This window comes from Saccopteryx leptura, chromosome 3, assembly GCF_036850995.1.
Source record: "Saccopteryx leptura isolate mSacLep1 chromosome 3, mSacLep1_pri_phased_curated, whole genome shotgun sequence".
NCBI lineage: Eukaryota > Metazoa > Chordata > Mammalia > Chiroptera > Emballonuridae > Saccopteryx > Saccopteryx leptura.
The window spans coordinates 74,181,693-74,252,448 of record NC_089505.1 but is presented as its reverse complement, the minus strand read 5'-3'; the positions used below and the strand labels follow the sequence as shown (position 1 = coordinate 74,252,448).

At 46.2% G+C, this 70,756-nt stretch overlaps 2 protein-coding genes, 1 non-coding gene and 2 pseudogenes across 3 annotated transcripts; 2 read left to right on the top strand and 3 right to left on the bottom strand.

Moving 5' to 3' along the window:
* The first annotated feature begins 7,835 nt into the window (after positions 1-7,835).
* On the top strand, positions 7,836-7,942 carry LOC136401901 (U6 spliceosomal RNA). The gene has a single exon (XR_010750825.1). It is a non-coding gene; the product is annotated as a U6 spliceosomal RNA (small nuclear RNA).
* A 4,320-nt stretch (positions 7,943-12,262) lies between these two features.
* On the top strand, positions 12,263-21,411 carry LOC136398218 (cationic amino acid transporter 3-like). The gene is made up of 11 exons (XM_066372585.1): positions 12,263-12,638; positions 14,213-14,368; positions 17,253-17,430; positions 17,618-17,730; positions 17,887-18,109; positions 18,733-18,872; positions 18,976-19,078; positions 19,248-19,450; positions 20,197-20,363; positions 20,628-20,736; positions 21,296-21,411. The coding sequence occupies exons 1-11, from the start codon at positions 12,266-12,268 to the stop codon at positions 21,409-21,411; spliced, it is 1,881 nt and encodes a 626-aa protein (XP_066228682.1). The 5' UTR covers positions 12,263-12,265.
* Positions 21,412-25,736: 4,325 nt separating this feature from the next.
* On the bottom strand, positions 25,737-48,678 carry ZNF331 (zinc finger protein 331). The gene is made up of 6 exons (XM_066374312.1): positions 48,541-48,678; positions 47,241-47,312; positions 40,233-40,330; positions 32,365-32,448; positions 30,647-30,773; positions 25,737-27,552 (listed from the first exon to the last, which is right to left on the bottom strand). Exons 4-6 carry the CDS (start codon positions 32,371-32,373, stop codon positions 26,219-26,221), a joined length of 1,470 nt encoding a protein of 489 aa, XP_066230409.1. The 5' UTR covers positions 32,374-32,448; positions 40,233-40,330; positions 47,241-47,312; positions 48,541-48,678; the 3' UTR covers positions 25,737-26,218.
* Positions 48,679-53,189: 4,511 nt separating this feature from the next.
* On the bottom strand, positions 53,190-53,296 carry LOC136401828 (U4 spliceosomal RNA; annotated as a pseudogene).
* Positions 53,297-65,923: 12,627 nt separating this feature from the next.
* LOC136398217 (vomeronasal type-1 receptor 2-like) overlaps positions 65,924-70,756 on the bottom strand; it is a 5,903-nt pseudogene continuing 1,070 nt past the window's right edge.

The following is a 70,756-nucleotide window of genomic DNA, read 5'->3' as shown; positions in this document are numbered from 1 at the left end:
AGCTATGCTGGCTCTTTTATTTCTTTTCTGAACAAAGGACATCAACGTGTGATTTTCTCTGCCTGGAATGCTTTTTGCTAGCTAATCACAAGGCAAAAAACCTGTTTGCATTTCTTAAAATGCATATGTGATTTCCTCAAGAAAAAAAAAAAATTCCCTGACAATACTAAATCCCCCTATTCTTTTGCACAACAGACCACATTTTCTTTTTTCTTTTTAGAAGGGGCAGACAGGGACAGACAGACAGGAAAGGAGAGAAATGAGAATCATCAATCCTTTGTTGCGATTCCTTAGTTCATTGATTGCTTTCTCATATGTGCCTTGATCAGGGGCCTCCAGCTGAATGAGCGACCCTCGCTTAAGCCAGCAACCTTGGACTCAGGCCAGCAACCATTGGGTCATGTCTATGGACCCATGCTCAAGTCAGCAACCCAGTGCTCAAGCTAGATAACCCCATGCTCAAGCTAGTGACCTTGGGTAGACCACACTTTCTTTTTTATTTTTTTTAAATATATTTTTTAATTTTTTAAAATTTTATTTGTTCATTTTAGAGAGGAGAGAGAGAGGGAGAGAGAGAGAGAGAGAAGAGAGAGACAGGGGGAAGGAGCTGGAAGCATCAATTCCCGTATGTGCCTTGACCAGGCAAGCCCAGGGTTTCTAACCGGCGACCTCAGCATTTCCAGGTTGACGCTTTATCCACTGCGCTACCACAGGTCAGGCTTAGTTGTTCATTGATTGCTTTCTCATATGTGCCTTGACCGCGGGCCTTCAGCAGACCGAGTAGAGCCTTGCTCGAGCCAATGACTTTGGGTCCAAGCTGGTGAGCTTTTGCTCAAACCAGATGAGCCTGCGCTCAAGCTGGTGACCTTGGGGTCTCGAATCTGGGTCTTCCACATTGCAGTCCGACGCTCTATCCACTGTGCCACTGCCTGGTCAGGCTAATTTTTTTATTTATTCATTTTAGAGAAGAGAGAGAGAGAGAGAGAAAGAGAGAGAGAGAGAGAGAAGGGGGGAGGAGCAGGAAGCATCAACTCCCATATGTGCCTTGACCAGGCAGGCCCAGGGTTTTGAACTGGCAACCTCAGCATTTCGGGTCGACGTTTTATCCACTGCGCCACCACAGGTCAGGCCAAGACCACACTTTCTTTTTTTTTTTTTTTTGTATTTTTCTGAAGCTGGAAACGGGGAGGCAGTCAGACAGACTCCCGCATGCGCCGGACCGGGATCCACCCGGCACGCCCACCAGGGGGCGACGCTCTGCCCACCAGGGGGCGTCGCTCTGTTGCGACCAGAGCCACTCTAGCGCCTGGGGCAGAGGCCAAGGAGCCACCCCCAGCGCTCGGGCAATCTTTGCTACAATGGAGCCTCGGCTGCGGGAGGGGAAGAGAGACAGAGAGGAATGAGAAGGGGGGGTGGAGAAGCAGATGGGCGCTTCTCCTATGTGCCCTGGCTGGGAATCGAACCTAGGACTCCTGCACGCCAGGCCGACGCTCTACCACTACATCAATCTGTTCTTATATGTGCCTTGACTGGAGTTGGAACCATCAACCTCTGAGCTTCGGGATGATGCTCTAACCATCTGAACTATCTGGCCAGGGTGAAGACATATTATTCTTTTTTTTTAATTTTTTTAATTTTTATTTATATAGAGAGGGATAGATAGGGACAGACAGACGGGAACGAAGAGAGATAAGAAGCATAAATCATCAGTTTTTCATTGCAACACCTTAGCTGTTCATTGATTGCTTTCTCGTATATGCCTTGACCGTGGGCCTTCAGCAGACCAAGCAACCCCTTGCTCGAGCCAGAGACCTTAGGTCCAAGCTGGTGAGCTTTTTGCTCAAGTCAGATGAGCCCGCGGTCAAGCTGGCAACCTTCGAGTCTCGAACCTGGGTACTTCCACATTCCAGTCCGACGCTGTATCTATTGAGCCACCGCCTGGTCAGGCAAGACATATTATTCTTGAGTAGGACAGTGTTCGACAAGGAGCATTGCTCAAAAACATTTTTCTCAATCAGTTCGCTGAAAGGTGACTGATGAGCCCTGGTTGAATAGCTCAGTTGGATAGAGCATTATTCCAATATGCAAAGGTTCTGGATTTGACCCCGCCCAGGTCAGGGCTCAGACAGGGACAGATCAATGTTTCTGTCTCTCTCCCTTCCTCTTTTTTTAAAAAAATTAATAAATAAAATATTTTTGAAAAATAAAGAGTGGCTGCCTGACTAGGCTGTGGTCAGTGGATAAAGCGTCGGACTGGGACGTGTAGGACCCAGGTTCGAAACCCCAAGGTCGCTGGTTTGAGCACAGCTCATCAGTTTGAGACCAAGGTCCTCGATCCGCTGTAGACCCCGGTCAAGGCACATATAAGAAAGTAATCAATGAACAACTAAGGTGCCACAAAAAAGAATTGATGAGGCTCTGGCCGGTTGGCTCAGTGGTAGAGCGTCGGCTTGGTGTGCAGGAATCCCGGGTTCAATTCCCGGCCAGGGCACACAGGAGAAGTGCCCATCTGCTTCTCCACCCCTCCCCCTCTCCTTCCTCTCTGTCTCTCTCTTCCCCTCCCGCAGCCAAGGCTCCATTGGAGCAAAGTTGGCCCGGGTGCTGAGGATGGCTCTGTGGCCTCTGCCTCAGGTGCTAGAATGGCTCTGGATGTAACAGAGCAACAGCCCAGATGGGCAGAGCATCGACCCCTGGTGGGCATGCTGGGTGGATCCCAGTCGGGCACATGTGGGAGTCTGTCTGACTGCTTCCCCATTTCCAACTTCAGAAAAATACAAACAAACAAAAAAAATTGATGCTTCTCATCTCTCTTCCTTCCTGTCTGTCTGTTCCTCTCTCTGTCTCTGTCACACACATACACACACAAATAAATCTAGGTTTGGTGGTTTGTGCCAAGTGTTTCTGCATGTGGGTTATTTTTTATTTATTTATTTTATTTAGTTATTTTTTTGTATTTTTCTGAAGCTGGAAATGGGGAGAGACAGTCAGACAGACTCCCGCATGCGCCCAGCCGGGATGCGACGCTCCGCCCACCAGGGGGCGATGCTCTGCCCCTCCGGGGCGTCGCTCTGCCGCGACCAGAGCCACTCTAGCGCCTGGGGCAGAAGCCAAGGAGCCATCCCCAGCGCCCGGGCCATCTCTGCTCCAATGGAGCCTTGGCTGCGGGAGTGGAAGAGAGAGACAGAGAGGAAGGAGGGGGGCGGGGTGGAGAAGCAAATGGGCGCTTCTCCTATGTGCCCTGGCCGGGAATCGAACCAGGGTCCCCCGCACGCCAGGCCGACGCTCTACCGCTGAGCCAACCGGCCAGGGCTGGGTTATTATTTTTTAAAGACTTTATTTATTTACTTTAGAGAGGGGAAGAGAGCAGTGGTAGTCAACCTGGTCCCTACTGCCCACTAGTGGGCGTTCCAGCTTCTATGGTGGGCGGTAGCGGAGCAACCAAACTATAAATAAAAAGATAGATTTAACTATAGTAAGTTGTTTTATAAAGATTTATTCTGGGCCCTGGCCAGTTGGCTCAGTGGTAGAGCATCGGCCTGGCGTGTGGAAGTCCCGGGTTTGATTCCCGGCCAGGGCACACAGGAGAAGCGCCCATCTGCTTCACCACCCCTCCCCCTCTCCTTCCTCTCTGTCTCTCTCTTCCCCTCCCGCAGCCAAGGCTCCATTGGAGCAAAAGTTTGCCCTGGCTCTGGGGATGGCTCTGTGGCCTCTGCCTCAGGTGCTAGAATGGCTCTGATTGCGGCAGAGCGAAGCCCCAAGATGGGCAGAGCATCGCCCCCTGGTGGGCGTGCTGGGTGTGTCCAGGTGGGGCGCATGCGGGAGTCTGTCTGACTGCCTCCCCGTTTCCAACTTCAGAAAAAAAAAAAAAAAATGTATATATATATATATATATATTTATTTATTCTGCCAAACTTAGCAAAAATCCAACATAAAGTACTTGGTAAGTAATTATTATTATATGTTTTAACTTGCTGTAACTCTGCTTTATAAATTTTATAAGTAAAGTTACTTCCCTACTTTATAAATGACCATTACTGTGGAACCGGTAGGTGGTTAGAAAATTTTACTACTAACAGAGATACAAAAGTGGGCGGTAGGTATCAGGAAGAGAGAGAAGGGGAGGAGAAGCAGGAAATATCAACTCCCATATCTGCCTTGACTAGGGAAACCCAGGGTTTTGAACTGGGAACCTCAGCATTCCAAGTCGACGCTTTATCCACTGCACCACCACAGGTCAGGCACACATTTGGGGTATTTGATCATGTCATATCTGGCCTGTCCATCCTTCCCCAGTGAGCTCAGATGCTCTGGGGTATCTCCTTCCCCAAACCAGGGGTGCCTCTTACATTGACATGGCGTTGCCTTTCTCTGCTGCATCCTCAAGTCTCCCAGCAAACCAAGCTGCTGGCTGCGTGAGACCAAATAGCATTCATCTTAATCTCTAGTCTCTGTGTAGCATGCACAAGGCTTCTTAATTACGTGTGTTGGGTGAATTAACAAATATTAGAGACTTTAAGCTCCCCTTTTCCCGGTTGGGGCCTGGGGTGTGCTCCACATTTGAGTGCCTCCGGCCATGTATGTGCACACTCAGGAAAACTGAGAAGTATGTGGAGGATTCAGAATGAGTCACGGGCAGCCACCGCCACAGTGGTATGCAGAATATTTTGAGCTGTAAACACTGAAGGCTCAGAAGGCTCAGGAGGAAACTTTGACCTTTCTCACTTTCTGCTTAAAAGCATTTAAAGTAGAATACCTGCGCCAGGAAGGGAGATCACCATAGATAAGTATGGTTTAGTATGAACTAGTGTGTGATAGGAAAGAATCCAGCAAGGTGGCTTTGGTCAAAGTTCTCCTTGTGTGCCATTGTTTCAAGATGGCCAGCAAACATTTTACTAAACGTTAACTCTTTTCATCCCTTATAAATGGCCTTATGTCCCTGAAGCACCTAGATCCTTGCTTCTCCCTCCTTCTAGAAGGCCGTATTTACCTATGTTGCTTCCAGTTTTTGGAATTTTCACACTTATGTGAATTTCCTATACATATGTATTAAAACTAGTTTCTCCTGTTAATCTGCTTGTGTCATTTTTTTTTTTTTTTTTTTTACAGGGACAGAGAGAGGGATAGATAGACAGGAAAGGAGAGAGATGAGAAGCACCAATCATCAGGTTTTCCTTGTGATACCTTAGTTGTTCATTGATTGCTTTCTCATATGTGCCTTGACCATGGGGCTTCAGCAGACCAAGTAACCCCTTGCTTGAGCCAGTGACCTTGGGTCCAAGCTGGTGAGCTTTTTTTTTCTTTTCTTTTTTCTCAAGGCAGATGAGCCCCCCCCCCCCCCCCCTTGCCGGCACAGTGGATAAGATGTCGACCTGGAAGGCTGAGGTCCCTGGTTCGAAACCCTGGGCTTGCCTGGTCAAGGCACATGTGGGAGTTGATGCTTCCTGCTCTTCCCTTCTCTCTCTCTCTCTCTCTCTTCTCTCTCTGAAATGAATAAATAAAGTCTTTAAAAAATTAAAAAAAAAAAAAGAATTCTGGAATGTGAGGACACAACGATGTGCATGCGCTTAACACTACCAAATACTCCACTTTTTTTTTTAAATTTTTTTTTCTTTTCTTTTTTTTAATTTTTTTTTTCTTTTTTTTTTTTTCTGAAGCTAGAAACCGGGAGAGACAGTCAGACAGACTCCTGCATTCGCCCGACCGGGATCCACCCGGCACGCCCACCAGGGGGCGACGCTCTGCCCACCAGGGGGCGATGCTCTGCCGAGATCAGAGCCACTGTAGCGCCTGGGGCAGAGGCCAAGGAGCCATCCCCAGCGCCCGGGCCATCTTTGCTCCAATGGAGCCTCGGTTGCGGGCAGGGGAAGAGAGAGACAGAGAGGAAGGAGAGGGGGAGGGGTGGAGAAGCAAATGGGCGCTTCTCCTGTGTGCCCTGGCCGGGAATCGAACCCGGGACTTCTACACGCCAGGCCGACGCTCTACCGCTGAGCCAACCGGCCAGGGACCAAATACTCCACTTTTTAAAAGTGTTCAGATGCACCCCGGCAGGGTAGTTCAGTTGGTTATTGCATCATCTCTGATATGACAAATTTGTGGGTTCCATTCCGGATCAGGGCACATCAAGGAATCAACCAATGAATGCCTAAATAAGTGAAACAATGAATCAATGTCTCCCCCCACTCTAATAAATGAATAAATAAAATGGTTCATATGGGAAATTTTATATTCTATGTATTTTACGACAATTTAAAAAAATCTCAGAGCAGCCTGACCAGGCGGTGGTGCAGTGGATAGAGCACCGGACTGGGACGCGGAGGACCCAGGTTTGAGACCCCAAGGTCCCCAATTTGAGCGCGGGCTCATCGGGTTTGACCAAGGCTCACCAGCTTGAGCCCAAGGTCGCTGGCTCAAGCAAGGGGTCACTCGGTCTGCTGTAGCCCCCCCAGTCAAGGCACATATGAGAAATAAATCAATGAACAACTAAGGAGCCGCAACGAAGAATTGATGTTTCTCATGTCTCTCTTTCCCTGTCTGTCTGTCCCTATCTGTCCTTCTCTCTGACTCTCTCAGTCTCTGCCCCCCCCCCCCCCAAAAAAAAAAAAAAAAATCTCAAGAGCACTGCCTTTCAAAACAGAAGCCTCAGGGTCGGATAGCTTCACAGCGTTGGCGCCTGGCCCCGCCCACCGGCGGGAAAGTCGTCTTTTCTGTGTTTCCAGCCCTGGTTTCAGAGATAGTTATCAGCTCCAGCTCCACCTATCTGAACTCAAACTCGCGGACTGCGAGCCAGTGATCGAGGGTCCTCTCCCACAGTCTGGTAAGTCCGGGGGACCCTTCCTCTGTAGGAGACAAGGCGCGATCAGATGTTCCCAGACACCTCGGTCTTTCAAGCCCGTGCTGTTAAGTTGCTCAGCCAGGCTCCCCTTCAAAGGTAGAAAAGACCCATTTTCCAGATGAAACAAGGAACCGGGAGCCGCGTGTGTGTGTGAACAGGGGTGGGGGTGGGTGAGACCGGAGGAGTGTCCATAGGCTCTGAGGCTGGTTGTTTGGATTCCTGTGCAAAGAAAAGGTTATTTATGCAGGGTTTTACGAGGGATGGGCCCTTGATCTCGGGTTCTTATATGGGCTGATTTTTTTTTTTTTTCTTTTTTTGACAGAGAGAGTCAGAGGGAGGGACAGATAGGGACAGACAGAGAGGAAGGGAGAGAGATGAGAAACATCAGTTCTTCATTGCAGCACCTTAGTTGTTCACCGATTGCTTTCTCCTATGTGCCTTGACGCGGGGAGGGGGGGGGGAGCTACAGCAGAGCAAGTGACCCCTTGCTCAAGCCAGGCATCCTGGGGTCACGTCTATGATCCCACGCTCAAGCCAGCGACTCCTCGCTAAAGCTGGTGAGCCCGCGCTCAAGCCTGTGACCTCCGGGTTTCAAACCTGGGTCCTTTGCATCCCAGTCCGTCGCTCCATCCACGGTGCCACCGCCTGGTCAAGCTGTGTTGATTTCTTACACCCCATAAGTGTATGAAGCTGGGTGACTGTTACTCCATCAACAGTTTTTAAAAAGAAGTTGGCCTGACCTGTGGTGGCTCAGTGGATAAAGCGTCGACCTGGAAACGCTGAGGTCACCGGTTCGAAACCCTGGGCTTGCCTGGTCAAGGCACATATGGGAGTTGATGCTTCCAGCTCCTCCCCCCTTCTCTCTCTCTACCTCTCTCTCCTCTCTAAAAAAAATGGATTAAAAAAAATAAATAAAAATAAAAAGAAGAGTGGTAAAATACACATAAAATGTACAGTAATAACTGTCAACTCTATTGTTATTGGCAGCATTAAAAACCTAGTTGTGCTCGCTTCGGGAGCACATATACTAAAATTGGAACGATACAGAGAAAATTAGCATGGCTCCTGCACAAGGATGACACGCAAATTCGTGAAGCGTTCCATATTTAAAAAAACAAACAAACAAACAAAAAAACCTATTTGTGGTAGAATAGCCTGGCCTGTGGTGATGTAGGGGGTAGAGCCTGGTCTTGGAATGCTGAGGTTGCCGGTTCAAAGGTCAAGGCACTTACCAGAAGCAATGATAAGGAGTTGATGCTTCACATTCCTTCTCGCTCTCTAAAATCAATAAACAAAAAATATTTTTGTTTGACCGGTGGTGGCGCAGTGGATAAAGCGTCGACCTGGAACGCTGAGGTTGCTGGTTCGAAACCCGCGGTTTGCCTGGTCAAGGCACATATAAAAAAAAACTTGATGCTACCCTTCTACCCCCCCCCCCCCCGTCTGTCTCTCTGTCCATCCATTTTATTGTATCTCTCTCTCTCTCTCTCTTTCTTCCCCCTCCCCTCTTTCTAAAAAAAATTTTTTTTTAAAAAGGAAAACTTTTAAAAATTGTGGTAGAATACACATAATGTAAAATTGATGATCCTTTCTTTCTTTCTAAAGATTTTTAAAAAGATTTTGTTTATTCATTTTAGAGAGGAGAGGGGGAGAGAGAGAGAGAGATAGAGAGAGGAGGGGGAGGAGCCAGAAGCATCAACTCCCTTGTGTGCCTTGACCAGGCAAGGCCAGGGTTTCAAACCGGCAACCTCAACATTCCAGGTTGATGCTTTATCCACTGCGCCACCACAGGTCAGGTCTTAAAGATTTTATTTATTGATTTTACGAGGGGCTGGAGGAGAAGCAATAAGCATCAACTCATAGTTGCTTCACTTTAGTTGTTCATTGGTTGCCTATTGTATGTGTCTTGACCTGGCAAGCTCAGGATTTCAAATCGGTGACCTCAGAGTTCCAGGTTGACACTTGACCCCACTACGCCATCATAAGCCAGGCAAAATTGATTATCTAAAATAAAATAAAAATTATTGATTTTAGAGAGAGAGAGAGAAACATCCATTTGTTGCTCCACTTATTTATTGGTTGATTTTTGTATGGGTCCTGATTGGGGGATTGAATTTACAACCTTGGCCTATCTGGACAACAAACACTCCAACCAACTAAGATGTCCAGCCAGGGCATCTTAACTATTTTTTTTTCATCTTAACTATTTTTTTTTAAATTTATTCCTTTATAGAGGGAAGAGAATGAGAGAGAGAAAGAGAAAGGGGGGAGGAGCAGGAAGCATCAACTCCCATATGTGCCTTGGCCAGGCAAGCCCAGGGTTTCGAACCGGCAACCTCAGCATTCCAGGTTGATGCTTTATCCACTGCGCCACCACAGGTCAGGCTTAACTATTTTTTTAAAAAAAATTTTTTTTAATTTATTTATTTTTAGAGAGAGAGGAGAGAGAGAAGGGGGAAGGAACAGGAAGCATCAACTCCCATATGTGCCTTGTCCAGGCAAGCCTGGGGTTTCGAACTGGCAACCTCAGAGTTCCAGGTCAACACTTTATCCACTGCACCACCACAGGTCAGGTCAGGCCATCTTAACTATTTTTAAGTGTACAATTCAGTACTGTGAAGTGTATTGACATTGTTGCGCACCAATCTCCAGAACTCTTACTCGTTTTACAAAACGGAAACTCCATATCTATTTATTTTTTATTTTTTATTCAGAGACAGAGAGAGAGAGTCAGAGAGAGGGATAGATAGGGACAGACAGACAGGAACAGAGAGAGATGAGAAGCATCAATCATCAGTTTTTCGTTGGGACACCTTAGTTGTTCATTGATTGCTTTCTCATATGTGCCTTGACCGCGGGCCTTCAGCAGACCGAGTAACCCCTTGCTCGAACAGTAACGCTCCATTACTCCTCTCAGCCCCTACAACCACCATTTTTACGTTTTTTGGTGGTCTTTTTTGTTTGTTTGTTTGTTTTTTTGCTTCTTAAAATTTTTAAATTACAATTCACATTCAATTTATATTAGTTTCAGGTACACAGCACAGTGATTAGACATTTACATAACTTATGAAGTGATCCTTCTGATAAGCTGGTTCCACCCCCACTCCCCTAGCACCGCACAGAGTTATTACAATATTACTGACTTTTCCCTGTGCTTCACTTTATATCCCTGTGACTGTTCTGAGACTGCGACCTGCACTTCTCAATCCCTCTACCTTCTTCACCCAGCCCCCCACCATGCTCCTTTCTGTTTGTGACTAAGCAATTCAGAGAATTAGAATCGGACCGGACCGTACTTGTCTTTTTGTGATGGGTTTATTTCACTTAGCATACTGTCCTCAAGGTTCATTAAATGTAGCCTGTGACAAAATTTCCCCCCTTTAAAAGGTTTTTTCCTGCCTGACCAGGCGGTGGCGTAGTGGATGGAATATCGGACTGGGATGCAGAGGACCCAGGTTCGAGACCCCGAGGTCGCCAGCGTGGGCTTATCTGGTTTGAGCAAAGCTCACCAGCTTGGACCAAGGTCACTGGCTCGAGCGAGGGGTTACTCGGTCTGCTGAAGGCCCGTGGTCAAGGCACATATGAGAAAGCAATCAATGAACAACTAAGGTGTCGCAACGCGCAACAAAAAACTAATGATTGATGCTTCTCATCTCTCCATTCCTGTCTGTCTGTCCCTGTCTATCCCTCTCTCTGACTCACTCTCTGTCTCTGTAAAAAAAAAAAAAAAAAAAAGTTTTTTTTTCCTGCCCCTGCCGAGGGCTGTAGTGTAGACATTCCAGGCCTTAAATAGGTAGGAGATAAGGTCCTGTCATTTCTGATCGAGATTCAATAGTAGGCCTCCCTCTCTTATGGCCACTGGAAGGCCATTCTGGTTTGATGCTTTCTCTGAGCTGGCCTAGAATCTCTCCCTCCCTACAAATTCCATCTCTTTCTACCCCAGCTCCAAATGCCAAACCCATTTCACTCCAAAACAAAAACAAAAAAACCCCGGAAAGCTGTCGAGTTTCAGGGTCCATGGTTGGGAAATGTGGCCTGTGAGCTGTCCCTTTTTTATTTATTTATTTTTTTTACAGGGACAGAGAGAGAGAGAGAGAGAGACAGAGAGAGGGATAGATAGGGACAGACAGGAACGGAGAGAGATGAGAAGCATCTCTCTCTCTCGCAACTAAGGTGATTGCGACACCTTAGTTGTTTATTGATTGCTTTCTCATATGTGCCTTGACTGTGGGCCTTCAGCAGACCGAGTAACCCCTTGCTCGAGCCAATGACCTTGGGTCCAAGCTGGTGAGCTTTTGCTCAAACCAGATGAGCCTGCGCTCAAGCTGGCGACCTTGGGGTCTCGAACCTGGGTCCTTCCACATCCCAGTCTGACGTTCTAACCACTGCGTCGCCTAGCCAGGCCTGTGAGCTGTCTTATTGCCGAGCCTTATGGGCACCTATCCAGGATGGGAGGAAATAATAATAAGAAGCTTTTCCTCTGTTTAACAGAGGGAGAGAGGGCAGAGTGGTCTGTAGCTTGTGAAGAATCAGACAGCTGATACAGGGTAGAGCTGGATTTGAACCTGGGTAATATGGCTTCAAAAATCAGCCTTCTTTCCTGACCTGTGGAGGCACAGTGGCTAAAGTGTCAACCTGGAATGTTGAGGTAGCCAGTTTGAAACCCCCAGCTTGCCCGGTAAAGGCACATACGAGAAGCAACTATGAGATGCTTCCCGCTCCTCCCCCCTGCCTTTCTCTCACTCTCTCTCTCCTCTCTCTAAAATCAATGAATAAAATCTGAAAAAAATAAAATCAGTCTTCTTATCCATACCACTCATATCAATTGAGCAGATACTGTGTGCTTTATACTGGAAGCTTTTCCTTCTCTCTTCAAACAACCTTTCCAGTAATGTTGAAATGTACTAAAAGTCTTATTTACATTTTTGTGTGTGTGTGTGTGACAGAGACAAAGAGACAGAGTGAGGGACAGATAGGGATAGAAAGACAGGAAGGGAGAGAGATGAGAAGCATCAATTCTTCATTGCGACACCTTAGTTGTTCATTGATTGCTTTCTCATATGTGCCTTGACGGGGGGGGGGGGGGGCAGCTACGGCAGACCAAGTGACCCCTTGCTCAAGCCAGCGACCTTGGGCTCAAGCTGGTAAGCTTTGCTCAAACCAGAGGAGCCTGCACTCAAGCTGGCCACCTCGGGGTTTCGAACCTGGGTTCTCCACGTCCCAGTCCAACGCTTTATCCACTGCGCCATCGCATGGTCAGGCAAGTCTTATTTACATTTGAAGAAACCAAAACTCAGACATGAACGACCTATCCAATATATTCTTTTACCATCGCCCTTTGGAATTGGTCTTCTATGGCCAAGAGTGGATGAACATGCTTGATGGCTTTCAGTCTTGTTTTCTCTGCAGACCTAAGCCTCAAGGTCATCCAGGATGCTGTTTCAACATGTTCGTCAATTTGGTCAGAAGCTGGTTCGCCGTCGGCCCCTGGAGCTGAAGGAGAGGTCTGAGAACCATCTGGCCCGTTGCCTGAGCACCTTGGATCTGGTGGCCTTGGGTGTGGGCAGCACCCTGGGCGCTGGCGTGTACATCCTGGCTGGTGAAGTAGCCAAGGACAAAGCTGGCCCAGCGATTGTTCTGTGCTTCCTGGTGGCTGCCCTGACTTCTGTGTTGTCTGGGCTCTGCTACGCGGAATTTGGGGCCCGGGTACCATGCTCCGGTTCTGCGTATCTCTACAGCTACATCACGGTGGGACAACTGTGTGCCTTTGTCACTGGATGGACCCTCATACTCTCCTATGTCATTGGTGAGATGACGGGGCCAGTGCAAGGAAAACAAGGAACTCAGATCAGGAAAATAGGAGGGGGGATTGGGGTCTTCACCCTCATTCATGGACACTTTGTGTTATCCACCTTGTGCCAAGACATGAAGAATAGTGTCAGGAAAACCTCCAAACTTCATTCTAGTCAACTCTGTCTTATTCCCCTTAGGTGATTGAAACAAGAACGAGAAAGAAATGAGAACAGTAGGAATTGGGGAAGAAATGTGTTCCCCAGGGCTCACTCCCTCATCTCTGAGAGGTCTTTGCTCAGCTGTTGGCCTCAGGGGTTTTCCGCTGACTATCTAATTTAAAATTTCAACTCTTATCTCACAGCTCTCTAGGTCCCACTTCATTTTCTTTCTTCTTCTTCTTTTTTTTGTTTACTTTTCTGACGTGAGAAGCAGGGAGGCAGACAGACTCCTGTATGCGCCCAACTGGGATCCACCTGGCATGCCCACTAGGGGGTGATGCTCTGCCCATCTGGGCTGTTGCTCTACTGCAATCGGAGCCATTCTAGCACCTGAGGTGGAGGCCATGGAGCCATTCTCAGCGCCAGGGCCAACTTTGCTCCAATAGAGCTTTGGCTGCGGGAGGAGAAGAGAGAGATAGAGAGAAAGGAGAAGTAGAAGGGTGGAGAAGCAGATGGACACTTCTCCTGTGTACCCTGGCTGGGAATTGAACCCGAGACTTCCACATGCCCAGCCGATACTCTACTACTGAGCCAACCAGCCAGGGCTTCCGTTTTCTTTCCTATTGATTGACTGATTGATTTTAGAAAGGAAGTAGAGAAAGAGAAACATCAATCCATTGCTTCACTCATTAAGCATTCATTCGTTGATTCTTTTTTTTTTTTTTGTATTTTTCTGAAGCTGGAAATGGGGAGAGACAGTCAGACAGACTCCCGCATGCGCCGGACCGGGATCCACCCGGCACGCCCACCAGGGGCGACGCTCTGCCCACCAGGGGGCGATGCTCTGCCCCTCTGGGGCGTCGCTCTGCCGCCACCAGAGCCACTCTAGCGCCTGGGGCAGAGGCCAAGGAGCTGTCCCCAGCGCCCAGGCCATCTTTGCTCCAATGGAGCCTTGGCTGCGGGAGGGGAAGAGAGAGACAGAGAGGAAGAAGGGGGTGGGGGTGGAGAAGCAAATGGGCGCTTCTCCTGTGTGCCCTGGCCGGGAATCAAACCCGGGTCCCCCGTACGCCAGGCCGATGCTCTACCGCTGAGCCAACCGGCCAGGGCCTCATTCGTTGATTCTTGTATGGGCTCTGACCTGGAATTGAATCTGCAACCTTGGTGTATCGGGATGAAGCTATAACCAACTGAGCTACCTGGCCAGGGTTCTCTGTTCTCTTTTCTTGCATAACATTGATTTCTTTCTAATATATTAAATAGTTTACCTGTTTTGTGAAACACCTGTGTCTACTCTCCCCACCCCATGAGAAGAAGAAACTCTTTTGAGATTAGGTATTTTGTATCTTTGCTTTAGCCAAAAATATATCTCAGGGTGCCTGGCGGGGGTGCAGACTGTTTGCCCATGAATGTGACTTCTTCTGCCCTGCAGGGAGCGCCAGTGTGGCCAGGGCCTGGAGTTCTGCCGTCGACAGCCTGACCGGGAACCGCATCTCTCAGGTGCTGCAGGGCAGTGTGTCTCTGCATGTGCCCCACCTGGCCAAGTACCTTGACTTTCTCTCGCTGGGCCTGGTGCTGCTGCTCACCGGTGAGGCAGGGGTCAGGGACAGGATGGGATGAGTGGGGTAGGGAGGGGAGCTGAGATGGGAAAGTCTTGGAGGTGGCAAAAGGGTGGGTGGGAGGCATTTGAGGCCAAGAAAGGAGGATTTGTGGTAGGAGAGACAGGAAAGCAAGAGGTAGGCCATTGTTTCCCACCCTTGGAACTTGGCATTTTATTTTATTATTTTATTTTTAATTTTTTTTGGTGTGGAGTGATCCTTGTCAGCTATTGAGTGAATCTAGAATGATCTAGTCACTAGTGGTGTCCACCCCCTCAAATAGGACAATCAAAATATCTCCAGACATTGTCAAATGTCCCTTGGGGGTCAAAGTCACCTCCAGCTGAGAACTATTGACCTAAACAAACAAGTTTCTTCCTCTGTACTAAGACTAAAGTCTTTAAAAATTATTTCATTTAACTTTTAAAAAAAATTGAGGTGAAATTTACAGAATGTAAAATTATTTCCTCCAGTGCCTGACCAGGCGGTGGCGCAGTGGATAGAGCGTCAGACTGGGATGTGGAGGACCCAGGTTCGAGACCCCGAGGTTGCCAGCTTGAGCACGGTCTCATCTGGTTTGAGCAAAGCTCACCAGCTTGGACCCAAGGTCGCTGGCTTGAGCAAGGGGGTCACTCAGTCTACTGTAGCCCTCCCCTGGTCAAGGCATATATGAGAAAGCAATCAATGAAAAACTGATAATTGATGCTTCTCATCTCTCTCCATTTCTGTCTGTCCCTATCTATCCCTCTCTCTGTAAAAAAAAAAAAATGTGTAAGGCAACATTAAAAAAAGGTAAATGTATGTTTTCCTTGTTTCCATAAATTGGTTATCAAACAAATATGATTTTATTTTTTATTTATTTTTTACAGAGACAGAGAGTGAGTCAGAGAGGGATAGACAGGGACAGACAGACAGGAGCGGACAGAGATGAGAAGCATCAATCATTAGTTTTTCATTGTGTGTTGCAACACGTTAGTTGTTCATTGATTGCTTTCTCATATGTGCCTTGACTGTGGAGCTACAGCAGACCGAGTAACCCCTTGCTCAAGCCAGCAACCTTGGGTCCAAGCTGGTGAGCTTTGCTCAAACCAGATGAGCCCGCGCTCAAGCTGGCGACCTCGGGGTCTTGAACCTGGGTCCTCGGCATCCCAGTCCAATGCTCTATCCACTGCGCCACCGCCTGGTCAGGCCAAACAAACATGATTTTAAGTTAATAAAACTATAACTGGAACTAATTTCTTTTTTTTTTTTTTGTATTTTTCTGAAGTTGAAAATGGGGAGGCAGTCAGACTCCCGCATGTGCCCAACCAAGATCCACCCAGCATGCCCACCAGGGGGCGATGCTCTGCCCATCTGGGGCGTGGCTCTGTTGCAACCAGATCCATTCTAGCGCCTGAGGCAGAGACCACAGAGCCATCCTCAGCACCCGGGCCATCTTTGCTCCAATGGAGCCTCAGGAATGCGGGAGGGGAAGAGAGAGACAGAGAGGAAGGAGAGGGGGAGGGGTGGAGAAGCAGATGGGCGCTTCTTCTGTGTGCCCTGGCCGGGGATTGAACCTGGGACTCCCGCACGCCAGGCCGACGCTCTTCCACTGAGCCAACCGGCCAGAGCCTAATTTCATTTTTTGAAAAAAAAACAAACAAAACTCACTCCCAGGGATCAACGAGCATGAAAAAAACTCACTACTCAAAACGGTTAAGATGTACAGTGTAGTAATTTGATACCTGTGTATACTGCAAGATGGTTGCCAAAGTAAGAACTCAACCATTTTATTTTATTTTATTTTTAAAATTTATTCATTGATTTTAGAGAGAGAGAAAGGGAGAGAGAGAGAGAGACAGGAACATTGATCTGTTCCTGTATGTGCCCTGACCAGGGATTGAACCGGCAACCTTTGCGTATCAGGACAGTGCTTTAACCAACTGAGCTATCTGGCGAGGGCAGAAATCAACCATTTTAACGTGTTCAATTTGGTGGCCCTTAGTACATTCACAGTGTTGTGCAATCATCACCATCTAGTTCCAGAACTTTTTTGTCACTTCAAAAGGAAACCTTGTAGCCCTGGCCGGTTGGCTCAGCGGTAGAGCGTCGGCCTAGCGTGCGGAGGACCCGGGTTCGATTCCCGGCCAGGGCACACAGGAGAAGCGCCCATTTGCTTCTCCACCCCTCCGCCGCGCTTTCCTCTCTGTCTCTTTCTTCCCCTCCCGCAGCCAAGGCTCCATTGGAGCAAGGATGGCCCGGGCACTGGGGATGGCTCTGTGGCCTCTGCCTCAGGCGCTAGAGTGGCTCTGGTCGCAACATGGCAACGCCCAGGATGGGCAGAGCATCGTCCCCTGGTGGGCGTGCCGGGTAGATCCCGGTCGGGCGCATGCGGGAGTCTGTCTGACTGTCTCTCCCTGTTTCCAGCTTCAGAAAAATGAAAAAAAAATAAAAATAAAAAATAAAAATAAAAGGAAACCTTGTACCCATTAAGCAGTTCCCTGCCAGCTGCTGGAAACTACTAGTCTGCTTCCTATCTAGTGTGTGTGTGTGTGTGTGTGTGTGTGTGTGTGTGTGTGTGTGTGTGTGTGTGTGTGTGACAGAGAGAGAGAGGGACAGATAGAGACAGCAAACAGGAAGGGAGATAGGGAGATGAGAAGCATCAATTCTTCATTGTGGCACCTTAGTTGTTCATTGATTGCTTTCTCACATGTGCCTTGACCAGGGGGCTATAGCAGAGTAAGTGACCCCTTGCTTGAACCAGCGACGTTGGGCTCAAGCTGGCAACCTCGGGCTTTCGAACCTTGGTCCTTTGTGTCCCAGTCCGATGCTCTATCCATTACGCCACCGCCTGGTCAGTCCCTTGTCTAGTTTTTTATTCCATCTTCTCCGCAGGTTTACTGGTTCTGGGAGCGAGTGAGTCAGCCCTGGTTACCAAGATGTTCACAGGCGTGAACCTTCTGGTTCTGACCTTCGTTGTCCTCTCTGGCTTCATTAAGGGAGACCTGCACCACTGGCAGCTCACGAGACAGGACTATGAGTTGGCCAAATTTGGATCCAATAACACCTCTAGGTCAGGGTGGCACCCTTAGCCATAGTCGCGTGTGTGGGACACAGAGCTGGGAGTATGGTGGGGAGCAGAGGTCTGGGCTGGTGGGTCCAGGTGGTGGGGACGGGAGTCCAGGACTGTGGTCTTGACTGTGGTCCAGTAGAGATGGCTGAAGACTCCATGTTCTTTCTCATCTCTTTTTCCACCATAGCTTGGGCCCTCTGGGCTCTGGAGGGTTTGTGCCTTTTGGCTTTGACGGAATTCTCCGTGGGGCAGCAACGTGTTTCTATGCATTTGTTGGTTTTGACTGCATTGCCACTGCAGGTAACATGGTCATCCACTCCATTTGGGGTATAGGCACCATTTGGGCTGTCCTTGGGCACAGGGTTGGTAGAAGGTTAGCTGGCTCTTGAAGGTTTGAGGGAAGAGCATTGTGTGAAGGCATGTTTTCCTGATCCAACCCTTCCACCCGTCCCGTAGGGGAAGAAGCCCGCAACCCTCAGCGCTCCATCCCGCTGGGCACTGTGATCTCGCTCTTCATCTGCTTTTTGGCGTATTTTGGTGTCTCGGCTGCGCTCACTCTCATGGTGCCCTACTACCAGATTAATTCTGACAGCCCCTTGCCACAGGCTTTCCTCTCTGTTGGGTGGGGCCCTGCCAGATATGTCGTGGCTGCTGGGACCCTCTGTGCTCTTTCATCCAGGTCAGTGTCCAAAGTTCTCTCCCGTCTCTTTTTTTTTTTTTTTTTGCGAGAGAGACAGACACAGAGAGGGACAGACAGACTGGAAGGGAGAGAGATGAGAAGTATCAATTCTTCGTTGTCGTGCTTTAGTTGTGCATTGATTGCTTTCTCATATGTGCCTTGATCGGGGGTGGGGAGCTACAGCAGAGTGAATGACCCCTTGCTCAAGCCAGCAATCTTGGGTTCAAGCTGGTGAGACTCAAACCAGATGATGAGTCCATGCTCAAGCCGGTGACCTTGGGTTTCGAGCCTGGGTCCCCCACGTCCCAGCACCATGCTCTATTCACTGTGCCACCACCTGGTCAGGTCCCGACTATTTCTAATTCTCAAGTGTCCTCGGATGCACAGACAGAGAGGGAGAGACAGCTTGCAGGGGTCTCAAACTCGCGGCCCGCCGAACAATTTTGTGCAGCCCACAGACTAATCCCCTAGGCTTACTTAATTTTATCCAAAATATTTTGAACTTCGTGGAATAGTCTGCGGGCCGCACAAAATTGTTCGGCGGGCCGCGAGTTTGAGACCCCTGCCTTAAGCCCTGTTTTTCCTGCTCTTTATGTCCTCACACATTTCATTCTCTCCTCCAGCCTCCTGGGTTCCATGTTCCCCATGCCTCGGGTGATCTTTGCGATGGCGGAGGATGGGCTCCTCTTCCGAGTGCTTGCCCGGGTCTATGCACGCACGCGCACCCCCATTGTAGCCACCATAGTTTCTGGAACTCTTGCAGGTAAATCAACAAAACTCACTCCTTTTTCGATCAATTTTCTGAACTTGGATGTTTCCAGTGGGTTCTCATCCTTTCCCCCACCTTGTTTGCACCCTCATTGTAGCATTCATGGCGTTCCTCTTTGAGCTGAGTGATCTTGTGGACCTCATGTCCATTGGGACCCTGCTGGCTTACTCCCTGGTGGCCTTTTCTGTGCTTGTCCTCAGGTGAGACTCCACTGCCTCTTGAATGAGGGTCTTGAACGGATGCGTGTTGATGGTTCATGTTGTCTCCTGAGCATACGGTTACACTCCAGGTGGGGAAGAGGTGGATTGGCTGCCTGGTGTTGGATGGGTAGATGCTAGTGTGAATGTTGAATTAAAACCTCTAATTCAGGTACCAGCCAGACCAGAATTTAAGCAAGAGTGAGAAAATGGAAGTGGAAATCATTGAGACAACGCTTGAACATGAAGCAAATTCTTTGGAATCTGTACCTGAAGGAGGAATATCAAAGACTCTAAAAAGTCTGTGTAGCCCTGTGAACAACATCCCCACTCGGCAGTCTGGCCAGATCGTCTGTGGATGTGCCTTACTGCTGGGTGAGCAGTGGGCTGTCTCTTTGGTGATGTCCTGAAGTTGACAGGATAAGGGGGTAGCGTGCTTTTGGCAGCTGAGGAAGAATCTTGGAGATAAGACAGCCCTTTTTAAAATTCATTTATTAATTTTAGAGAGAGGGAACAGAGGAGAGAGAAACATCAATCTAATACATTCATTGATTAATTCCTGTACGTGCCCTGACTGGGGATTGACCCCGCAACCTTTGCATATTGGGAAGATGCTCTTTTTTTTTTTTTTTTTTTTTTACAGAGACAGAGAGTGAGTCAGAGAGAGGGATAGACAGGGACAGACAGACAGGAACGGAGAGAGATGAGAAGCATCAATCATTAGTTTTTCATTGCGTGTTGCAACACCTTAGTTGTTCATTGATTGCTTTCTCATATGTGCCTTGACTGTGGGCCTTCAGCAGACTGAGTAACCCTTTGCTGGAGCCAGTGACCCTGGGTTCAAGCTGGTGGGCTTTTTGCTCAAACTGGATGAGCCTGCACTCAAGCTGGCGACCTCGGGGTCTCGAACCTGGGTCCTCTGCATCCCAGTCCGACGCTCTATCCACTGCGCCACCGCCTGGTCAGGCGGGAAGATGCTCTTAACCAATGGAGCTACACATTCAGGGCTTATGGCTCTTTTTGATGTCTTGATGTGGGCAGTTAGGGCGTGGGATGTGAACCAAGGTCTTGACACATTTGGCTCTTGAAGTTGGACCTGATCTTCTACCTGACCCTTGCAGCTCTCCTGCTGACCGCCCTGTGCCTGGTACTGGCCCAGTGGCCCAGTCATCTGGTCTCTGGAGACCCAGTGTGCACAACGGTAACTGCATTGCTGCTTCTGCTCATAATGGGGATCATTTTCATCATTTGGAGACAGCCTCAGAACCCAACTCCCCTTCGCTTCAAGGTAGGTGACTTTATGCCCCCAAACTATCTACCCTGAGACAATGAACTTTGCATACTTTGCTGGACCAAGGAAGACGTGGGGGATGGGGGTTGCTAAAACCCATGAACCATTCCCTGATCCACACTCTACCCAGGAACATCCAGTGGGACACCTGGTAGGAGTGGGCATTGAATGAGACTGGAGTCTCCCTTCCCACCCAGTGGAGAAGGGGGTCTCCCTTCCAAGCATGTGGTGTGTTTAGGGTCTTACCGACTTTGCCCACAGGTCCCTGCTTTGCCTGTTCTCCCACTGGTCAGCATCTTTGTGAATAATTACTTGATGATGCAAATGACCTCTACAACCTGGGCCCAATTTGGCATCTGGATGGTGATTGGTAAGTAGTTTTCTAGGAAAAAGAGCCCTTTTGGGTGACTCAACCCAATCTCTTCTTCCTGCTACCTTTCCCCCCGAAACTGTCTCAGATGCCATAAGAGGAGGCCTGTTGGGCACTTTTGCTTCTTAATTTTTATTTATTTTTTTGTATTTTTCTGAAGCTGGAAACGGGGAGAGATAGTCAGACAGACTCACGCATGCGCCCGACCAGGATCCACCCAGCACACCCACCAGGGGCGACGCTCTGCCCACCAGGGGGTGATGCTCTGCCCCTCCGGGGCGTAGCTCTGCCGTGACCAGAGCCACTCTGGCACCTGGGGCAGAGGCCAAGGAGCCATCCCCAGTGCCCGGGCCATCTTTGCTCCAATAGAGCCTTGGCTGCAGGAGGGGAAGAGAGAGACAGAGAGGAAGGAGGGGGTGGGGGTGGAGAAGCAAATGGGTGCTTCTCCTATGTGCCCTGGCCAGGAATCGAACCCAGGTCCCCCGCACACCAGGCCGACGCTCTACCGCTGAGCCAACCGGCCCAGGGCCTGCTTCTTGTTATCTCATTTCTATCCTAGGATTTGCCATATACTTTGGCTATGGGATCCGACACAGCTTGGAGAAAACCAGAGATCAACGCTCACCAACCTCAAACTCTCAAACTCTTGACAAAAACATCCCTACTGCGAATTAGTTTAACCACAGGAAGTAGATGCTGTGGGACCTCTGTATGCTGGAAGCATCTTCTGCTTCAGTGGAGACTTTCAGCCTATATGGCATGTGAAGGTGCGATGTATTTAGAGTTCTGGATTTATTGCCAGAAAATGCCTCCAATGTGGTATCCTTTGTTTTGTTTTGTGTCTTGTTTTGTTTTGAGAGAGATAAGAGGGAATAGGGTAACTACGAGTATCAACTCGTAGTTGCTTTCACTTTAGTTGTACATTGATTGCTTCTCTTATGTCCTTGACCAGGGCAAGCCAGTGTCCCCTTGCTCAAGCCAGTGACCTTGGGCTTCTCATGCCAGTGACCTTTGGGCTCAAGCTGGTGAGCTTTAGGATCATGTGGATGATTCCCCCACTCAAGCTGGCAACTCCATGCTGACGAGCCGGGGCTCAGAGCCAGCAACCTCTGGGGGCTTCGAACTGGCAACCTCAGCGTGGTGGGTGGACGCTTTATCCACTGCGCCACCACCAGTTAGGCAATGTGGTATAATTTTAAAGTAAACTTTTAAAAGTGTAATATACATACAAAAAAGAACATACTTTTTTTTTTAAAGAGCATACTTTTTAAGTGTGGAGAAAGGTGAATTTTCACAAAGCAAGTATGACAGATAACCAACCAAAAATTACAAGAAAAAATTAAATATTGTGTTCACAGAAGTGCCCTCTTGTGCCCATTTCCAGGGAAAACAGAGGTTACCACCTAGAAGAAAAGACATGTTTCAACTATATTCCATGTTGATGGTTGCACTTTCTTTTAATGTTTAATTTTTTTGTTTTTTTCACAATTATTAGCTTCAGATGTATAGCGGTTTACATAATGTATGAAGTGACCCCCTGACACTGTACATTGTTCTTACAATAGTACTGATTCTATTCCCTCTGCTGTAATGTACATCCCCATGACTGTTCTGTGACTACCAATCTGAACTTCTGGATCCCTTCACCCTTTCACCTAGCCCCTCAAACCCCCTCCTGTCTGGCCACCGTCAGTTCATTCTCTGTATCTATGGGTCTGTTTCTGGTTTGTTCATGGATTTTGTGTTTTAGATTCCATATACAGGGGATGGAGAAGGGTATGGGGGGTAAATGGTGACCGAGGGAGACTTGACTTGAGGTAGTGAACACACACTGCAATTACAGAGAATGTATTATAGAACTGTGCACGTGAAACTTTTAGAACTTTATTAAGCAACATCATCCCAATAAATTTAATAAACATTTTTTTTTAAGAAACAAGAAAAGATTCCGCATAATAGTGAGGTCATGGTATTTGTCTTTCTTTGTCTGACATACTTTACTTAGCATAATATCTTCTAGGTCTGTGCATGTTGCATGTTGTCACAACATTCCTTGTGTCAAGAGTAACTTTTTTTTATTTTTTTTTCGTTTTTTTTTTTCGTTTTTTTGTTTTTTTGTTTTTTTTACAGAGGCAGAGATAGACAGGGACAGACAGACAGGAACGGAGAGAGATGAGAAGCATCAATCATCAGTTTCTCGTTGCGCGTTGCGACTTCTTAGTTGTTCATTGATTGCTTTCCCACACGTGCCCTGACCGCGGGCCTTCAGCAGACGGAGTAACCCCCTGCTGGAGCCAGGGACCTTGGGTCCAAGCTGGCGAGCTCTTTGCTCAAGCCAGATGAGCCCGCGCCCAAACTGGCGACCTCGGGGTCTCGAACCTGGGTCCTTCCGCATCCCAGTCCGATGCTCTATCCACTGCGCCACCACCTGGTCAGGCACTTTTTTTTATTTTTTTTATTTATTCATTTTAGAGAGGACAGGGAGAGACAGAGAGAGAGAGGAGAGACAGAGAGAGAGAAGTGGGGGAGGAGTTGGAAGCATCAACTCCCATATGTGCCTTGACCAGGCAAGCCCAGGGTTTTGAACCGGCGACCTCAGCATTTCCAGGTCAACGCTTTATCCACTGTGCCACCACAGGTCAAGAGTAACTTTATTATTTATTTATTTTTATTTTGTGACAGAGACAGAGAGGGACAGATATGGACAGACAGGAAGGGGGAGAGATGAGAAGCAGCAATTCTTTGTTGCGGCACCTTAGTTGTTCATTGATTGCTTTCTTCTTTTTTTTTTTTTTATTTATTCATTATAGAGAGGGGAGAGAGAGAGAGAGAAAGAGAGAGAGAGAGAGAGAGAGAGAGAAGGGGGAGGAGCAAGAAGCATCAACTCCCATATGTGCCTTGACCAGGCAAGCCCAGGGTTTTGAACCAGCAACCTCAGGTTGACGCTTTATCCACTGTGCCACCACAGGTCAGGCCTTCTTCTTCTTTTTTTTTTTTTTTACAGAGACAGAGAGAGGGTCAGAGAGAGGGATAGATAGGGACAGACAGACAGGAATGGGGAGAGATGAGAAGCATCAATCATCAGTTTTTTGTTGCAACACCTTAGTTGTTCATTGATTGCCTTCTCATATGTGCCTTGACCGAGGGCCTTCAGCAGACCAAGTAACCCCTTGCTTGAGCCAGCGACCTTGGGTCCAAGTTGGTGAGCTTTTTGCTCAAACCAGATGAGCCTGAGCTTAAGCTGGCGACCTCAGGGTCTCGAACCTGGGTCCTCGGCATCCCAGTCTGACGCTCTATCCACTGCACCACCGCCTGGTCAGGCTGACTGCTTTCTTATATGTGCCTTGACGGGGGGGCTACAGCAGAGTGAGTGAACCCCGTGCTCAAGCTGGCGACCTTGGAGTTTCGAACCTGGGTCCTCTGCATCCCAGTCTGATGCTCTATCTACTGCGCTACCACCTGGTCAGGCAATAGTCACACTTTAAATATTAGAACACAAATAGGTCGGAAGTAAAAGGAAGAAAAAAGATAAATCATACAAACAGTAACAGAAGAAAGCTGGCACAGCTGTACTAATATTAGACAAGGTAGACTTTAAGGAAAAGAACAACAGACAAGTGGCTCACTTCATACTGATACAGAGATATCATTTTTATTTCCCCTAACTTTACTGAGATATAATTGATAGATAACATTGTGTCACTGACCGTTTTTCTGCCCCAGATTCCTTTAGAGTTAACCAACAGAGTTGATGAAAAGAGTTCTTCACTGAAAAATAGCATTGCTAGAGGTGAGGGGTTGGGGGAGGAGCATGAGAAGAAGTGATGAGCTTGTCAGGAGGTGACAGTTTCGTGGAACTAAAAGGAAGTTAAACTGGAGCCTGACCAGGCAGTGACGCGGAGGTCCCAGGTTCTAAACCCCGCGGTTGCCAGCTTGACAGTGGGGTCATCAATATGATCCCATGGTCACTGGCTTGAGCAAGGGGTCAATTGCTCAGTTTGAGCTCCCTAACCTCTGTCGAGGCACATATGAAAAGTAATCAATGAACAGCTGAAGTGCCTCAAGTATGAGTTGATGCTTCTCATCTCCTTTCCTGTCTCTCTCTCTCCAAAAGAAATCACCTGATTTATAAAATCTTTCCTGCACAAAGTCAGGATCCCTCATAAAAAGGAAAAAAAGGATGACCTATGGTGACACAGTGGATAAAGTATTGACCTGGAACACTGAAGTCGTAGGTTTGGAACCCTGGCCTTGGCCCTGGTCGGTTTGCTCAGCGGTAGAGCATCAGCCCAGTGTGTGTAAGTCCTGTGTTTGATTCCTGGTCAGGGCACACAGGAGAAGCACCCATCTGCTTCTCTACCCTTCCCCCTCTCCTTCCTCTCTCTTTTCCTCCCACAGCCAGGGCTCCATTGGAGGAAAGTTGGTGTGGGTGCTGAGGATGGCTCTATGGCCTCTGCCTCAGGTGCTAGAATGGCTCTGGCCACAAAGGAGCAAGGCCCCAGATTGGTAGACCATCGCCCCCTGGTGGGCATGCCAGGTGGATCCTGGTCGGGTGCATGCAGCTGTCTGTCTGACTGCCTCCCCACTTCTAACTTCAGAAAAATTAAAAAAATAAAATGAAATCCTGGACTTGCCTGGTCAGGGCACATATGGGAGTTGATACTTCCTGTTCCTCTCTCCTCCTTCTCTCTCTCTTTCCTCCTCTAAAATGAACAAATAAAAGAAATAAAAACAGTCAGCCTCAACACTGTGAAAACTATATTCTAGAAGATTAAAAATTTTTTAAGAAAGAGAAACATCAATTTGTTGTTTCATCTATTTATGTATTCATTGGTTGACTTCTTTATGTGCCCTGACTGGGGACCAAACCCACAACTTTGCCATCTCAAACAAGTGAACTACCTGGCCAGGGCTTCTAGAAGTTTGCTAGTCTTTCTAAAGTCATCTTCCCCACAGAGGGTCCTCTTGGAATAATTCACTAACAGCAACACTGATGGTAATAGCGATAAGAACAACAGCTGATATTTATTGAGCTTACACAATATTCCAGATACATATTTAAGGAGTTTACACGTACCAAGCCTGTTTAATCAGCACAATAGCAGTATCAGGTAGGTGTGACTACCCCCATTTCACAACTAACACACAGGGGTAGAAGCTAATCTGCCCACGTCTCACAGGAAGCAGCGAGGTGGGATAGCGATGACTAGCAGGTTGTGTACCGTGAGGAAAGGCTTTTGCACATATGTTACATCAGCAATCATCCTCCCAGAATGAATCCAAAATGAGACTGAAAGGTTCTGGGAAGCTTCTACGCATCCATTCAACTAACCTATCCAGTAAAAAATTCATCTACACTGAGTATGTCATAATCATGAATGAAATGTGATTTCTCCAGTTTCCAAATCTGCTCCTAGCATGACTAGCCTGAAATTCTATATAAGGAGAGTGATCCGTAAAGACTTTCTTGTGTTAAATTATATCATGATTTCTCATGTTGTGGAAGAAATGAACGCTGTTTAGAGGTCTCTGAACATTCTTTGTATCCTAAAGGTTTGTCAACAGTGTGAATTCTCTGATGTTCTCTAAAATGGTTTCCAGGGTTAAACACCTCGTCACAGTCCTTACACTCATGGGGTTTTTCACTGGTATGGGTTTTCTGATGCTGAGTAAGTTGATGGCCGTGAGTAAAGGCTTTCCCACATTCTTTGCACTCGTGGGGTTTCTTCCCTGTATGAATTCTCTCATGTTTAACAAGGCTTGACCCATAAATAAAGGCCTTCCCACATTCCTTGCACTTATAAGGCGTTTCACCAGTGTGAATTCTCTCATGTTGAGTGAGGTGATAGCCACAATTAAAGGCCTTTCCACATTCTGTGCACTTATACGGCTTCTCCCCTGTATGGATTCTCTCGTGTTTAACAAGGCTGGAACCCCAACGAAAGGCCTTCCCACACTTCTTACACTCATGAGGTTTCTCACCCGTGTGAATTTTCTGATGCTGAGTAAGGTAATTGACACGCGTAAAGGCCTTCCCACATTCTTGACATTCGAAGGGCTTCTCACCGGTATGAATTCTTTTATGTTGAGCAAGGCTCGAGCCACAGATAAAGGCCTTCCCACAGTCTTGACACTCATATGGCTTATCGCCACTATGAATTCTCTTGTGCTGAATTAGTTTATACACACGACTGAAGGTCTTCCCACAGTCCTTGCATTCATAGTCTTTCTCCCCAGTGTGAAACCGCTGATGTTGCGTGAGCTCATCACCACGTCTGAAGGCCTTCCCACAGACTTTGCACTCATAGGGCTTCTCCCCCGTGTGGATTCTCTTATGAATGACGAGGCTTGAACCCCAGCGAAAGGCCTTCCCACAGTCCTTACACTCATAAGGTTTCTCACCAGTGTGGATTTTCTGATGCTGAGTAAGTTGGTTACCCCAACGAAAGGCCTTTTTGCACTCTTTACACTGATAGGGTTTCTCACCAGTGTGAATTTTCTGATGTTGAGTAAGCTGATAGCCACGACTAAAGGCCTTACCACATTCCTTACATTCATACGAATTCTCCCGATTATGCAGTATCTGCTGTGGTCTACCAGAGGTATTTTCTCTATCAGTGCGCGTTTTCGCATAGTTGATTCTCTTTTGGTCGAAAGAGCCCCCTGGAGGGCCCTGTGCTCCTTCTAACTCACCTTCACACATCCAGTCAAGGACAATGAATTTACTTTTCCCACCTGAGTTCCATTTGGAAAAACAGATTTCATAAATGCCCTTTTCTGTAGGTAAATTCTTGGTCTCATATGGTGACTCCAAATCTGGAAGAAAAAAAAAATCCCATGCTTTGTTTCCTTTTAAGGACAACAAAACAAACAAACCTAACTACAAACCAAAAACTTCTCCAGTAGAAGAAATAATCTAGACCTTTGTTAAAATGTAAAGTCCAGCCTGACCAGGTGATGGCACAGTCGATAGAATGTCAACCTGGGACATTGAGGACCTAGGTTGGAAACCCTGAGATCAGAGGCTTGAGTGCAGCTTGAGTGTGGGGTGACTGGCTTGAGTGTGGGATCATAGACATGACCGATGATCACTGGCTTGAGCCCAAAGGTTGATGGCTTGAAGCCCAAGATCGCTGGTTTGAGCCCAACGTCATCGGTTTAAGCACAGGCTTACCAGCTTAAGTGTGGGGTCACTGGCTTGAGCGTGAGGTCACAGGCATGACCCCATGGTCAATGGCTGGAGCCCCTCAGTCAAGGTATGTATGAGAAAGCAATCAATGAACAACTTAAGTGCTTGCAACTATGAGTTGATGCTTCTCATCTCTCTCCTTTTCTGTCTGTCCCTGTCTGTCCTCTCCCTCTTGCTTAAAAAAATGTAAAGTCCACATCTGGCACCATAGTGTTTAATGAATGAAATGGATTATAGGCCAGAATTCTTTTTGTTTTGTTTTGTATTTTTCTGAAGTTGGAAATGTGGAGGCAGTCAGACAGACTCCCGCATGCGCCCGACCGGGATCCACCCGGCATGCTCACCAGGGGGTGATGCTCTGCCCATCTGGGGCATCGCTCTGTTGCAACCAGAGCCATTCTAGTGCCTGAGGCAGAGGCCACAGAGCCATCCTCAGTGCCCGGGCCAACTTTGCTCCAATGGAGCCTTGGCTGCGGGAGGGGAAGAGAGAGACAGAGAGGAAGGAGAGGGGGAGGGGTGGAGAAGCAGGTGGGTGCTTCTCCTGTGTGCCCTGGCCAGGAATCGAACCTGGGACTCCTGCATGCCAGGCTGACGCTCTACCACTGAGCCAACCGGCCAGGGCCAGAATTCTTATGTTCAATTCTTACTTCTGTATCCTCTGTCGGACCACATCGTCTGCGCCCCAGCACACTCATCTACAAATCAGACTAACTAATTGTGTCTAACTCATAAACTTGTAAGAATGAAATGAACTGTAGTTATACACACAGAGAAACATAGTGCCTAGACAATGCCTGGTACAGAGTTAGTGCAATATTAGCCATAGATATTATGGCTGTTATTATTTTTCTTTTTAGATTTTATGTATTTATTTTAGAGAGAGGGCAGAGAGAGAGAAAGGGGGAGAAGCAGGAAGCATCAGCTTGTAGTAGTTGCTTGGTTTCCTTGAAGATGGTTGTGAAATAAATATTTCAGAATTCCAATTCATCCTTTGCTCACTAAGAGTGGTCACTAGCCTGACCTGTGGTGGTGCAGTAAATAAAGCATTAACCTGGAATCCTGAGGCCACTAGTTTGAAACCATGGGCTTGCCTGGTCAAGGCACATTCAAGAAACAACTATGAGTTGATGCTTCCCACTCCTTTTCCCCTGCCTTTCTGTCTCTCTTTCCTCTCTAAAATCAGTAAATAATAAAATCTTTTTTTTTTTTTTTTTGTGTGTGTATGTGTGGCAGAGACAGAGTCATAGAGAGGAACAGATAGGGACAGACAGACAGGAAGGGAGAGAGATGAAAAACATCAATTCTTCATTGCGGCTCCTTAGTTGTTCATTGATTGCTTTCTCATATGTGTCTTGACCAGGGGGCTACAGCAGACCAAGTAACCCCTTGCTCGAGCCACTGACCTTGGGCTTAAGCTGGTGAGCCTTGCTCAAACCAGATGAGCCCACACTCAAGCTGGTGACCTCAGGGTCTCGAACCTGGGTCCTTCACATCCCAGTCCGATGCTCTATCCACTGCGCCATTGCCTAGTCAAGCAGTAAATAATAAATTTTTTTAAAAAAAGAGAGAGAGTGGTAACTAGTCCTGGTGAGGTAGCTCAGAGCATCGTTCTGACATGCCAAGATTGTGGGTTTGATCCCCAGTCAGGGCACATACAAGAATCAATCAGTGGCCTGGAAAGCTGGTGGCACAGTGGATAGAGAGTCAGACTGGGATGCAGAGGGCCCAGGTTCAAAATTCCGAGATTGCTGGCTTGAGCACAGGCTCACCAGCTTGAGCGTGGGGTCGCTGGCTTGAGCATGGGATCACAGAGATGACCCATGGTAGCTGGTTTGAGCCCAAATATCACTGGCTTGAGCCCAAGGTCACTGTCTTGAACAAGGGGTCACTTGGTCTGCTGCAGCCCACCCGTCAAGGCACATATGTGAAAGCAATCAATGAACAACTAAGGAGACTAAGAGACCGCAATGAAGAATTGATACTTCTCATCTCGCTCCTTTCCAGTCTGTCTGTCCCTATCTCTCTCTGTCTCTGTCACACAAAATAAATAAATAAATAAACCAGTGAATGCATAAATAAGTGGAACAACAAATTGATATTTCTCTCCTTCTCTAAAACCAATCAATACATTTAAAAAGAGAGAGAAAGCCTGACCAGGCGGTGGCGCAGTGGATAGAATGTTGGACTGGGATGTGGAGGACCCAGGTTCAAGACCTGGAGGTCTCCGGCTTGAGCGCAGGCTCATCTGGCTTGAGCAAGAAGCTCACCAGCTTGGACTCAAGGTCGCTGGCTTGAGCAAGGGGTTACTCGGTCTGCTGAAGGCCTGCGGTCAAGGCACATATGAGAAAGCAATCAATGAACAATTAAGGTGTTGCAATGAAAAACTGATGATTGATGCTTCTCATCTCTCTCCGTTCCTGTCTGTCTGTCCCTTTCTGACTCTCTCTCTCTCTCTGTCCCTGTAGAAAAATAATAAAATTAAAAAATAAAGAGAGAGAGAGAGGTAACTAAAGAAAGGGCCAGACGAAGATAGGAAGATCACTGATGAATGACAACAGGAAGGTGTGTAAGGCCCCCTTCCAACTTGACAAAGCTCAAAGTGTTCCCTGGCAACGGGAAGAAGATTCAACTCGTTTCTTGAAAGATAATCTTAAAGTTCACAAGGGATGGAATTGACATTCCAGGGAGCAAAGCCTCAGTTATACAACACAGGCAACTTACCCAGGGAGACCAAGTTACTGTAGTTCTCCAACATCACATCCCAGTACAGGTCCCTCTGTGTGGAGTCCAGGTAGGCCCATTCCTCCTGAGAGAAGTCTATGGCCACATCTGAGAATGTCACCAGACTCTAAAAACACAAACCCACATGTCCCTGAGGAAATGAAAGGGCACTTTCAAGAGGAAAGAACGAGGAAGGGCTGTACTGTGGGCAGAGCGCATACAGCAGGTGGATTGAAAGCCTGTGATATGGGTAGGGGGCAGGGAGGACATGGCTGTGACAACCAGAATCCCTCCATGTTACTAAGGAGCCCTACTGCTGCATCCCAACCTGCCAGAGCACGGACAGAACAATCCCAGACTTCCTCCCGTTCACGCGCACAGAACCTGCCACGTGCCTTTCTCACCTTCCCACACATCCTGAGACAACAGTGTGGATCCCTGCGGCATTACCTTTTGCCCCTTAAGGGAAAAGAAAATAATGCCTCCATTTCTGTTTCAAAAATGTAAGGGAAGATCTTTTATCTTCGAAAATAGGGTCTTGGCACGTTTGAATGTTTTGAAGCTTCATGTTCATCATTTTGCCAGGTTATGTTTTAAGCAGTCTTCCTTAGTAATGACAAAAACATTTTTTATTCCATCACATGGGCAGATGACATTTAATCATTACACTTATGCTGGACAAAATGACTAAGGTTTTTCCCGATTCTGGGAACATACGATCATCTACTACTCTGTCCTGGATGATTTTACCTGTCACCAACAGCACCCCTGCTCACCCCTTGTTCTTGATTTAGAGGATACTTGTATCAGAAGATGCAAAAGCATACGGAGGTCTGGCAGTTCTGTTCAACAACACAACTGACCACGGGTTCCCTGACCGCTGAGTCTGCAGGCCTCAGTCACACAGTTCTATCTAATTCTAAAAGCCTTCTAAAGCTTGGGCTGTTACTACACCCTGAGCCTGAGACCAATGAATACGAATAGTCTCTTTTATCTGGCTGGAAAAAAGTTCAGTGGGGAATTTCTGTTTTCTCCTGTGGTCAAATGGGTCCAACATCTCCAACTACTCAAACTATAGACCTGACTGAAATCTCTCTCAAAGGACTTTCTTCCTCTATTGCTCCAATGTTCCTTTTGACAAAAAAACTGAGCACAGCCTGACCAGGGGTGGCAGAGTGGATGGAGCGTCGGACTGGGATGTGGGGGACCCAGGTTCAAGCCTCCGAGGTCATCAGCTTGAGCACGGGCTCATCTGGTTTGAACAAAGCTCACCAGCTTGGACCCAAGGTCGCTGGCTCGAGCAAGGGGTTACTCGGTCTGCTGAAGGCCCGCGGTCAAGGCACATGTGAGAAAGCAATCAATGAACAACTAAGGTGTCGCAATGAAGAACTGATGTTTCTCATCTCTCTCCCTTCCTGTCTGTCTGTCCCTGTCTCTCTCAACACCAAAAAAAAAAAAAAAAAAAAAAGCCAAGCACAAAGGGGATACTGAATAATTAGCTCCACATTATGTGAACATTAGCCACCAAGGTGGGCATGGGCTACGTGGTATCATCATTCACCGGAGTGGGATGCACCGGGAAGTAGGTAATTAGATGGGACTCACTTGGGCAGAAAGCATCAGGATAATATAAAATAAAAATAGCCACCGGGGGGGGGGGGGGAAATAGCCACCGGACCTGAGTATCACATTTAAGAAGGAAAGAAATACACACTTACATTGGCCATAGCTTTAGAATCAAGAACTGATCGGTTGTCTGAGGGTTTCCTTCACTGTGGACACAAAATCCAGAGAAGCCAGAGCTAGATGAGGAGAAAGAGGCATGAAAGTAAGAGCATGTTGGTCTCCAAAATGACTTAATACAACCTTTTTGCTCCCTCCATCTTTGCTTCCAAAGAACCCTCAGCTCCTTCCCCAACACCCACAAACATGACGTCTGGAAAAGGATTCTGGGGGGAAAAAGCCCAAGCTGTCCCTCAAACTCCATGAAACCCAGCCGCACAGAGCAGAAGAGTTTTTATTTATTTTTTGCCTTGAAGTCAGACCCAGAGATTTTAGCAGGAGGATTTCTGGCCAGCTCCTGTTAGGCGATAAGTATTGAGAATTTGGCCTTGACCAAAGAGAGGTCTGGCCATCGTCCTCAGTTTCTTAGAGCTAATCTGTATCATACTTGATAGGAGGTCTTTGTTTGGGTACCAGGTGACCATACTGCACCTTAGGGAGGGACTGGCCATACCAAACTGTCTCTGGGTTGGGCTGGCCATACCCAAACAGTCTTAGGGTAGGAGGTCGTCACTCTAGGACAAACCAGGTGACTTGGGGTGGGGGCTTTGGGTCATGGGGTATCAGCTGACCTGGAGGCTGAGGTTAACTTCTGAGCAATCACTCAATCAATCATGTCGATACATCTATATAATCAATCAACTGGGCCTATGTGATGAGGCCCCAGTGAACTCTGGCTATCTGTGCGCAGTGAGTTTCCTGGTTGGCAAGGCTCTGTGTGTAACATCATACATCAATGCCAGCAGAGAACAAGTCCTGACTCTGGGGAGAGGACACTGGAGCTCATGTTGTGAACACCCTGGACCTCCCTGTATGAACCTGTTTCTTGGCTGACGTTAATCTGTACCCTTTCCCTGCAATGAATCATACCCCTGAGTAGAGTAGCTTCCAGTGAGTTCTGGGAGTCCTGCTAGTCCTGAATAATAGAGCCTGAAGCTACTTTCAGGAACTCTCAAACCTGCAGTTAGTGTCAAAACTGAGGGTGGTCTTAGGTGGAGACTCTGCCCTCAAACCTGCAGTATGTCTAACTCCAGGCAGGGGGACTGTTATCTGGACCTGAGTGGGCGTGTTTAGGGTGCTCAGTCTCTGAGTTCCTCCTGCTCCCTCCAGTCACATTGTCCAGGGTTAGCAGGGGCTACTTCATCCAAACTTGAATCTCTTCTGGCCTCTAGATAGGGTGACTTGGGTCAAGACACGGCAGGCAGACGAGAAGGAAATGCCTAGGAAGCGTCAGCACTTTACATCCAGAAAAGCTGGCTGCATAAACATATGCAGACTATCAATGCAAAACACTGATGTCAGTGGTTATTCGGTGCCAAGTTGGAAGAAATACTTAGCATGAAAAAAAGTCAGCTATATCATCAGTAGGAAAGTCAAGCTACCAAAATAAGATACACTTGAAAATTCTAGATATGAATATATATACACTCATATATATGCACACATATACATAGAGACAAACACATACCGGCCAACACCGTAAGACATAAGCAGAAAGGGAGATATAAAAATAGACATAGAGAAGAAGAAAACATTCTGGAAAGTTATAGATCCCTTGCTCAAAAGAGGTGACACAACTGGTCTGAAACGGCTATCTGTAAGCCTGCTTGTGATTTTGATCCTTGGCTGGAGTTCCAGTGTTCCCACCATTGCCCGAGGACAGCGGCTCATGCTTCTGGAATTTCGATGCTGTACACGGAGGGCGCCTATGTGATTCACGCCGGATAAGCTCCCTGGGCTCCCAGGCTGTGAGCTTCCCCACAGACAACTCGATGGCAGAGGAATTAAGCAAGATTGGTGGGCTTGCGCTCGGTTGCCTCTCAACATTTCCCTGTGGGCCTTTCCCTCGGCTGGCTTTGCCGTGTAACCCTCTGCCCTAATATATCTTAGCTGTGAGTAGGACAATGAGGTGAATCCTGAGTTCACCCAGAGAATCACTGAACCTGGAGATGGCCTTGTGGACCCTGACACATCCTTTGATCTTGAGTTTCTTCTTTTTGACTATCCCACTAGGTATTGCAATTATAGCTATGAACTTGCTTGGCATATTAATGTGTGTGCATTGATTTCTTTTAAATTTGTTAAGAGGCAGTTCGATTCTTAAAAGACAGAACTATTTTTTTTTTAAGTTTCTTCCTGCCTGACCAGGTGGTGGTGTAGTAGATAGAGCGTCGGACTGGGATGCGGAAGACCCAGGTTTGAGACCCCGAAGTCTCCAGCTTGAGCGCAGGCTCATCTGGTTTGAGCAAAGTTCACCAGCTTGGACCCAAGGTCACTGGCTTGAGCAAGGGGTTAATCCGTCTGCTGAAGGCCCATGGTCAAGGCACATATGAAAAAGCAATCAATGGACAACTAAGATGTTCCAACACACAATGAAAAACTAATGATTGATGTTTCTCATCTCTCCATCTGACTCTCAATGTAAAAAAAAAAAAAAAAAGTTTCTTCCTGCCTGACAAGGAGAAACCTAAAGGTTGCCGGCGCGCACAGGCTCACCAGGTTGAGCATGGGGTCGCTGGCTTGAGCAAGGGGTCATTCACTCTGCTATAGCCCTCCCCCAACTTCCGGTCAAGGCACATATGAGAAAACAATCAATGAACAAATAAGATGCCTCAATGAAAAACTGATGCTTCTTATCTCTCTGCCTTCCAGCCTCTCTCATTAAAAAAATTTTTTTTTAAAGTTTCTTCCTGAAATTGCAGAAAAGTTCAGAATGTATTATCTTTGGATTATTTTCCTGAATGACGTTTCCTTTTTTCCTTTAATTTCCTAATACCTAAACCAACTCTTTGATGTCTAGTATGCCCATATATGCTGGAGTAGCAAATAAAAAAAATGACTGAGCCCTGGCCAGTTGGCTTAGTGGTAGAGCGTCGGCCTGGAGTGCAGGAGTCCCGGCTTCAATTTCCGGCCAGGGCACACAGGAGAAGAGCCCATTTGCTTCTCCGCCCCTCCCCCTCCTGCAGCCAAGGCTCCATTGGAGCAAAGTTGGCCTGGGCACTGAGGATGGCTCTATGGCCTCTGCCTCAGGAGCTAGAATGGCTCTGGTTGCAACAGAGAGACGCCCCAGATGGGCAGAGCATCGCCCCCTGGTGGGCGTACCAGGTGGATCCCGGTCTAGCGCATGCGGGAGTCTGTCTGACTACCTCCCCGTTTCCAACTTCAGAAAAATACAAAAATAAATAAATAAATAAATGACTGAAATCCCAAGTGATGTCTTAGGTACTGCTGCAGTTGTCTCCATGCTTAGTTTTATGTCTTGATGGGTGGGTGAACTGTAGTTTTGAATGTCTCTTCAGCCATGGTGTCCTGTAGACAAATGCTAAAGCAACTGACTCGAAATTAAAATGCACCCAACATTATTAGAAAGAATATGTAAGGTATAATACTTAGAAAATAAATTCTAGCCTGACCTGTAGCGGTGCAATAGATAAAACACTGACCTGGAATGATGAGGTCACTAGTTCAAAACCCCAGGCTTGCCTAGTAAAGGCACATGTGGAAGTTGATGGTTCCCGCTCCCCCCACCTTCTAAAATGAATAAAGTCATTAAAAAAAAAAAAAAGAAATTCTATTGATCGCCGCATAGAGCCTGTGCATTTAGAATTATTTGGTCATGACTTGATGTCAGCAGCTATAGCGAGAATGACCCCATTCCTAGTGCCTGTCAGGGCACGTCACCTGGAATTCACCACAGGCCTTGACCGCAGGTGCCTTGTTCTTCCATTCAGAGTCCCCTTCCTCGCTGGGTTGTAAGCAGTGTACAGGTAACTACGTCCTTTCAGTCATTCCAAGTACTAATACCACAGGGTCAGGCGTATCAGAGGCACTTAATACTAGGGTGATTTTGACTCAAAATTCTACTTGCTGGAATGTATCCAAAGGAAAAAACAATTGTAGTACACACATATATGCACAAGAATGTTAGGATGATTTTTTTTTTTGAGGTAACTATAGATTCATGTGCAGTTATAAGAAATAATACAAAAGGGATCCTTGGTACTCTTTACCCAGTTTACCCCAATGGTACCACACAGCAAAATTATAGTGCAGTATCACAAACAGGACATTGAGATAGACACTATCCACCAACTTTATTCAGATTTTTCTAGAGAATTTTATTTATTTATTTATTTATTTTTATTTACAGGGACAGAGAGTCAAAGAGAGGGATAGATAGGGACAGACAGGAACATAGAGATGAGAAGCATCAATCATCAGTTTTTCGTTGCGACACCTTTGTTGTTCATTGGTTGCTTTCTCATATATGCCTTGACCGCAGGCCTTCAGCAGACCAAGTAAGCCCTTGCTTAAGCCAGCGACCTTGGGTCCAAGCTGGTGAGCCTTGCTCAAACCAAAAGAGCTTGCGCTCAAGCTGGAGACCTCGGCGTCTCGAACCTGGGTCCTCGGCATCCCAGTCCGATGCTCTACCCACTGTGCCACCGCCTGGTCAGGCTGTCTCAATTCTTAAGAAAAGAATCTACATAAAACACAGTATCACATTACTGAAGATCAATAATACCACTTTTTCTGTGTGTGTGACAGAGACAGAGAGAGATAGAGAAAGGGACAGCTAGGGACAGACAGGCAGGCAGGGAGGGAGAGAGATGAGAAGCATCAATTCTTCATTGCAGCTCCTTTGTTGTTCATCGATTGCTTCTTCATATATGCCTTGACTGGGGGGCCACAGCAAAGCAGAGTGACCCCTTGTTCAAGCCTGCAACCTTGGGCTCAAGCCGGCGACCTTGGGCTTCAAGCCAATGACCTCAGGGTTTTGAACCTGGATCCTCTCCCAGTTCAAGTATCCACTGTGCCATCACTTGGTCAGGTACACCACTCCCCATTTTTATGAAAGAAACTCAAACACACTGGTCCTTTTTCTTTTCTTTTAAAAAAATATATTATTGCCCTGGCCGGTTGGCTCAGCGGTAGAGCGTCGGCCTAGCGTGCGGAGGACCCGGGTTCGATTCCCGGCCAGGGCACACAGGAGAAGCGCCCATTTGCTTCTCCACCCCTCCGCCGCGCTTTCCCTCTCTGTCTCTCTCTTCCCCTCCCGCAGCCTAGGCTCCATTGGAGCAAAGATGGCCCGGGCGCTGGGGATGGCTCTGTGGCCTCTGCCCCAGGCGCTAGAGTGGCTCTGGTCGCAATATGGCGACGCCCAGGATGGGCAGAGCATCGCCCCCTGGTGGGCAGAGCGTCGCCCCTGGTGGGCGTGCCGGGTGGATCCCGGTCGGGCGCATGCGGGAGTCTGTCTGACTGTCTCTCCCTGTTTCTAGCTTCAGAAAAATGAGAAAAAAAAAAAAAAAAAAAAAAAAAAAAAAAAAAAAAAAAAAAAAAAAAAAAAAAAAAAAATATATTATTTATTGATTTTAGAGAGAGGAGAAAGGGGGGCAGAGGAGCGGGAAACCTCAACTCCTGGTAGTTGTTTCTCAAATCTTGACCTGCAAGCCCAGAATTTCAAACTGGTGACCTCAGCATTCCAGGTTTATGCTTTTATCAATTCCGCCACCACAGGCCAGCCTGTGTCCCTTTCATTCTTATGCAAAACTATGATTTGCAAACATGCTGCCTATATAATCAATGCTAACTGAAAAATTTCAGAGCATCTTAAGAATGAAATTCTTTGGCACTCTATCCTGGGAGCACACCTCTGCCACGCCCCTCCCCGTGTCTCCCTTCCACCTAAACTGCTCTTCTTTTGTCTCTGTAACTAGTTTACTAAAGACCATCTCTTCCAGCTCTGTGACTTTCTAAGTAAACTTTCTCTTATATTTTGGAAAAAATAAATTTTTATGGTTTTGGTTTTTTTTTTTTTTTTTTTTTTTTTCTGAAGCTGGAAACGGGGAAAGACAAACAGACTCCCGCATGCGCCTGACCGGGATCCACCCGGCACGCCCACCAGGGGGCGATGCTCTGCCCCTCCGGGGCATCGCTCTGTTGCAACCAGAGCCACTCTAGCGCCTGGGGCAGAGGCCAAGGAGCCACCCCCAGCGACCGGGCCATCTTTGCTCCAATGGAGCCTCGGCTGGGGCACAGGAAGAGAGAGACAGAGAGGAAGGAGAGGGGGAGGGGTGGAGAAGCAGATGGGCGCTTCTCCTGTGTGCCCTGGCTGGGAATCGAACCTGGGACTCCTGCACGCCAGGCTGACGCCCTACCACTGAGCCAACCGGCAGGGGCAAATTTTTATGTATTTTTTAATTTAATTTTTTATTTTTTGAAGTGAGAACTGGGGAGGCAGAGAGATAAACTCCTGCATGCACCAAACTGGGATCCATCCAGCATGCCCACCAGGGGGGCGATGCTCTGTCCTCTGGGGCATTGCTCCATTGCAACTGGAGCCAACCTGAGGCAGAGGCCATGGAGCCGTCCTTAGATCCCGGGCCAACTTTACTCCAATGGAGCCTTGGCTGCAGGAGGGGAAGAGAGAGACAAAGGAGAGGGGGAAGGGTGGAGAAGCAGATTGGCGCTTCTCCTGTGTGCCCTGGCTAGGAATTGAACCCGGGACTTCCACACGCTGGGCTGATGCTGAGTCAATCAGCCAGGGCCAGGAAAAAAGAAATTTTTTAATTAACAGTATTAGCAAAAATTACAAAGAACAACTCTGAGACAGATAAAAAATGTTCCTGCCACTCAAGCAAAGAAAGGGACAGCCATAATCTCACATCAAAGATTCAGCTGGAAGAAGCTAAACGGAGACACTGCCACATTGAGGACATTCCTGAGTGGCTGAACCTTGTCTTCGGTGTGATATGGGAGATTTATGCGAACATGTTTAACTATTGTCATTGTCTTTCCCCCCCACATATCAGCCCTTGGAAATGTCACTTGTTCAGTCCATTTGTAATGTGTCAGTGATCACTGCCATGGTCCACGAAAGAAATATTAAAATCCTAGAAAGTCTAAATTTGAAAGTCCTTTTTTTTTTTTTGTGACAGTCAGAGAGAGGGACAGACGGGGACAGACAGACAGGAAGGGAGAGAGATGAGAAGCATCAATTCTTCGTTGCAGTTTCTTAGTTGTTCATTGATTGTTTTCTCATATGTGCCTTGACCAGGGGGCTGGAGCAGACCGAGTGACCCCTTGCTCGAGCCAGCGACCTTGGGCTCAATCTGGTGAGCCTCGCTCAAACCAGATGAGCCTGTGCTCAAGGTGGCGACCTCAGGGTCTTCTTTGTCCCAGTCCGACGCTCTATCCACTGTGCCACCGCCTGGTCAGGCAAAAGTCCATATTTCTTGATGATTTGCTGCCATGGAATTAATTGCAAATGACATACCACCAACCCTAAAAAGGATAAATATATGATAAATTTTTTCTTCTTTATGTTTTTTTTTTAGATTTTTAAAATATTTAATCATTTTTAAAGAGAAAGGAGGGAAAGAGAGGGAGAGGGAGAGAGAGGGAGAGAGAGAGAGAGAGAGAGAGAGAGAGAGAGAGAGAGAGAGAGAAAGAGAGAAGGGGAGAGGAATAGGAAGCATTAACTCCCATATGTGCCTTGACCAGGCAAGCCCAGGGTTTCAAACTGGCGACCTCAATGTTCCAGGTTAAAGCTTTATCCACTGCGCCACCACAGGTCAGGCACTGAGAGATTATTTTCAAGGCGAGAAGGAGATTGCTGGCACACCTCTTCCCTCCACACACACATGGAGGTATAACGTGGCCCACGACTGAAGTGGGTTCCTTTTACAAACTAAGACCTGGAAAGTGTTCGGTTCATTTACATGACAAATTAGCAGAATTCAACGCTCTAGAGCAAAACCATACACATATGCCTAGAGCAGGAGGGGAACACTGGAAACATACATACCATAGTATCAACAGACATCTCTGGATGGTACCATCATGGGTACTGTCAAGTTTCTTCTTTATGAACTCCTTAAGAAATTGAAATTTTTTGCTGCAGGCCTGCATTAATCCCATTAGAAAAAATAAAAGTTAAGACAGTCCCACATTTAAAAGAAATTAACAAAGAAAGAAAAACCCAAAGTTGGGGTTGGGGGGTACGGTATACTGCAGTCATTATGGTAACGTTGAATGAATAAGCCTGTGGTAGACAGAATAACTGTCACCCAAGAAGGCAGTGTCTTAATTCTGGAAACTGTGAATATGTAACATTACATAGCAAAGGGGAGTTAGGTTGCGGAGGGACTTACAGTCACTAATCAGCTGACCTTAAGATAGGAAATTATCCAGAATTATCCAGGTGAGTCCAATGTAATCACAAGAGTCCATAAAAGTAGAAGAGGGTTGTCAGAAGGAGAGAACACCGTAAGGACAGAAGCAGAGTCAGAGGGATGTGATTTGAGAGGACTTTTCTTTGCTGGCTTTGAAGATGAAGGAATGTGCTGTAATTCCAGGAACACAGGCAGGCTTTGGAAGTTGGGAGAGGCAGGGCAGGAGTGCCACCTAGAGGCCCCAAAAAGGAGCACAGCCCTGCCAACACCTGGGTTTTAGCCAGGAGAGACCCATTTTGGACTTCTGACCTCTAGAACTGTAAGATAACACATCTGTCTGTCTGAAAGACAGACAGACAGACAGGAAGGGAGAGGGATAAGCAGCATTAACTTGTAGTTGCGTTACTTTAGTTGTTCACTGATTGCTTCTCATACGTACCTTGACCAGGGGGCTCCAACCAAGCTGGTAACCCCTTGCCCATACCAGTGACCATGGGTCATGCTGATGATTACTTGCTCAAGCTGGCAACCTCGGGGTTTTGAACCTGGGTCCTCTGAGTCCCAGGTTGATAATCTATCCACTGTGCCAACGCCAGTCAGGTATCTGTGCTGTTTTAAGTCGCTAAATGTGTGGCAATGTTACAGCAGCAAAAGGGAATTGACCCTGACCAGGCGGTGGTGCAGGGGATAGAGCATCGGACTGGGATGCAGAGGTCTCAGGTTCAAAACCTCAAGGTAACCGGGTTAAGCGCGGGCTCATCTGGCTTTAGTGCGGGTTCATCAGGTGGAGCACAGGTTGCTGGCTTGAAGCCCAAGGTCGCTGTCTTGAGCAAGGGGTCACTCGCTCTGCTATAGCCCCCTGGTCAAGACACATATGAGAAAGCAATCAATGAACAACTAAGGAGTGGCAACAAAGAATTGATGCTTCTCATCTCTCTCCTTTCCTGTCTCTCTGTGTCTCTGTCACACACACACACACACACACACACACACACACACACACACACACACAAAGAAATTTATATAATACCCAGTACTGAAAAAACAGGTGACAAACAAATATTATCTCCCTGATTTTGAACATCCATTTTCTATGTCTTGGTAATACCATCGGACCCTGAGAACAACAGCTCAGCTAAGCTGCTTGGAACACTAATTAGGGAAAGTGTGCAAAGCAAATAGAAGTGCTTGGTACAGGAAAGGTCTTCCAAAAATCTGGCCCACTTCTTTCCTCTTCACTGAATAATCAGTTAAAATGCCATACTAAATAGAATACTTGAAAAGCGTTGTTTGGCCCTGGCCAGTAGGCTCAGTAGACAGAGCATCAGTCCAGCATGCGGATGTCCCAGGTTTGATCCCTGGTCAGGGCACACAGGAAAAATGACCATCTGCTTCTCGTCCCCTTCTCCCCCCCACCCCCCTCTTTCCCTATTGCAGCCAGTGGCTCAACTGGTTCGAGCATCAGTCCAGGGTGCTGAAGATAGCTCAGCTGATTCAAGCATTGGCCCTAGGTGGGAGTTGCCGTGTGGATCCTGGTTGGGGCACATGTGGGAGTCTGTTTTTCTATCTCTCCTCCTCTTACTTAAAAAAATAAAAGGCATTTTTATTAAATAAAATTTCAAACTAATTTTTTCATGCATAATATTGTTTATAATTATGAGTACTGCTTAATGCATTTTTCCTTCTTATGAGTCTTTCTCCACATCATTCTTCATAGCTGCATAATACTCCATAATGTGAGTTTGGTGTGATTTACTTTAACCATTTCCATCATCCTGAATGGATGTGGTCACAGTGACACTAATTCTGGTCTGGTTAACACAGTCTTTGATTCTAGACGAAGGTTCTAATTTTGGAGTGCATGTCCACATTTGGGAATACCATGAAATTATAGATTTTTTCCTAGGAAGAAAGCCATATTTATAAATATATGGAACAAATCTGTATACAATTTCCCTTGGAAAATGGTAAATGGAATTAAAGGGAGGAACTCAGGCTAAGAATTCTAGTTCTATACTCTGATTCATTTTGAAAACTTGCAAGTACCCATCACAATAATCTTCATATATATGTTGCTCTAGACCTATAGAATATCCAGACTTACCACATAGCCAAAACCGTATTTACTAAACACTCATTCTCTGGGGGCTGTTCTAAGGGGTTTTACCTACATATTATTTCATCTTTATCACAATACTATCTTTATAAAGCCCAAAATACTAAGAGGAAGCAGGATTGAAACCCCAAAACTCTAGATTAGGTTTGGCAAACTATAGCCCAAAGCCTGTTTCTGTAGGGCCAGAGGGCTAAGAATGTATTTTACATTTTTAAAGGCCTATAAAAACAAAAGCAGCCTGACCTGGTGGTGCAGTGGATAAAGTGTTGACATGGAATGCTTAAGTTGCCAGTTTAGAACCCAGGGCTTACCTGGTCAAGGCACATATGAGAAGCAACTACCCTGTTTCTCACTCCCTCTCTCTAAGATCAATCAATCAAAGCAGTGAAAAAAACAGAGAAGGAGGGGGCATAATTCTCCAAACCTTAAGTGTGAGCTGCACCCAGTGACTTTCTTCCAAAGAGCCTAGTACGAAATGGGGGGAAAGGAGTAACTTTACAGTGGAGAAAACTGACCAACACTACCTGGCCAGGTGATCAAGATTAATATCAACAATCATAAATCGTGCCTGAACAGGCGATGGCAGAGTGGATAAGGCGTCGGACTGGGACGTGGAGGACCCAGGTTCGAGACCCCGAGGTCGCCAGCTTGAGCGCGGGCTTATTGAGTTTGATCAAGGCTCACCAGCTTGAGCCCAAGGTCGCTGGCTTGAGCAAGGGGTCACTCAGTCTGCTGTAGTCCCCCAGTTAAGGCACATATGAGAAATCAATGAACAACTAAGGAACGGCAACAAAGAATTGATGTTCATCTCTCTCCCTTCCTGTCTGTCTGTCCCCTCTCTGACTCTCTGTCTCTGCCACAAAAAAAAGAAAAATCATAAATCGTGTTGACTATTTGTATCCTTTCTGGCCTTCTACCACAAACCCGTAAACCCAGACTAATTGTGAGAAAAATACCAGTTTCCTATAGAGCAGTGCTTCTCAACCTTTCTAATGCTGTGACCCCGTAATACAGTTCCTCATGTTGCGGTGACCCCAAACCAAAAAATAATTTTGGTGGCTACTTCGTAACTGTAATTTTGCTACAGTTATGATTCGGAATGTAAATACCTGATATGCATTATGTATTCTCATTGCTACAAATCAAACATAATTTAAACATAGTGATTAATCACAAAAACAATATTTAATTATATATTGAGAAATATTTATTACTAATGGACCTCCTTACCTAGTGTATTGGGGCTACCATTCCGTAAATAGCTGCTTAACTAATGGATCTGTTTTTTCCAGATTAGTGGCAAGTTTTCTATATAGAACAGTGTGAACTACGTCATAGGATACACTGCAGTTTCTGCACAGCATGGTATCTTTCAGGGCTCTTTCACACTATGAAGCAGCGGTTTCTGCGGTGGAATCCACATCTCATTTACTTCAATGGGAGACCCATGGATTCCGCAGAAGAGAGATCCCCTGTACGGCAGAAATGCAGTTCCGACACATTTCTTCCTCTCCTATTCAAGTCAATGGAGGCAGCAGATTCCACTCAAATATAGAGCATGTTGCTTAATTTTTTCCACTCTGGAACTTTTCCTAGAGCAGAAAAATTTCAAAGGTGGAATCCGCCACCCCCAATAGACTTCTATAGGAGGCAGATCTTTTACACTGCAGAATCCGCACAGCAGATTCCTCAGTGTGAGGCCTCTTTCACTCTATCGGGGGTGGCAGATTCCACCTTTGGAATTTTTCTGCTCTAGGAAAAGTTCCAGAGTGGAAAAAATTAAGCAACATGCTCTATATTTGAGTGGAATCTGCTGCGGCCTCCCATTGACTTGAATAGGAGAGGAAGAAATGTGTCGGAAACTGTCATTTCTCCGCCTCTTATTGAAATCAAAAGGAGGCTGCGGCGGATTGTGTGGTAACCCGAGGTTCTCGGGAGCTCTCTTCCACAAAATCCGCCGCACTCCCAATGAAATCAATAGGAGGCGGATTCAATGCCGGAAACCGCTGATTTCAGCAGTTTCCTCATTCAGAATATGGGAAAATAGTGGGAGATATGGGAGATAATTATACATTGGGGAACAGTGTGAACTACATCTTGTAGTGGTCTCTTATAGCATAAGACCGATGTAGTTCACACTGTGTAAATGTATGGTGCTTTGTGTAAGTGTAAGCTGCTTTGTGTACTGTGTAATGATTACACACAAAGCACCTTAAATTTACACAGTATTGTGTGTATGGTGTGTGTACTGTTTTTACATTACTAACCTTTTTACACCAGCAGGCTGTCTCGCAGGCTCTCTTGGCTCTCTGCCTCTTCCCTCTCCGCCTCCTAGGCTTCTGTCCTCTGGCGCTTGCTGCACCCGCCCACTGATGACGTCAGCAAGCGCCTGGACACACGTAATGCACTGCTATGGACAAGCAGCTGCACTGCTATGGACTGTGGAGCATTCCCCCCGCTTCCCCCGCCCCTTAGGCCCCGACAGATGATGCAATCACGTCTGTGCATGAACGCAGGCATTCAGTTTGGAATGCACGTCCATAACGGCATGCATTCAAGCTGAATAGCGCTGCTGCAGACGGTGGCGCAGCTTCTCAGCGGCTAAAGCCATTGGAAATATGTATTTTCCGATGGCCTTAGGGGACCACTGTTTTGGTCATTCGACCCCCACTGGGGTCGCGACCCACAGGTTGAGAACCGCTGCTATAAAGCACCAGCCTGCAAAGTACCATATTTCCCTATGTATAAGACACACCCTTTTCTGGAAAATTTGGGGTCTGAAAACTGGGTGCGTCTTATACCGTGGTTATAGATTTTTTTAACTTGCATTTCCCGCTTTTTTGTGCTTGTTTTTGTGCTCATTGCTGAAGACAGTGATTCGTCATCAGACGGATGAGGACAAGCTAATGGATGGGAGTTTTGACAGTGATGAGGAGTTGTATGAATTTTATGATGAATAAAACTTGAGTTCAATAATTTTATGTAATACATTTTTTTCAAATATTGGGCCCCCAAAATAAGGTGCGTCTTATACATGGGGAAATATGACCTGACTAGTACCACTTAAATCTTTCAAGGTCACCAGAAACAAGGGGAGTCTGAGAAACTGTCACAGCCAAGAGGAGCATAAGGAGACATAACAAGGAAGTGTAATGGGGTCTCCTGGATGGGATCCTGGAACAAATGAAGATTATGTAAAAACTAAGGAAAATGAATAAAGCATGGGCTTTAGTTAATGATTGTGTATCAAATCTCAATCATTATCACTAATGCCCCATACTAATGTAAGTTGGTAATAACGGGGGAAATTGGGTGCAGGGTACCTGGGAATTCTCTGTACTAAAAATTTTTTGGAATTTTTCTATATACCTAAACCATTCGAAAAATAAAAATAAAATCTACTGAGTAAGTACAAGATGCAGTCATGTGTAGTCCAAAAATCGTAAAATATTTAATACATGACCCTCTACAGAAAAAGTTGACCAACCTGGACTCTGGATCCAGACTTCATACCCAATATTAATAGCTTCTCATAATTCATACAAGATACAAGTAAATAAGCTTAAGCTGTAATTGTCAGACCTCAGTTTTTATATCTCCCCTCCTCTCACTTAAAAAAATAAGACCTCAAATAAGGGTAAATATAACACATTTCTATTTATTGATTACTGAAAAATATCCCTACCTTTATGACAAAGACCTTTGCTCAAACCCCACTCCCAGAAGCTTCATGGAGCTACTTATTTTGTCACTTACTGCCTAAAACAATCAAGTCTTCTCCTTTCTTATTGTGCTCTGAAATGAAGTCAGGCCTAAAAAAAGACCAAAGATGTCTAGTACTTGATTCCATCTAAAAACAAATATCCTAGCGTGCGGAGGACCCGGGTTCGATTCCCGGCCAGGGCACACAGGAGAAGCGCCCATTTGCTTCTCCACCCCTCCGCTGCGCTTTCCTCTCTGTCTCTCTCTTCCCCTCCCGCAGCCAAGGCTCCATTGGAGCAAAGATGGCCCAGGCGCTGGGGATGGCTCTGTGGCCTCTGCCCCAGGCGCTAGAGTGGCTCTGGTCGCAACATGGTGACGCCCAGGATGGGCAGAGCATCGCCCCCTGGTGGGCAGAGCGTCGCCCCATGGTGGGCGTGCCGGGTGGATCCCGGTCGGGCGCATGCGGGAGTCTGTCTGACTGTCTCTCCGTGTTTCCAGCTTTAGAAAAAAAAAATGAAAAAAACCCAAAAAAAACAAATATCCTTTTTACCAAGTCACACTCTGAGAGAAGGCACAAACACTAACCTCTCAGTGCTATTCTTCTATACCATCCAATTCTTAGAAAAGGGCAAATTGGTCAAATGAACTGGTGAATGCTCACTGCAGAGGGTGGACCACTGGGGACTATACCTGCTTGGCCCTGTCTCACCTCTTGGGAATGAATTGAGGACAGGTCACTCTTATAGAGGACATTTCAGGCTAAGAATAATATTCTTAAGCCCTATAAATATATCATTTACTGAACAACAACCCAAAAACTCACCTGAACCTTGATTTTAAGATGTATAACGATTCTTCTCTCTCCTGGGGATGCTTTTTCTGGAGGATGGCTGGCCTGGGGGATAGAGAAGGACAGAATGAGATACCAGGTCCTTTCTGGAGCACATATTATATCAGAACATATTCTCCAAGGCCACACCTGTCCCATGTTATACCTAAAACCAACAGGAAACAAGAAGAAAATAGGATCTGAGGATGTCAGAGATTCCTGGGGACTAAGGTCTAGTGATCCCCTTTTTGGAATATGTAGCCGTCCCCTCCCCCATCTGCCAAGGTAGGGACTTCTTCCTTCTAAAACAAGAATCTTATTCCTGAGGATTTTTCATACTGTCATTCAGGTAGCCTGTATGAAGAGAACTTTTAGCTGTAACGTTGCCATCTCAGGACTATGTGCCTATTTATTTATTTGAGGGGGAAGAGGAAGAGAGAGAAACTTCCATTCACTGTTTCACTCATTTATATACATTCATTCACTGGTTGATTCTTCTATGTGCCCTAATGGGGGATCAATCAGCAACCTTAGTGTATCAGGAGGAAGCTCTAACCAACTGAGCTACTTGGCCAGGGCCTATCCACCCTTCTTGATGATCACCTTCATTACAGGGTTGAGACTCTGACTTCCCTTTGGGGCCTGGCGTCTAGGCAGGTACAACATGGCTGAAAGGTGAAGGCAGAGGGGTAGCAGAGACATCACTGCTACTGGTTACACCGTCACACACACCCCAGTGCTCATTCCATCATGGCCACACACACAATTATCCAAGTGCAATCCCGCACCAGCCACAGCCGAACAATCGCACTGTCAGGAGACACACCTTGGCCAGTGTCACAGTGCCCAGACCTGACCCCCACCCCACCCTCCACAGGGGCGCAAAAGCACACCTCGTAGCAATAGAGACGGACCCCCCCCCCCCCCGAGCCCACACGCAGGTAACTCACACCGAGTCCCAGCCTGACCTAAAACCTCCACACACGCTCCCCACGCGCGCGTCATAGCCAGGGGGACGGGGCCCCGCCGCGTCACCCCCACAACACAATCAAACGAAAGCGCGTCACAGCCAAGGGGACAGGGTCTGTCACCCTCACCCAAGCTCATACGCACAGTAGTCCTAGGGACGGGGCCCGGTCCCTGACACTATCACACACATGCACTTCTTTCCGCAGCCGCTCCCACAGCCACAGGCCGAGGCTGCCCTTCAGGCTTGTTCGCCTGAGGCGTCTCGCTCTCCGCCATCTCCCGCCGCGCCCCGTGCCGGTTTCCCCCGAAGATGCTAACAACTTACCGCTCGGGGCCCAATGATCAACGGCGCGTCGGGAGGAGGCGCAACGGGTGAAGTTAACTCCGCATCGCTGCCCGGGAAGCCGGAGCCATAAAATAATTTCCGTGCGCCAGGAGACAGCCTCCCGGCCTGCAACGCGGAGCGCTCCTCATAAAACCGCGCCTCAGAGACCTATGGGAAATGAAGTCCAGAATCCGAGAATCCGCGGCAGCGGAAGCAAGGCGGCTCACTTTCCCAGCATACAACTCTGCAAGGCCTTAACGAGCTTTGTCTCAGAGACTTCCGGGAAATGCAGTTCACCTCGCGGGAGCCCTAGGGCTTGAAGCGCGGCCTTCAGAAGGCAGCTTGAGCCGCCCGCTAAGGGACATCCAAAATCTGTGGTGGGTGGCGGGATGTATTACAGAGTTGCAGAATCTACAAATGTTGGAAGTCCTGCACTACATTCAGAGTTCTCCCAGCATGAATTTCATCCCATTGCTAAGGACAACCTGCCACCAACTCTTGGGAAATGTAGTTCAGTGTTGAGGAAGGAAGCAACAAAACATGGGAGTCCTGCGGTCTTGTTTGCCCCCCACATGCATTTCGGACCCTTTAATAGGAGTACCTAGATAGCAGTCAGTGGTACATTACTTTGGGAGTTATAGCTGACTCTAACAAAATGGGTTTGAATTGCCAGGGTCCTTTTACTATGTTTGGTTTTTGTTTGTTTGTTTCTTTCCCCTACAATTACAGTTAGCTCTTCCTATCCGTGGGTTTTGCATCCAGGGATTCAACCAATTAAAAATAGTATTTTGAGCCTGACCTGTGGTGGCGCAGTGGGTAAAAGCATTGACCTGGAACACTGAGGTCGCTGGTTCAAAACCCTGGGCTTCCCTGGTCAAGGCACATATGGGAGTTGATGCTTCCTTCTCTCTCTGTCTCTCTCTCTCTGTCTCTCTCTCTCTCTGTCTTCTCTCTCTAAAATGAATAAATAAAATCTTTAAAAAAAAAAATAGTATTTTGAGCCTGACCAGGCGGAGGCGCAGTGGATAGAGCATTGGGCTGGGATGCGGAGGACCTACGTTCGAGACCCCGAGGTTGCCAGCTTCAGCATGGGCTCATCTGGCTTAAGCAAAAAGCTCACCAGCTTGGACCCAACGTCGCTGGCTCGAGAAAGGGGTTACTCGGTCTGCTGAAGGCCCACAGTCAAGGCACATATGAGAAAGCAGTCAATGAACAACTAAGGTGTTGCAACGAAAAACTAATGATTGATGCTTCTCATCTCTCTCCGTTCCTGTCTGTCTATCCCTATCTGTCCCTCTATCTGACTCTGTCTCTGTAGAAAAAAAAAATGTCTTGAAACAAATAAAAATAGAAACACAGGCCTGACCTGTGGTGGCGCAGTGGATAAAGCGTCGACCTGGAAATGCTGAGGTCGCCAGTTCGAAACCCTGAGCTTGCCTGGTCAAGGCACATATGGAAGTTGATGCTTCTAGCTCCTTCCCCCTTCTCTCTCTCCTCTCTCTCCCTCTCTGTCTCTCTCTCTCCCTCTCTCTCTCCTCTCTAAAAATGAATAAATAAATAAATAAAATAGAAACACAACATACCAAAAAAATTATAAAAATTATAAATAAATCAGCAAAAAAAAATAGTATTTTTTTTTTAAAAGAGGAGAGAGAGTGAGAGAGAGAGAGAGAGAGAGAAGGGGGAGGGAGGAGCAGGAAGCATCAACTCCCATATGTGCCTTGACCAGGCAAGCCCAGGGTTTTGAACCGGCGACCTCAACGTTCCAGGTCGACGCTTTATCCACTGCGCCACCATAGGCCAGGCAAAAAATAGTATTTTGATTTGGTTAGGAATCCAGGCTGCAGAGGGCTAACTGCATGCATTGTTCTACTTCTTTTATATAATGGCCTGATCATTCACGGAATCTGGTAGCCACAGGGGTCCTGGAATCAATTTTCTATGCTAGCTAGGGCTGGCTGAAGTTTTCAAGTATTGGGGGAGTCCAAAGTTATATACAGCTTGTCTATTGCACAGGGGTCTGCACCCCTAACCCTCATGTTTTTTAGGGTTAACTGTAAAAGAATTACTAGTCTCATCTATGTGTGTGTGTGTGTGTGTGTGTGTGTGTGTGTGTGTGTGTGTGACAGAGACAGAGAGAGTCAGAGAGAGGGACAAATAAGGACAGACAGACAGGAAGGGAGAGAGATGAGAGGCATCCATTCTTCCTTGCGGCTCCTTCATTGTTCATTGATCCTTTCTCATATTGTAGTAAGGTACCAAAAGGCTGCAAAATTAATATTGATATTTTAGGAGGAAAGGTCAGGTTTTCTGTCCTGTCCTTCCTTTGAGGAGGGGAGGAAGAAGAGCGTAGAAGTTTCTGGCTTGCAAGGACAATGGGTCATTTAGTTCTAACTATAGAATAAAGGTTACCTGAGGAACTTCTTTTACCTTTCAATAAGAGACAGAATTTACATACCTCCCTTCCTGGAATCTTTTTTTTTTTTTTGTATTTTTTCAAAGTTAGAAGTGGGGAGGCAGTCAGACAGACTCCTTCATGTGCCCTACTGGGATCCGCCCGACCAGGATCCACCCGGCATGCCCACCATGAAGTGATGCTCTGCCCATCTGGGGCATTGCTCCGTTGCAACCGGAGCCATTCTAGGACCTGAGGTGGAGGCCATGGAGCCATCCTCAGCTCCCGGGCCAACTTTGCTCCAATGGAGTCTTGGCTGTGGGAGGGAGGAGAAAAGAGGGAGAGAGAGAGAGAGAGAGAGAGAGAGAGAGAGAGAGAGAAAGCAGAGGAGGAAGGGTAGAGAAACAGATGGGCCCTTCTTCTCTGTGTCCTGACCAGGAATCAAACCCAGGACTTCCACACGCTTGGTCGATGCTCTACCCCTGAGCCAACCGGCCAGGGCTGTTTTTTTCTTTTGAGGGGGAGGCCAGTGTATATCTGTAGAGAAGCTTGAGGCTGGAGCTTTGCATATCCTGGGATCTAGGACAGTAGGTAGGTTAAGGCTCAGAGGTTGACTGCTGGGAACAGACTAGATGACACCTTCATTCAACCCAGGGGTAGTCAACCTTTTTATACCTACTGCCCACTTTTGTATCTCTGTTAGTAGTAAAATTGTCTAACTACCCACTGGTTCCACAGTAATGGTGATTTATAAAGTAGGGAAGTAACTTTACTTCATAAAGTTCATAAAGCAGAGTTACAGCAAGTTAAAGCATATAATAATAATTACTTACCAAGTACTTTATGTTGGATTTTTGCTAAGTTTGGCAGAATAAATCTTTTTTTTTTTTTTTTTTTTTTTTTTTTTGTATTTTTCTGAAGCTAGAAACGGGGAGAGACAGTCAGACAGACTCCCGCATGCGCCCGACCGGGATCCACCCGGCACACCCACCAGGGGCGATGCTCTGCCCACCAGGGTGCGATGCTCTGCCCCTCCGGGGCTTCGCTCTGCCAAGACCAGAGCCACTCTAGCGCCTGGGGCAGAGGCCAAGGAGCCATCCCCAGCGCCCGGGCCATCTTTGCTCCAATGGAGCCTTGGCTGCGAGAGGGGAAGAGAGAGACAGAGAGGAAGGAGGGGGGGGGGGTGGAGAAGCAAATGGGCGCTTCTCCTATGTGCCCTGGCCGGGAATCGAACCCGGGTCCCCCGCACGCCAGGCCAACGCTCTACCGCTGAGCCAACCGGCCAGGGCCCAGAATAAATCTTTATAAAACAACTTACTATAGTTAAATCTATCTTTTCATTTATACTTTGGTTGCTCTGCTACTGCCCACCTTGAAAGCTGGAAGGCCCACTAGTGGGCGGTAGGGACCAGGTTGACTACTACTGATCCAGCTGACCTAAATCCGGGGCATTTCTTCCTCAAGGCACTAATTATAAACTGTCTTCTCACTTAAATACTCTAGTCATTATCTTCCCAACAAATGACGTATTTGGGTATGATCTAGTGTGTCAGAAAAGATGGTCTTTGTTCTTTTTGCCTCCAAGTTTCCTCCAGTTTTCTTGGATGTTTCCTTCCACTTTCATTCTACACAAGTAAAAACATTTCTGGTTGAAATATAGAAAAGAAAGGCTTGTAGCAATAAGTAGCATAAGTAACTTCATTTAGCTTCTCTTCTATCTTAAACTCTAAGTGACTCCAGAACTTACTTAGGTCTAAAACTCCCTACCCGCGCGGCCTTGAAGTTAGTTTCGCCAAATTGCAGATGTGTCAGGGGTAGGTTGTAAATCCTAGAATGTTTAGAAATGTTTTTGTTGGGCATGCGAAACATTTATCACTACTGTGTTATCATCTTCAAAGCTTATGATCTTAGTGTGTAAAAATATTTTTTCTTTACATTGATCCTATAGCTAAACATTGGAACAAGACAGTAGTAAGATTTAATGAGCTTATTAGCGAGATTAATGAATATGTTTTATTGCTCTTGTACCACGCTTCGCTGGGCTCCCCCTCCTTCCCATTCCCCAGCCAGTATGTGATTTTGTCTTTAGAAGCTGGCCTAAAACTGTGTTTGAGGCTGCATGATTTGACTTAGGTCTTCGTGTGGTTGCTGGCTTTGAATAAAAGACTCCTTTAAATTTGAACTTTAGTGTGGATTATGTCTGAATACTCTCGCTGGTTTTGCTACACTATGAGCTCTGATCAGTGAAAACCATTGCATGTATGTATTTAAAAAAAGAAGTTTTTTGGTTTTTTTTTCAATTAGCAATAATCGCACCTCGGATAAACCTCATTGGCTATGATACTGCCACTACGCAAAGCTAAAAAAAAAGTTTTTATACAGTCTTCATGTTGGGAATCTTTTGTATAGCAGATATCCTTAGATTGTATCACTTAATCTCTAATTATAAACATTTCTATAATATAAAGTGATTACAAATTTTCTCAGTGGCTGCAGCAATAATGTCACATGTGGTGGGTGAACTAGGGATAACATAACTGAAGTCACATTCAATGTGTGCAGTAATTTGACTTATATAGTCATTATATTTTTCTGTAGCACATTGTGAGTCTCTGTTCATTCAGTTTTGCTACTCACTTTGGAATTTGTTGTGTCTCTTTTTTTTTTTTTTTTTTTTTAAAAAACAAAATTGTCTCTTTTTTTAATTTTTTTTAAAAATTTTTTTTTTAATTTATTCATTTTAGAGAGGAGAGGGAGAGACAGAGAGAGAGAAGGGGGGAGGAGCTGGAAGCATCAACTCCCATATGTGCCTTGACCAGGCAAGCCCAGGGTTTAGAACCGGAGACCTCAGCATTTCCAGGTCGACGCTTTATCCACTGCACCACCACAGGTCAGGCTGTGTCTCTTTTTTTTGTATGTCTCAGACATTTCTGGTTACACTTATCTTTAGGTAGTTTATACTTCTATGAAATTATAAGTAGTACCCTTTTAGAAGATTCCCAGCTTCTAAATGTTGTATTTTAATAGAGCAATTAAATTATTCTCGGTGTTCTTGAAAGAGACATTTCAGTGGATTCCTTTACATTTTCTAGTTGAGCAGTCTTATCTGTGAATAATTTGGCATATCAAGTGTAAGTGGCATGAAGAAATTTATTTATTTATTTATTTAATATTTGTATTTTACTGAAGTTAGAAGTGAGGAGGCAGTCAGACTCCTGCATACGCCCGACCTGGATCCACCCGGCATGCCCACCAGGGTGCGATGCTCTGCCCATCTAGGGCGTTGCTTCGTTTTGGCCGGAGCCATTCTAGCGTCTGAGGCGGAGGCCATGGAGCCACCCACAGCACCTGGGCCAACTTTGTTCTAAGCCAGGGGCCATGGGATCATGCCTATATTCCTGTGCTAAAGCCAGTAACCCTGCACTCAAGCTGGTGAGCCCGCACTCTATCCACTGCACCACTGCCTGGTCTGGCCCTTGAAAGTCTTCTGAGTGAACTACTATATCTGAGAGTATAGAGCATACACCAGGATATAAATTTCTCTCTAGGCATTGCTTTAGCTGCTTCTCAATATTTTTGATATTTAAAAGTTCCTATATCATTCAGGGTATTAGTTTTCTATTATCATGTAACAAATTGCCACAAATTAAGTATCTTAAAACAACACATATTTATTATCTCACAGTTTCTTTTTTCATTTTCTTTTTAAATTTTGTGACAGAGACAGAGATAGGGACAGACAGACAGGAAGGGAGAGAGATGAGAAGTATCTAGTCTTAGTTGCGGCACTTAGTTGTTCATTGATTGCTTTCTCAATTGTGCCTTGATGGGATGGGGAAGCCCTACAGCAGAGCAAGTGACCCCTTGCTCAAGCCAGCGACCTTGAGATCAAGCCAGCAACCTTGGGCTTCAAGCCAGTAACCTTTGGGCTCAAGCTAGCAACCACGAGGTCATGTCTATGATCCCACCCTCCAGCCAGCCACCTCAAGTTTTGAACCTGGGTCCTCTGTGTCCCAGTCTGATGCTCTATCCAGTGTGCCTCCACCTGATCAGGCACACACCAGATTTATTGATTTTAGCGAGAGAGGAAGGGGACAGAGAGAGAAAGAGAGAAAGTCAGGAACAATGAGCTGTTCCTTTATGTGGAAGAGAGAGACAGAGAGGAAGGAGAGGGGGAGGGGTGGAGAAGCAGATGGGCGCTTCTCCTGTGTGCCCTGGCCGGGAATTGAACCCAGGACCTCCGCACGCCAGGCCGACGCTCTACCACTGAACCAACCGGCCAGGGCCAGACAGTAGTAAGATTTTTTTTTTTAATTAATTTATTTTTACAGTGACAGAGAGAGAGACAGGGACAGACAGACAGGAACGAAGAGAGACGAGAAGCATCAATTATCAGCTTTTCATTGCGTCACCCTAGTTGTTCATTGATTGCTCTCTCACATGTGCCTTGACCGTGGGCCCTCAGCAGACTGAGCAACCCCCTGCTTGAGGTGAGCCTTGCTCAAACCAGATGAGCCCACGCTCAAGCCGGCAACCTCGGGTCTCAAACCTGGGTCTGCCACATCCCAGTCCGACGCTCCATCCACTGCGCCACCACCTGGTCAGGCATGATTTAATGAGCTTATTAGCGAGATTAATGAATATGTTTTATTGCTCTTTAGATTCTCTGACTGGGAATCTAAACAGCAACTTTTATGCACGACGGACGCTCTTAACAGAGTTAACTGGCTAGGGCCGGTATCTCACAGTTTCTTTATGTCATAAGTACAGACACAGTTTACCTGGGTCCTCTGTTCTCAGTCTCACATGACAATAATCAAGGTGTCAGCTAGACTGTGTTCTTATTCGGAGGCTGAACTAGGGAAGAATTTGCTTCCCAAATCACTCAGTTGTTGGTAGAACTCATGTTATTGCTGCTGTGTGACTGCAGGCCCCAGCATTTTGCTGGCTGTCAGCTGTAGGCCACCCTCAAGTTCTTTCTTACATGGCCCTCTGTGTAGGTGGCTGACAACATGCCTGTTTCGTTTTGTAAGGCCAGCAAGAGAGAATCAGGGTCCAGTTGGCTAAGACATAGTCTTATCTAAGGTGACATAATTCTGGTGGTAAAATCATATTACTTTTGGTGTATTCTTAGGCTAGAAGTGAAATATAGAAAAGACAGATTTTTTTTTAGAAAATAGGTAACCTAAAGGCTCTTAGCAAAAGTAACTTCACTTAGGTTCTTTCCTTATCTTAAACTAAACATTTCCCACTATTGTGGTTCAGGGATAGGTTTAATCCTAGAATGTTTAGGAATAATTTTTGCTAGATATGTGAAACATTTATCACTACTGTGTTATCGTCTTATGATCTTAGTGTGTGGAAATGTTTTTTCCTTTTATTTATTTATTTAGTTTATTGATAATGGGTGATTTTTTTTTAACAGGGACAGACAGAGTCAGAGAGAGGAACAGACAGACAGGAACAGAGAGAGATGAGAAGCATCAATCGTCAAGTTTTCATTGTGACACCTTAATTGTTCATTGATTGATTTCTCATATGTGCCTTGACCATGGGGCTACAGCAGACTGAGTAACCCCTTGCTCGAGCCAGCGACCTTGGGTCCAAGCTGGTGAGCTTTTTTTTGCTCAAACCAGATGAGCCTGCACTCAAGCTGGCGACCTTGGGGTCTCGAACCTGGGTCCTCCGCATCCCAGTCCGATGCTCTATCCACTGCGCCACCGCCTGGTCAGGCTGTTTTTTCCTTTTAATGAATTCTATAGATAAATGTTGTAACAAGACAGTAAAATTTAATGAGCTTGTCAGTGATATTAATGATGTTTTTTTACCATGCTTTGCTGAGATCCCCCTTTTCCCACCCCAACCAGTATGTGATTTTATTTTTACAAGCTGGCCCAAAACTGTGTTCGAGGTTGCATGATTTGAAGATGGGTCTCCTTGTGGTTGCCAGCTTTAAAGTAATGACTGCTGCGGTGGCGCAGTGGATAGAGCATCACACTGGAATGTTGAGGACCCTGGTCGAGACACCGAGGTCACCAGCTTGAGTGCAGGCTCATTTGGTTTGAGCAAAAAAAAAGCTCACCAGCTTGAGCCCAAGGTAGCTGGCTCAAGCAAGGGGTTACTCGGTCTGCTGTAGCTCCACGGTCAAGGCACATATGAGAAGCAATCAATGAATAACTAAGGTGTTGTAACGGGCAACGAAAAACTAATGATTGATGCTTCTCATGTCTCTGTTTCTATCTGTCTGTCCCTGTCTATCCCTCTCTCTGACTCTCTCTCTGTCTCTGAAAAAAAAAGAAAAAGAAAAAGAAAATTTTTTTTTCGAGAGAGGGACAGACGAACAGAAAGAGAAAGAGATCATAAGAATCAACTGGTAGTTGTGGCACCTTAGTTATTCATTGATTGCTTTCTTTTTTTTTTTTTTTTTTTACACTATTATTGATTGCTTTCTCATATGTGCCTTGACCAGGGGCACAAGCCAGTGAACTTGGGATTATGTCAATGATTCCATGCTCAAGCTGGTGAGCCTATGCTTAAGCCAGTGACCTCAGAGTTTCAAACCTAGAACCTCAACATTTCAGGTGGACACTCTATCCACTGCCCCACCACTAGTCAAGCCCCACTGATATATTCTTAATCTAATGATGAATGAAATTGTTCTTCACCTGTGTTGCCTGTGATAAGTCAGAATGTCCAATGGCACCATGTACTCATGGGAAAACTGACCAGAAGCCAAGGTGATGTAGAAGTGAAGGTTGGATATCCATGAGATTTTCAAGTTTCTGTATTTCTCATGGCAAGCATTATTTTCATATTTTCTTTCTGTTTTATGAAGGATGTCTGGTTAGAAATCCACCTTGTAAGGTAGGTGTAGTGTCTTTCTCTGGGAGAGAGAACAGTTGTATTGTCCATGTGGGACAATGAAGATAATATTTCTGAGCAAAGGCTGGGAATGTGTGAGGCTTGGGAGGGCAAAGGGAATACAAATATTAAGCTCATGTTACTTGCTCTACTGTGAATAATAAAGTCTTTTACTGTGACTCAGGAATCTTATGTCTTCAAACTGCATTCAAGAAACGATTTTGGGCTAACTTATTCATTAGTAATTTAGGTAAAATCTTCGACTCTTCATACTTCATACACAGACACTCACGCACACAAAGATACATAGTTTTTCCCCCTCTTAATAGGTTGGATTATGTTAAAAGAAGAGTCCTCCTACTCTCTCTTCTTCTTCTTTTTTTTGGTGACAGAGACAGAGAGAGTCAGAGAGAGGGACAGATAGGGACAGACAGGAAGAGAGAGAGGTGAGAAGCATCAGTTCTTAGTTGCGGCACCTTAGTTGTTCATTAATTGCTTTTTCATATGTGCCTTGACTGGGGAGCTACAGCAGACAGAGTGACCCCTTGCTCGAGCCAGCGACCTTGGGCTCAAGCTGGTGAACTTTGCTCAAACCAGATGAGCCAGTGCTCAAGCTGGCGACCTCGGGGTCTTGAACCTGGGTCCTCTGTGTCCCAATCTGATGCTCTAGCCACTGCGCCACCGCCTGGTCAGACCTATTAGAGTTTATTAAATCATTTGCTATAGGGTGTACTGGCCTCTCTCAAAAAATAGACTCTTGTGATGTTATTAAAAAGGGTACTGAATACTATGTATGGGTTGGTAGATTTTGCAGGGAAGACTAAATTTTGGACAGTGAGGATCCTGATTGTAAATCCACTGGAATTAGTAAAAATACTTGGGAAATCTTCAGACTTTCCAGGCCTTGGATTTGGTGGTGTCACACATTAAATTTCTGAGGGTTGAAGCTACTCACACACAGATGACACCTCACTTACATGTGGATTAACGTAATTGGGAGGACAAGGGCATTATTCCAAAGTATAAGTAAGATATGAAGAAAGAATGGAGGTGGAGAGTAGGGAGGCCCAGAGAAGAATGCAGTGATTGTGTTGGGGCTGGAAAGGTTTAGTAGGGTAGGGACTGTGGGTTTCTTTTCTTTGTTTGGTCTGCTACCATAAGAATCCTTGGAGAGCCTGACTAGGCGGTGGCACAGTGGATAGAGCATTGGACTGGGATGCGGAAGGACCCAGGTTCAAGACCCCGAGGTCGCCAGCTTGAGCGTGGGCTCATCTGGTTTGAGCAAAAGCTCACCAGCTTGGACCCAAGGTCGCTGGCTCGAGCAAGGGGTTACTCGGTCTGCTGAAGGCCCGCAGTCAAGGCACATATGAGAAAGCAATCAATGAACAGCTAAGGTGTCACAATGAAAAACTGATGATTGATGCTTCTCATCTCTCTCTGTTCCTATCTGTCTGTCCCTATCTATCCCTCTCTCTGACTCTCTCTCTCTCTCTGTCCCTGTAAAAAAAAAAGAAGAAGAAGAATCCTGGAGACTGTTCCATTGCTCTGTGATGCAGGCATGGAATTCTGGTGATGATTGTGTACTCTCAGTGCCCAGATTTCCAAGGCCAGAGTGTGCCACGGATGATCAACTATTATTATTTTTTCTTTTTTTATTCAATGAGAGGAAGGGAGGCAGAGACTGATTTCCGCATGTGCTCTGACCAGGATCCACCTGGCAAGCCTACCAGGGGGTGATGCTCTGCCTGTTGGGGCGTTGCTCTGTTGCTCAGTTTCTTAGTGACTGAGGTTGAGGCCTTGGAGCCTTCCTGAGCACCTAGGGCCACCTCACTCCAAATGAGTCATTGCTGCAGGAGAGGGAGGTATGGAGAAGCAGGTGGGTGCTTCTCCTGTATTCCCTGACTGGGAATTAAACCTGGGACATCCACACACTGGGCTGGCTCTCTACCAATAGGCCAACCAGCCAGGGCCTATCAACTATTATTATTATTGTTATTTGGAGGAGACTTACTATACTATGGCTAAACTTAAAAGGTGTATTCTATATAGCATTGATTTTATTTTCTACTTTCTGCTTAGTCTCAGGCTTTTGTTTTTCTACTACCTAGAAATGAATCTGTATTTTAATGTTGGGATAAATAAGAGACAAGTCAGGTAAGGGGGCCCTAAACTCAGACCATAGCATAGCTTTCCTTTTACCTGTTCTTCTTCCCACTTTACTCCTGGACACATTTCGGAGGTCTGAGCCCAGGCCGTGGTCCATCGTGATGGACCTGCTCTGTATGGGCTTTTTAGGGATGGGTGAGTCCAGCCCACACCCCCATTGCCGCAGCAGAATTCCTAGGCATCTCTGGGAGGGCATCTGAGACATAGGAGAAGAAAATCACACTGAGTCGCTCTTGTAGCAGAGTAACATGGAATCCTGTCATCTCTGCATTTAAAGTCTTCCAGCCTACACTGTGAAAGCAGCAGAGAAGGTATGTTGAAGCCATGAAAAGGGCATATTATGAAAACTCAGGAGTGACTTCTCAAAATCATCTCATTTTAGTAAGAAGGGGAGGAAACGGCCTCTTTTCAGATGAATGTCATGTGTCCAGTCAGTTGCAATATCCTCCCTTCCTTACAAAATGACAGGTTTTGAGAACTTCGCAGGCTTCACTTTTCTTACTTTGACTTTCCTTGCTAAACACATGTGTTTTCAACTGCTTTCTTTCCTCCTCTTCTTATTCAATGGAAGGTTAGCCCTCTAGAACAGTGGTTCTCAACCTTTCTAATGCCGTGAACTGCAATACAGTTCCTCATGTTGCAGTAACCCCAAACCAAAAAATAAGTTTGGTGGCTACTTCATAACTGTAATTTTGCTACAGTTATGATTCGGAATGTAAATACCTGATATGCATTATGTATTTTCCGATGGCTTTAGGCAACCCCCTGGGGTCGCGAGCCACAGGTTGAGAACCGCTGCTCTAGAATATATCTTTTCTGTACCCCAGAGATTTCTCTTCATTTGTTCTCCTTTCAACCACGCTTCTTATATTTTGTGAAAAATTCTCTATTTGAGTTAATAAAGTGGAAGTATGAAATATTTCCCATTCAGCCATGTCACTCTGGGAGGGTTGTGCTACAATTGTGAGGTTGCAGCCACATCCTAGTGTGTAAGGGAGGAGAGACATCAAGTGAAGGGGTTTTTGTTTGTTTTGAGACAGAGAGAGAGAGTCAGAGAGAGGGATAGATAGGGACAGACAGACAGGAACGGAGAGATGAGAAGCATCAATCATTAGTTTTTCATTGTGGGACTTTAGTTGCTCATTGATTGTTTTCTCATATGTGCCTTGACTGTGGGGCTACAGCAGACCGAGTAACCCCTTGCTCAAGCTAGCGACCTTGGGGCCAAGCTGGTGAGCTTTGCTCAAACCAGACGAGCCTGCACTCAAGCTGGCGACCTCGGGGTCTTAAACCTGGGTCCTCTGCATCCCAGTCCGACGCTCTTCACTGCGCCACCGCCTGGTCAGTCTTGTTTTTTTTTTTTTTTTTTTTTTTTTTTTAATTTATGGATTTTATAGAGGAAGAGAGAAACATTGATTTGTTCCACTTATTTATGCATTCACTAGATGATTCTTTTTTTAAAAAAATCATTTTAGATGTGGGGCAGCTGGAAGCATCAGCTCTCACATGTGCCTTGACCAGGCAAGCCCAGGGATTCAAACCGGCAACCTCAGCATTCCAGGTCAACGCTTTCTTTACTGTGCCACCACAGGTCAGGTTCATTGGTTAATTCTTGTATGTACCTTGACTGGGAATTGAGCACACAGCTTTCATGTATGCAGATGATACTAACCAACTGGGCTACCCAGCTAGGGCTATTTAGAGTCCATTGAATGTTCACCAGCTCTATGTTGATTAGGATTGAAGAAACTGTTTTTATTTACTTATTTATTTATTTGAGAGATATATTGAGAGAGGGAGGGAAAGAGGGAAAGGCAGACTGACAGGAAGGGAGAGAGATGAGAAGCATCAATTTTTTGTTGTTGCACCTTAGTTGTTCATTGATTCCTTACTCATATGTGCCTTGATCGGGAGATCCAGCTGAGCCAGTGACTCCTTGCTCAAGTCAGCGACTTTGAGCTGAAGTCAGTGACCTTGGGCTTCAAGCCATCGACCATGGGATCATTTCCATGATTCCACATTCAAGCCAGTGACCCTGTGTTTAAGCTGGTCTGCCTGCACTCAAGCTGGTGACCTCGGGGTTTTGAAACTGGGTCCTCTGCTTTTCAGGTTGATGCTCTATCCACTGCTCCACCACCTGATCAGGCTGAAGAAACTATTTTTAAACAGGATGCTCTTGAAATTCTTTTTTTTTAAAGCATTTTAATTTTATTTATTTTGTGACAGAGACAGAGAGAGGGACAGACAGAAAGGGAGAGAGATGAGAAGCATCAATTCTTCATTGTGGCACCTTAGTTGTTCGTTGATTGCTTTCCCATATGTGCCCTGACCTGGGGGCTACAGCAGACTGAGTAACTCCTTGCTCAAGCCAGCAATCTTGGGCTCAAGCCAGTGATCCTTGTTCAAACCAGATGAGCCCACACTCAAGCTGGTGACCTCGGGGTCTCGAACCTGGGTCCTCCCAGTCTGACGCTCTATCCACTGCGCCACCACCCGGTCAGGCTGAAGAAACTATTTTTAAACAGGATGCTCTTAAATGAACAAAATTGCCAGAACATTCTGAAAAAGATGAGTAATAAACTCTCTCTTCCAGGAAACTTTCTTTTTCTGTTGATTATATATTTATAGATTGAATTCATGTGTTACTGAAAACAACATACAGGGATATATGGAATGAAATAATTCTATAAAGTGAGATCAGCAAAGTATAAAGCCCACCTTTTTTTTTTTTCTGTATTTTTCTGAAGTTGGAAATGGGGAGGCAGTCAGACAGACTCCCGCATGCACCTGACCGGGATCCACTCGGCATGCCCACCAGGGGGTGATGCTCTGCCCATCTGGGGCATTGCTCTGTTGTGACCAGAGCCATTCTAGCACCTGAGGCAGAGGCCATGGAGCCGTCCCCAGTGCCCGAGCCAACTTTGCTCCAATGGAGCCTTGGCTGTGGGAGGGGAAGAGAGAGACAGAGAGGAAAGAGAGGGGGAGGGGTGGATAAGCAGATGGGTGCTTCTCCTGTGTGCCCTGGCTGGGAATCGAACCTGGGACTCCCGCACTCCAGGCCAACGCTCTACCACTTAGCCAACCAGCCAGGGCCTAAAGCTCACCTTTTAAATCAGATAGTAAATTTATTTTATTTAGCAATTGATTAAAAATATTACCAATATAAATATTTAAGGATAGGAGTTCCTTGAAATAATCCATACTGTATCCATCTGACTGAAGGCAGTCATACATTGAGGGACTCTTTTTTGGCTTTTGTTATAATTAAAATATCTCACAATAGCCTGACAAGGTTGTAGTGCAGTGGATGGAACATGGACCTGGGACACTGAGGACCTAGGTTTGAAACTCTAAGCAGGCGTCCCCAAACTATGGCCCGCAGGTCACATGCTGCCCCCTGAGGCCATTTATCCGGCCCCCCTGCTGCACTTCCAGAAGGGGCACCTCTTTCATTGGTGGTCAGTGAGAGGAGCACTGTACATGGCAGCCCTCCAATGGTCTGAGGGTCAGCAAACTGGCCCCATGTGTAAAAAGTTTGGGGACCCCTGCTTCTAAGGTCTCTGGCTTGAGTGTGGGTTCATCCAACTTGAGAGCAGGGTTGCTGTGTTGAATATGGGATCATAGACCCATGGTCACTAGCTTGAACAAGTGGTCACTGGCTTGGCTGGAGCTACCCAGTCAAGGCCCATAGGAGAAGTAGTCTCTGAGCAACTAAAGTGCCTCAACTACTAGTTGATGCTTCTCAACTCTTTCCCTTCCCGTCTTTCTCTCTCTCTCTTGCTAAAACAAATTCACAATATAATAGAGAAATTAGCACAGATTTTTGGTTTAGTGTTCAGAGTAACATAGTTTGAATTATGGTTTCATGAAATTCTCACCAAATGTAAGTTTTTATTTATTGTAGATTTGTTTTGAGGTAAAAATTTAAATACTTGTGAAGTAGTTTAGTATGGTAGTTGTGAAGAGGTACTGTATTTTCTTCAGATCGGCATCCTTCAATACCAGTCTTTCTTTTTTTTTTTTTTTTTAATTTTTATTTATTTATTTTTTACAGAGACAGTGAGTCAGAGAGAGGGATAGACAGGGACAGACAGACAGGAACAGAGAGAGATGAGAAGCATCAATCATTAGTTTTTCGTTGCGTGTTGCAACACCTTAGTTGTTCATTGATTGCTTTCTCGTATGTGCCTTGACTGCGGGCCTTCAGCAGACCGAGTAACCCCTTGCTGGAGCCAGTGACCTTGGGTTCAAGCTGGTGAGCTTTTGCTCAAACCAGATGAGCCCGCACTCAAACTGGCGACCTCGGGCTCTCGAACCTGGGTCTTCTGCATCCCAGTCCAACGCTCTATCCACTGCGCCACCGCCTGGTCAGGCAATACCAGTCTTTCTTATAAAAATAAACATTCATACTGGTTCTGCCTGTATCTTTCCCATTCTTTTAGAAATATGCTTGTAGGTATTTAGTTAAATTTATGCATTTTATGTTGCTTAGATATTTTATATATAACCTGTGGCTATTTTTTTTTTATTTTATTTATTCATTTTAAAAGAGGAAAGAGAGAGACAGAGAGACAGAGAGAGAGAAGGGGGGAGGAGCAGGAAGCTTCAACTCCCATATATGCCTTGACCAGGCAAGCCCAGGGTTTCGAACCGGCAACTTCAGCATTTCCAGGCCGACGCTTTATTCACTGCGCCACCACAGGTCACCTGTGGCTATTTTGAATACTTAACCCATATATTCTGAAGATGTTTTTATCTTAATTCATATAGATTTGGTATAGATTTTAAAACTGCCATGCAATCATTCCACTACTCACAATATATAGATTATTTAATAATAATGTTAAAGCCTGACCAGGCGGTGGCACCGTGGATAGAGCGTCGAACTGGGATGCAGAGGACCCAGGTTCAAGACCCCGAGGTCACCAGCTTGAGTGCGGGCTCATCTGGTTTAAGCAAAGCTCATCAGCTTGGACCCAAGGTCGCTGGCTCAAGCAAGGGGTCAGTCAGTCTGCTGAAGGCCCGCGGTCAAGGCACATATGAGGAAGCAATCAATGAACAACTAAGGTGTCGCAACGAAAAACTGATGATTGATGCTTCTCATCTCTCTCCGTTCCTGTCTGTCTGTCCCTATCTATTCCTCTCTCTACTCTCTGTCTCTGTAAAAAAAAAGTTGCAATAACTCTTTGGAAAGATAATTTATTATTTATTTATTTATTTTTGCATTTATCTGAAGTGAGAAGCGGCAAGGCAGTATGTAGACAGACTCCGGCATGGGTCCTACAGGGATCCACATGGCATGCCCACCAGGGGGCGACGCTCTGCTCATCTTGGCCATTGCTCAGTTGCAACTGGACTCATTCTAGTGCCTTAGGCGGGGGCCATGGGGCAGGGGTCAGGAAGCTTTTTGGCTGAGAGAGCCATGAATGCCACATATTTTAAAATGTAATTTCATGAGAGCCATATAACGACCCGTGTATGTTACGCATTATCCAATAAAAATTTGGTGTCCCGGAGGACAGCTGTGATTGGCTCCAGCCACTTGCAACCATGAACATGAGTGGTAGGAAATGAATGGATTGTAATACATGAGAATGTTTTATATTTTTAACATTATTTTTTTATTAAAAATTTGTCTGCAAGCCAGATGCAGCCATCAAAAGAGCCACGTCTGGCTCGTGAGCCATGGGTTCCTGACCCCTGCCTTGGAGCCATCCTCAGCACCCAGGCCAACTTGTTCCAGTGGAGCCTTGGCTTCAGGAGGGGAAGAGAGAGACAGAGAGAAAGGAGAGAGGGAAGGATAGAGAAGCAGATGGGTGCTTCTCCTGTGTGCTCTGGCCAGGAATCCAACACAGGACACCCATACACTGGGCCGATGCTCTACCACTGAGCCAAGTGGCCAGGGCCAAAGGTAATTTTAAAAAGTATTTATTTATCTAGGTTGGAGGATGTAACCTGTAACTACACTGTCAAAGGGAATTGGTGTAAAATTATGACAGTTTGGCAGGCCCTCCCCATGGAGGCACTAGACCAAATCATAAGACCAAACCAGAAAACATCATGGAATAATACCAGTGCTATATAGAGTGACTCTGTGATTTTGTCATGCAGGGTAGAATAACATTAGCCATAATCTCTTCTTTCTGGTATTTCTGTCATTTAGTTCGCCAGTTACATACACAGGAACTAGAGTATTTAGTGTCATGTTCAGAATCCAGCAGAGGAAGGTGGGGGTGCCCAGGTACTTAGCAGCTTTCACTTTAAGCCATGTGCACCTGGAGTTTGTGGGCTGATGGTGACAGCCTAGAAGACACCCGGAGGCAGATGGTGCCAGCAAGCACATCCCTGCTCACGCTGTAAATATAGAAAACAAGTTTGCATCCAATATCACTGAGAAAATGCTTCGACCCAAAAGCCGCCATTGGTTTGGGAGTTCCTTTAGACAGAACGACAAAGGAGTTGGCAACAGTGGGAGGCTTGTGACTCAGATCTGCAGACCTCAACATATGTTCTGTGAAGTGAAGAAAGAGATAATGGTAAAGAAGAGAGAAATGCCCCAGAATTCTAAACATTGTAATACAAAGATGATTCCATGCTGGTTGGATAGCTTGGTTGGTTAGAGCATCATCTTGACATGGAAACGTTGTGGGTTTGATTTCTGGTCAGGGCACATACAAGAATCAACCAATGACAGCATGAATGGGTGAAACAACAAATCAATGTTTCTCTCTCTCACTGTCTCTGTATTCCTTCCTCTCTAAAAATCAATAATAAAAAATGATTCCTATTTCCAGATTTCTGGCTCTGTTGGAATGGGAGTCCGAAAAGACCAGAGTAACAGGCTTTATTGAAAGAAAGAAAAAAACCCTGTCGGGCACATCTCCAGGAAGAAGGGCACCAGTTACAGACTATGAGGTGAATTTTATAGGGCTTGGGAGAGCCTGAGGGGATACTCAGCCAAAAGTTCTGGTATGTTCCTGTTGGAATCCATGGGAGTTCAAAAAGACCAGACTAACAGGCTTTATTGAATGGAAGAAAGGAACCCTACTGGGCACTTCTGTGGGGAATTATACAGACTAGGGGCAAATTATATAGTGTTTGGGAGAGCCTGAGGGGATACTGAGTCAAAAGTTCTGGTATGTTCCCTTTTATGGTTTTAGGATTTCAGCTTTCTGAAATGCTCCTTCTTGGGGCAGGTTGACCAGCTTCTTGGAATTCCTCTGTCTCAGGGGCGATAGTCCAGTAAGGGTGAGGTCAGGCAGATAAGCAGAACATCAAGAGGGCAGTTTGGAATTCACGTATCTATCATTTCTCAACTCTGTGGTTACATATAAAAGAAAAGGCAGTTATTAATTTTATAATATACGGTGAGGAGTGATGAGAAAGGAAAAAAATCAGAAAATTATTGTTTCTTCTGGAGAGAACTCAAGAAAAGAACCTTGCCAAGCCAAGTCCCCATCCAGTTAAGGAGGTCATCAATTTCCATGCTGTAAGGTCTGAACCAGGCAATGTCTTTGAAAACCTGAGTGAGGAAGTAAACAAAATTTGCAAGGTAATAATTGTGAATTGCTTGCTGTGAGTGCCAAGTGGACAGAGTGACATGGTGATACATGGTCTCCTGGATGAGCCTCATGAGATGTGCTGGTCTGGTTCCTCTCGAATGGGAGGACATGTGGAGATTTTTAGAGACAGGGTACCTGTTGGTGTAAGTTTTTAGAAGGACTGAATATGTGTGGTTTAAAAGGAAGGGAGTTTGGAGAACATTCAGGAGGGAACTTCTCGGGCTGAGGGGCGGCTTCTTCCTGCTGTCATCCCTACCTATTTGATATTTCCCTTGTGAAGTTCTCCTTGGGGTATTGAGGAATAGGAGTGTAGGAGCATTTGATTGTAGGTAGTCCTAGAGATTTCTCTCATCTGGGCCTGTAGGAACTTGATAAAGAAGGGGGTAAGTATTTGGAAATCAGTAATGCAGAAATAAGGAGGGTTGTATAGTGGGGGTGAAAGTTCTTCCATGGTAAAGTTAGAGATATTCTTTCCTGGCAGCCCTGGAGAGAGCAGTTAGCTTGAGCTAAAAAAAAATCTCATGTCCGTTTGTAGGCTCTTCTTCGGCTAAAAAGACCCAGCGATCTTGTCCTCTTACTATGTGAAGGGTAAAAAGATTGAAAAGCATTAAGAGGTGGATGCTATTCATTCTCCGAGTTCTTCAGGGATACGGGAGAGCTTTAGGGTTAGGGGACCTGTAGGGTTGAAAGATAGGATTTAGGAGGTTTGCTGATATATGGTTTCAGATTTTTCTGTTTCATGAGAGCAGGTTTCAGGGTTCGTGTGTAGGGTTAGGTAGATTTTTCCAATTTTCTGATTGGTGAAGGTCTGCATGTGGTTCTGTAAGAAACTAGTGAACAAACGTAAGAGTCAGGGTTCAAAAGTTAGAAAAATAAATAGGAGAGAGAGTGGACCAATGAAAGGCAATAGTCAAGGCACCCATTTTGTGCGAAACCACTGATACCATGACTCGGTTTATTTTTTATGAATTCACTGGGCTTCAGAGAGAAAGAGAGAGAGAGAGAGAGAGAGAGAGAGGATAAGACAGGGTAGAGGCCAGTCCTCCTGCTTCTAGATCTATTTTTATAGAAATTTGTAAAGCAACAAGAAGAAGAATTACCTGTATAGCTCGTTTGGTCCTTAGATTGACAGGGAGTGTACTAGGAACTGGAAGAGGCTCATGGGGTGGGATTAGGTTGATATTTGGGGTAAGATAGATTAGGGTACAGGTTTCTGTTCAATTAGTAGGGAGACAAATATAGGTGTTCCTCCTACACAAGTAGAAAGCCTCTGATTGGGTGAGACAGGCTGAGAGGTGAATAGAGAATAGAGGGACAAGGAGTCAGTTTTGTTTCTCTATTTCTGAGCTCCAGATGGTCAGGGTGGAGGAAAGAGTCATCCTTAGCAGCAGTGGGAATTGTCAGGATCACAATGTGTGGACCTGTCCATGTGAAAGTCAGTCCTTGGGTGATGTAATGCTGGAAGAGCCTCTTGGACAGTTTTTGAACAAATTGCTGAGTAACCTGTAAATCCTGCAAGTACTTAGGGAAAGGATGGTTACATTTCTACACTTTGCAGTTAGAGTTTAAGTCCTAGTGACCACTGCTTCTAGCTGGAATTAGCAGCAGGCCCCAGCCTACAATAGGCATGGGGCATTGAGACAAGAGGAATAACAGAGATACTATATATTAAATAAAGTAACACAATTCAACTGTCAATACACATAGTAGAGATCTTTGAGGGATAAATAAAAGTCAAATATTCAGGCAAGGCATAGTAAATGGCCCTTGTGTTTATAAGAAATGAGATTAGTTTATCTGCTACTTGGAAGAAATACTTTAGGTTAGTGAACGATGTCCTCGGGCCTTCAGTGGCAATTCCCAGCATGCTGGGCAAGGTCAGGTCACAGGTAGCTGGAGCAGGGCTAGAAGAGACTGAACACTCCCTCCATGGAGCAAGGGGGCAGCTTACCTTCTCATGTCTTTCTTTCCCCAGCAATGATGTGTCCCTTGATGGGGCCGGGAAGCCTGGCAGGCTTCAGTTCAATGATCTTTCTTTCCACTCTGGAGCAGGGCCCTGATGGAATCCTATGAAGCCCTTTAGGGCACTGGAGCCTTTAAGAGCGTATGCCAAAAGCTGGTATTTCCTGACTTCTTTTGGGCCTTATTTACCTTTCTGTTACTTCCTTGGCCATTATAGACCTTAAAAGCCATGCTCAGAAGATCTCACTGAGGGGCTTGACTAAGAGAGCAAAATTGGGAATTCAGTGTTTAAAGAAGCCTGTTAGACTGAGGAAAGAAAGGATTTGATCTGTGGTGGTAGGTGGTTGGAGACTGCAAGAGGGTATGAGTTTGATCTAGGGTGAAACCTCAAGTGATGAGGGTTAAGGCGATGCCTAGATAGACTATGGACTAGGAGTGAAGTTGAGCCTTAGCAGAGAAAACACAATATCCCTTCATAGCGAGGAAGTTAAGAAGGGTGGTGTGTCTCCTTGAGGCAGGCAGGGAGGGGTTGCAGAGGAGTAGGTCATCTACATATTATAAGAGAGTACTAGCTTTGAGATTGCATACTGCTAAATCCTGAGTTAGTGCCTGCCCAAATAGGTGTGGGCTGTTTTTGTTCCCTGGGGTAAGACAGGCCACGTAAATTGCTGGGCTGCATTAGTGTCTGGCTCAGTCCAGGTGAATGCAAACAGAAAGTAAGAGTCAGGGTGTAGAGGAATGGTAAAGAAGGTATTCTTGAGGTCTAGGACCCTGAAGTGAGTGGTGTTTGAGGGAATGTGTGAGAGTAACCTATAGAGATTAGGGGCTACTGGATGGAGGGAAACTACTGCCTCATTGATTAGGTGTAAGGCTTGTATGAGGCGATAAGCCCCTGAAGGTTATTGAACAGGAAGGATGGGTTGAAGAAGAAAAAGAGACAGAGTTGCCCATCTGTAAGGAGGGAGGAGGGGTTTAAGAACACAGTGGAGAAGGGAGGGGCCCCTGGACAGCAGGGGAGGAGAGAGACTGGTATTTGCAGGTGAATGAGAAAGAGGATTCTGTGAAGGGAGGGGGCTTTCTGGAGAGAAGACACTCGAGTGAAAGAGATTTGCAGAGGGACCAGAGAGGTGTCCCAAGAGAAGGGTGTCCCAGGGGTCAGGCAGGAGGGAGAGAGAGTTGGGAATCCGCAGAAAAGGAAGGATTAGGAGCGGAGGTTTCAGGTGAGGTTTCTTTGGCCAGGAACGGCCTGTGTGTAGAACAAGTGGCAGAA

Bases quoted from the DNA above. Each gene is read 5' to 3' on its own strand.
- ZNF331 (XM_066374312.1), bottom strand. The intron at 27,553-30,646 runs GTAAGTTGCCTG...TTTTTCTTCCAG, and splicing joins CAGTAACTTGGTCTCCCTGG to ATTTGGAGTCACCATATGAG.
- LOC136398218 (XM_066372585.1), top strand. From the start codon at position 12,266: ATGCTGTTTCAACATGTTCGTCAATTTGGTCAGAAGCTGGTTCGCCGT. The intron at 14,369-17,252 runs GTGAGGCAGGGG...TCTTCTCCGCAG, and splicing joins CCTGGTGCTGCTGCTCACCG to GTTTACTGGTTCTGGGAGCG. The intron at 18,873-18,975 runs GTAAATCAACAA...CCCTCATTGTAG, and splicing joins AGTTTCTGGAACTCTTGCAG to CATTCATGGCGTTCCTCTTT.